Source organism: Pteropus medius, unplaced genomic scaffold (assembly GCF_902729225.1).
Source record: "Pteropus medius unplaced genomic scaffold, Ma_sr-lr_union100, whole genome shotgun sequence".
Taxonomy (NCBI): domain Eukaryota; kingdom Metazoa; phylum Chordata; class Mammalia; order Chiroptera; family Pteropodidae; genus Pteropus; species Pteropus medius.
The window spans coordinates 14,744,213-14,816,301 of record NW_024342473.1 but is presented as its reverse complement, the minus strand read 5'-3'; the positions used below and the strand labels follow the sequence as shown (position 1 = coordinate 14,816,301).

Here is a 72,089-nt window from a genome sequence, read left to right as displayed (position 1 = left end):
TCTGTCAAAACAAAGCCTTTAACCCAGTCCACTAAGGGTGACACTCATGCTCGAGGCACCAGCTTAGAAGACTGTTTCATGTCAAAATCAATTTTAAGTGTTTTTCTGAGAGAGCAAAAATAGTAGCAGTAGTGGTGGCCAGATCTCTTGCTGTGACCACCACAGGGAAGGAAGCTGGCACTTCTGAGCAAGACCTAATGCGAGCCTATTGTCTGACATGTTCATTAGCCCCTGGCCCTCTTTACAGATGTAAAGACTGAAGCTCAGAGAGGCCACCCAGATGGCTCAAGGCCACAGAGTTAATCAAGAACTTTAAGAAAGAGAGAGAGTGCTGTGAGTCTCCAGTGAGGATGGTTTCTACTGCAAATTACATTCTTCATAACATTTCTCTTTATGGCATTTTCTTTATGGCCATAAGATATGAACATTGGACCATTTATGCTGAGAATTTCCAAGGAGAATTTTTTTTTTTTTTTTAATCTCAAGGGCTCTTGATTAACTCTTATTTAAGCAGCAAATTTCTCCTCCCATCATGGGGTTAAGACCTGGGGCAATTCTGAGCTGGAGATGCTCAGGTCGACACAAATTCTTTGCTTTATCCAGTAAATATGTTCCTGAAAAGACTGGATAAGTAAAAGCATTACATGATTTAACCTGATTTAAAGGGAATTTCTCTGTGTGTTTCAGGTTTTTGTATGTTTGTTTTGGGTTTTCTGTTTTGTTTTGCTTTGTTTTTGTAAGTAGAATAATTTACCTTTATTTGGTTTGCAAATTTGGATTTTGGCATAATAGGTTTTCTTAATTATGTCTGTAATTGTGGCTATGGTTTCTTTAGTGATGGTTCTTAAATCCCCACAGATGGAGTTTGTACTGTGTGATGAAAGCAGCAAATATTTCTTCAGTACCACTGTGCCAGTCACTGCTAGACCAGATCACATACACTATCTCATTTACTACTCTCAAAAATTCTGCAACATAGGTTGAATTGTCCCCATTTTATCAAGAAACTGAGGGACAAGCTCTTTACATGCTAAGGGGTGGAAATGGCTTTGTCTGATCCAGGACAAGTGCTCTTACCAAGTCAGCGAGCATAACGTTTTTCTCACCATTGGAAAACCAAGACAGAGAGACCCCACCTTACACCCCTTTATTTCCTCACCCCAAATGCCTTCAGTAAATCCAAATTCTAGGTTGATATGACATTTTACATTCACCCAGTACTCCTTTTGTACAGTGCGAAAAGGAGCTGGGTTGGATACAGAGACCACTGCTGTGGCCAGCTTCCCCAAGCAATTGAAGCCTTGACCAGTCTGGGCCAGTCAGGTCAGCATCCGAGGCCATGGAGACTGCAGAAAAGTGTGTGTGTGGTCTAGATGTCCTGGCACTGCCCTCTACTAGTTGAGTCTCGGTTTTCTCTTCTATGGAATGGACCTGCTCCAGCTGCCTGCATAGCACAGTGACCAGGAGGGACACAACTGTCCTCACCTGTAAGGGACCCCTCATAACTATGTTTTCCTGATCACTGGACATGGTCCAAAGGCACAAATCCTCCTCCACCTCACACTCACCCTGTGAATCTGGAAGAACATTTTTTTTTTTTAATGAAATTTCATATCCAGATTCTTATGGGAACATTTAATGTTGGTCTGAGTTCAGTTTCTGTTGCTTGTCACCAAATGAATCCTGAGTAATGTAGCTATTACAGTTGACCCTCGAACAAAGGAGGTGTCAATCCCCATGCACTCGAACATCTGCGTATAATTTTTGACTCCCCCAAACTTAACTGCAGTTGGTCCTTTGCATCGGTGAATTCAACCAGCTGCGAGTGGAAAACAGTAACCGTAGAATGAAAACAGTACTTTCGCTCTGCGGCTGGGAAACTGTGGGTGGAAATCCGCAGTTGGGAATCTGCGGTTGGGAATGCGAAAATAGTTTTCAATCCACCGTTGGTTGAATCCCGGGATGTAAAACTGTGGATACGAAGGATCGGCTATATTAATTGAAAAAATTCAGCATATAAGTGGACCCACGCAGCTCCCACCCGTGTTGTCCAAGGATCAGCTGTATGTGCTTAGCAGAGCCTTGCCTTGCAAACAGTAAGTCCGCACTGGTTGTGTTTGTGGCCATTAATATTGTATTCATCTGTTACCCCAGTCAGTGCAATGCCTTGGATAGAGTAGGTGGCTGTAAAGGTTGACCAAACTGACCAGAGAGAAGAGGCCTGCAGCACTGACACCCTGTGAGGTAACAATGTTGTAGCACTGTCGTAGTCTTCCTAATAAATTTAGCTCCCAACTGGGTACCTGTGGGCCTGATAAACAGGGCGACAGTGATACTCGAGACAGCTGAAATCAATATGGCTGGAGTACAGGCCATGTGTTTAGAACCAATCCAGGAATCAGTAAGGTTTTCAGGGTGAAGGAGTTTGGTCAGGATAGAGAGAATCGTGGAAGCCTTGCCAGGAAAGTTTGCATATTCATTTAACAAATATTTACAGAACACTTGCCATGTAGCTGGGAAGCTGAGGGTACTTGAAAGAGCGTGGACTTGGAATCAGGGGACCTATCTTGATAATCCTGGCTCTGACACCCTTGTAGGCATCGGTGAGTAACTCACTTTCCCTCTCTGAGTCTCAGCCTTCCCAGCTGCAAGGAGACTGAGGTGGATTTGGCCTAGATTGGTAGTTTTCACACTGAATTTTCTTGTAGTCCAAGGTTGTCAGGGGCTTCCTGGGCAGGAATGTGTAAAGGAGAAGCTACAGGTCAGAACCCCCATACCTGCTTCAACAGAGCTCTTTTTATCTGCTTTTTTTGTATTGGGATTCCATGTATAATTCCATTTGGAAAGGGTTCTGCTGCTTTAAAAAGGCTTAAAAACCAATCTCCAGGTCCCTTCCAGCCCCGTCCATTTGGGAATATCTGCCAGGCTCTATATTCTCCGCTGGGAAAGCACAAAGTTGGGGACCCTCTTAAAATTAATGACGACCCCAGAGAGCTTTTGCTTATGTGGGTTCTATCTAGTGACATTTACCATTTTATAAATTAAAACTGAGAAAAACTTAAGAATACCCAGAACATATACCACTAACTGTCACAGCCAGTAGCCCTTTGGAAAATTCTCCTGTACCCTCATGAGAAAATGGGAGTGAAAAGGCAAATAACATCTTAGTATTTTTATGAAAATAGTTTTAACCTCACAGTCCTGGCAGGGCGGGGGCGGGGCACTCTCTAAAGCCTCTCTCTGGACCACAGTTTGAGAGCTCTTGTGTTAGGCTGTTATATTTAGACTGGCTCATTTAATTTTCTTACCCAGAGATGTATACGATTACAATTCCCATTTTACAGACGAAGAAACTGAGGCTGATAAACGTTTAGTAACTTGCCCTAGGTGGCACAGCTACTAAACAACAGACCAGGATCCAACCCTGCTCTCCTTGACTCCAGAGCCTACATTTGAATAGGACTCGCCCAATGGTGGGGCCAGGCCCAGGAGGGGAGTAGCTGGAGCATCTTCAGGCTGGAATGAGAGACCCCACGGTGGGAAGAAGGGTCCTTCCTGTCAGGGAGCTGACTGGCCATAAGAAAGAGCCGGAGTAAACATGCAAAATGGGCACAAACCTCTGATGGTCTGGTCCAGGGGAGGAGGGCAACTGGTGTGGTGGAAAGAACAGCCTGAGTGGAAACCTGTAAGCTAGTCCAGGCTTTGCCATCCAGCCACGTTGAGTGTTTGTCTGGGCACATCCGGGAGGGGCCGGGCAAGGAGAGGCTTCAGGGCAAATCCCCACTGTGCAGCCCTCCCAGACCTGAGTTCTTAGTTTCGGGTCCAAATGGGAATCTAGGGGCTACAGTCAGCTGAGGGTGGAAGATGGGTCTGCACAGCCTGAGAGGAATCTAGCTCTGTGCTCACATGGGTCAAGGATCGGCACAGAGAATCTTGGGGCCTTTCCCAGAACCATCATAGGTGATTTCACTCCAAAGCCTGACAGTAGAAGTATCAGTGAAATCCCCAGAGAGCCAGAGAGTTTTACATTAGAACAGCATTCCTTAGCCACTGCCGCCTTCCGCCTTCTGCTGGGAACTCTGTTTCCCATCTCAAAGATGTCAAACGATTTTAAAGGCACGGGCCTCAGTTTGACCCAGCAAGGTGGCAAGGGTGGAGAAAATGCAGCCGCTGGCATTCCCACAGCAAATGCTCAAGGCAGCCCCATAGCAGTGCCCACTCCAACCCCAGTCTCATGTTCTGGTCCCCACTTCTGCTTCCCAGCTTTGAGGTAGGCTAGCAGAACATCCGGTCCTGAAATTGGAGGTGCCCAAAGCTACCCACTCAGACCCTTTTGTGGAAGGCGTCCACGCATTCAGCCACCTAGCTCTTGGGCACTGCGTCTAGACTCGCAGCCACAGCCAGGTCCCCTGTGGGCTACATTCTCTGCCAGCTGGGCATACTCTGCATGCCACCTCTCAGGCAGGGTTGGCCACACTTAACAGTCAAAAATAACACCAACAATAGCTCATTGTGTGGCTCTTTAGATTTCACCACACATGCCCTGTCTCACTGGAGCTTCAGTGAAGTTTTCAGGTTACAGCCATTGTTCTCCTTTAGAGCTGAGGAAGCTGAGGTTTCTTGGGGTCAATGGGAGTGTTTAAGGTCATTCCAGGGAGAGTGGCTCTAGGTTCCAGGCCTCTCATCTTAGCCCAGGCTTCTCTGCTGTAGGGTGTTTTGGGGTAGGGTGGGGGGAGCAGGAGAGGTGCAAGCCTCAGAGGCCACACACAGTCTGAGGGCGTCAGAACTCATGGCTATGGATAGCGGAGGACCTCCCCCTCACCTGTGTCTCATCTCTGATGGCTCATCCGCCATGAGTCCTTGCAGAATCATTCTTTGAGGTTAGAAACATCTGAGTTAGAATTTTCAATCAGCTGAGCAGTCTGTTTGATTTTAATTCTGTCTCCTGAAGAGGCTTCCCACTTAAGCAATTCTCTGCCTCCTGCTTTCTGGGAGTGAGGAGCCTGCCCTTTGTGATCTCAGGAGCTTTGGTGGCTAGCCTTTGAAATCCTTCTTGCGATATGATCCCAGCCACTCAGCAGATTATTTAATAACGTGCCCCACGGGAAGGACTCCCTCCGTCCTTTCATTCATGGTGTTATAGCCCCTGTGTCTGCCCTCCCTGAGGTCAGGTCATGATGCAAAAGAGAGCTACTCTCACTTTGCAGGCCCAGAAGGAATGCTTTCCCTGGTAAAGCCACCTCTGGAAAATAGCTCTTTGCCCAGACCAAGGGTGGGAGAACTTTGGGGTGGCTCTGCCAAGTACAGGCTTGGATGACCTCGTGGGTCCCTCCAATCCTGCAGGCATGGGAGGCCAGCCTGGGACTAACCCAGCCCTTCACACTGAACAGGCCCTTCAGCTGTCGCTGGGCAGATGAGGCCCAGTGCAGGCTGCAGCAGCAGGCAGGGAAGCCTCAGGGGCCACACGCAGCCTCAGAAATAGGGGCCCAGGTGTGATCCAGCCTCAGCCATCTCTGACACTTTCCTCAGAGGAATCACGTGCAAGCAAGGAAGCTCACCTGAAGCCTGGCTGGCACACTGGCCTCAGTGCTGAGTCTGAGTTGTCAGAAGAGACCTGTTACATGAGTGTCATGGAATAGCGGAAAAGGAGTGACATCATGTCACTCCTCACGGGGCTCCCTGGCTCTCCCCAGCAGTTATAGGATTCTGGGGTGACTGTGGCATGGAGATGCACTCACATTGGACACTCAGGCTTCCTGCCTCTAGGAAAACAGATTTCACTCTACCCAGGTCTCGAGAGTTTCCACTGAGGGGCCCTTGGAGTCACTCTTCCAGGTGGACGTAGAGCAAGCGGATGACTCGAACCTCATAGTTCCCCTGCTAGAAAAAGTCTCTAAAAATCTAAGACCTTCTACCAAGCACACTCCTAAAATTTGTTCTAAGAAAGCCATCCCTCTACTTCTGAAGTGCCTCCTCTTTGTAGAACAGTGCCTCCTCAGGAGAGTGTGTGAAGAGCACATTTTGTCCTTCATTCTTGGCCATTTTGGTGCTGGGGTCAGCTTAAGGCATAAGCTGTTTCCTAGGTCACCATTCACTGCTGGCCCACAGCCCTGAGGAGAACAGAGGCAAGTGTGACAACAGATGGGTAAACAAACAGCTGTGAGAGAATGTGATTTGTCCTACGTGGGGGGTGAAGATAAGGTGCTGGGAGAGTGGAGGTGGTCATGACTAATGCCTGTGGGAGCAAAAGAGGCTTCGAGGGCACAGTGCCATCTTAGTCCACCCCAGGGCACTGCCTGATTAGAAGGCTGACAGTATGCCCAGTGAGGCCTGGAAGCGTTAATGGGAAGGTGGGGGCTGAAAAAGAGGAGTAAAAAAGCTGAGTCCAACATGTTGGTGACTCTTAAGAGGGCTCCCTGGATGACAGGCCTGGCTTTTACCTGCTACTGAAAGGGGATTCTTAGACTAGGCTTGCAGTGAAGATGTGGAGCGAGTGAGAGTCATTGGGTGCAAGTAACAGAAACTTGTGGACCAACCGAAGCAAAAAAGAAATCTATAGGGAGACCATTGGGGTATTCACAGAATCAGCAGAAAATCTGGAGAAACTGGGCTTGGAAAATAGGAACCAAGAGAGGCAGGACAGCTGCTAAGAGGTCAAGGGCAAGTCACAGAAACACCTACCATTGCCACGAATAATCTCTCAACTGTCCATGCATCTTGGCATCTTTCCTTCAAGGGTCTCAGTCCCAGATGGTAAAGACTTGGATCTCGTTTCTGTATTCTGGCTGCCGGAAGGTGGTTCTCAGTGTCTGGGGAAGAGAGGCCCAGAGGCCTCAAAGGACAGACATCAGTTGTTCTCTGAGCATCCTTTTCATGGCTAAAGAGCTGCTTCCTGTGGGGAATGGCCAGCAGTTCTTTCAGATGTTTTATCTCTGCCCCTAAGCTATGGAGAAGTTCAGGGACATCCTGGGGGACCAGGGTGAGGGGAAGAACGAGGTCAATTTTCTGGTTTCTGCCTTTTCCAATGTGACTAATTTCTTTCTTTCTATGGCTTTTTGAGAAAACGTCTTATCATCTATAATCATGGAGATCCTGCTATGTACTATATGGGACAGTGTAAAGGAATCCTAAACAGAACCTAATGAGGATATCTCTGTAAAGGAATTTTAATGATCATAATTTATTAAATGTCTACTATATGTCAGGCACTGGGTTAAGTACATTCTTTTATGTAGGAGACAGAAAAACATATTATAAAAGCTTGCTATACAGCTCCCCAAGACAAGGAGACCCCCACAGCCTGGGGCCTCCTCTTCATTTTGGCACAGAAATAGTTTGGGGGGATGAGGGGGTGAAGGATTTGGGGAGGGGCAGCTGCTATCTGAGACAGAAAGACGCAGGACAACATTTCATATGTAACCATTTGAATATTTTTGCTGTTTTTTGAATTCAGAGACCTTGTTGGAGGTGGTGGGGTGAGAAGAGCTTCTATTTGTCCAGCAGATTACATTGTAGGGGGTGGTTGTGCTGAGGGCAGCTGCTGATGAGTCTGTGACAACCAGCCGATCTGTGTTGCCTGGGTACTCACTAGTAGAGGCTGTCATCTGAGAGCCTGGGCCCCTGGATCCCTTAAGGTATTGGCTCATCCCTGGCCAGTTCCCTCCAACTGAGGCCTCCCTTCTGCCCTTCCCTGCCCTATTCCTACCCTTCTGGCCAGGGCCCATTCTCAACCCTACTCATCGATTATTTTAAGAAACCTGTTTACTGTGCAGCACCCAGGCAAAACATGCTCCACAAATCCAACTTGTATATTATTTAGCAGATTAAATGACATTATCTTTAAAAAAAAAAAAAAAGTTTGCTACACACTATTCGTTATAGCTTCAAACTGGAAACTACTCAAATGTCTACCATCATTAGAATAAATAAATTAAATTGTAGTATATTCAGTTTTGGAATACCATACAGCAGTATTCTGTGGGTCCCTGAGATTATTTCTGAATCTGCAAGATCAAAACCATTTTCAGAATAATTCCAAGACCTTATTTGCCTTTTCCACTTTATCGACAGTTGCACTGATGGTGCAAAAGCAGTGGTAGGTAAAACTGCAGGTGAATTAGCACAAATCAAGGCAGTAACTAACACTCAACTATATTAGTGGTCATTGTAGTCTTCATGCACTATCATACCTTCTCACAAAAATTTGGCAATGTCACTTAAAATCACATCTTGGTAAGCCATAAAAATTATTAATTCTATTAAACCTCAGTGCTTGAGTACATGTCTCCTAATATTCTGTGTGCCAAAACAGGAAGCTAACATAAAGGACTTCTGCTGCACAGCAGAGTACAATGGATTTCTTGAGAAAAAGTATTTGTGTGATTGAGTTATAAGCTGAACCAGACACTTTCTTTTACATGATTCTTGGTGCACATGTGTGAGAGACTCTTGAACGAGAAATGGAATTGCTGGGTCATGGCATATGTGCATATTTAACATCAGGAGAAAATTTCAAATGGTTTTCCAAAGCAGTCATACTAAGTTGTGTTCCTACAAGAAATATATATGAGATCTTGTGAATCCACATTCTCGTCAACACTTGGTATTGTCAGACTTTTACATTTTTTGCCCAAATGAATAGCTATACAGTGTGTCTCATCATGATATTTATTTGTGTTTTCCTAATTATTAATGAGGTTGGATGTGTTCATTGGCCATATATTTTGCCTGCCACTACTAATTTTGAATCAGCCTAGCCAGGCAATGTCACGGAAAACACGAGCATTCATGGTGCCAGCCAAGGATGGGAGAGATGACTTAGTATTACCAAGTTTAGTGTATTATAAGATGCCATCAACTGTAAGATGCATTATCAGTTTAACAGATTTTCAGAAAAAAAGAAAATGTCACATCGTTATACAGTCTTTGAAATGAATAATAGTATACATTTATTTATTATAATCACATACTATTTCCTTCTTTAATATCACTATAATCAACCCTAAATTTTCTTTGCATTCGGGGGTCTAAAGATTCTTCCTAATTGAGATAAATACTGTCAAAGAAATGTAGATTTATGAAATCTGTGCCCATGAACTCGACCTCCTGAGCACACTTCATAAAGACAGTTTGTATGTCAGGTTTTGCAAGCACTTCCTATTTGGTTAAACTCATGGTTTAATTTTCCTTGTAATTGAATTACATATCACTGGAAAATTGAAAGTCAGCCAGAAACCTGATGGATGGATGTGTAGTGTCTAGTGATAATCTTCCATAAGACACCAGTTAGCCACAGCAGCCTCTTGCAGCTCTCAATTCTGTGATCTACTTGGAGAGATTGGTTAAGTTTGCACAGCCCCGTAATGATAACCATGTCACAACTCCTCTTTCCACTGCTACCAGATTTTGGTTGACATCAATTAAAAGACACAGTCAATCTCAGAAACATTCAGAAGTGAAAGTGTGTGTCTTATTTTTCTTCTAATTATTAATTAAAATTTAAATATATACATATATCTGTATATGTGTGTGTGCATGTGTGTAGTCAACATTTCTTGATCATCTACTAGGCAATAAGTTCTATGTCAAGCACTCTCCATTCACTATCTTGAATCTTTATAGCTATTTTGTGAGGTAGGTAACATTATCCTCTTTTTAAAGAAATCTGACATTGAAAGAGGCAAGATAACTTGACCACACGAGTAAGTGGCAGAATCAGGATTCAAATCCAGTTCTGTCTGGCTTCAAACCCCAAAAACTTCCTACCATGCCTCAAAAGGCACAGATGACGAAGATGAGGAGTTTCTCTTTTTAGGCACCAAACTCTGAGGGCCAGTACAAGGCAAGATCTCAGACACATTGTTGCCCAGTCTTGCCTGTTATGTCTCTAAAGGTGGATGCCTCCTTCATGAAGAGGTTACTGGCAGGTACAATGGAGACATTTACTAGAGAGCTGAGCTATGTTAAAAATAACAACAAGGTATTTACTCCTAATCCCGTTAAGCTTCCTTGAGCTGTGTGCAAGCTGAGCAGGGGAGGGCATGTTAATTGGCCCTAGCTAGGGTTGCTATTATAATCCCCCACATTTTCCCACCTCAACCAGGGCTTAGTGTCACTTTTTCTAGTGCCGGTTGGTACAAAGCCCTCACTTTTGTTGTTGTTAGGATGAACAATCATAAAACTGATGTGCTAGTTATCAACAAAGAGGCTCAGATTTGGGCCTGGAAGTGTCCTTTTCACTGGGTATGTAGTCCAGAGGCAGAAGGTGCTCCAGATGGGGACTGACCGGTGGTACCAGAACTCAAGGGTTTGTGTTTTTGCCAGTCTCAGATTTATACACAGGTCTGGTTTGGAGATCCTACAGGCCTGAGGAGATCTGGGGTGGGGGTGGGAGGGACCTTCCCTGGGCAATAGACAGAACAACCCTAAGCTGTCTTGGGCAAGTAAAAGCGTGTTTGGGTTTTCAGACCTTCCCAAAGAAGTACGTTCTTTTATTTCCCTCAAATATATGTTTTAGTCTATCCAGTCACAAACTTTTCATCACCAAAAATCCATTTTACAATCTTTCCCCTATATGCTTCTTTATTCAAAGAACTTTTATCCACTAAGCTGAAGGTTGGCTTTTTAAATTCTCTGTGAATTAGATATTATCAGCAGAAAAGAGAATTCTAGCCCAAAGCCAAAGAACTTGAGATTTTACTCAGCCCGTCTGGGCAAACTTATCTCAGATAAAATATGATTTTCCTTAGACCTTTTTCCTGAAATGTGGAAAATAACTCCATGCACCTAGTCACACTGCCTTTTATAGATAAATCCCCAGTGCTCTGATGACCTGGATTTGGAACCACTGGTCTAATCCACACAGTTCACTTAACTTTATGGTCGACCTTGAGGAGGAATTACTCTTACCTGCCACTCCTATCTTCGGATCAAGATGATCTACATACGAAATGAGATAACACATTCCTTCAGTTTAGAAATGACCTAACAATTTTTAAAATTGAGGTATTATTTATATACAGCAAAATTCACTTTTATGTACAATTCTGAGTTTTGACAAATGCATACATTCATATAACCACCGCTATGATCAAGATATAGAGCACTTCCATTGCCCCCAAGACTTCCCTTGGGCTGCTATGTAGACATCTTTTCTCTCCACTTCTAGCCCCTGGTAACCACTGATATATTCTTTCTCCCTTTTGCAGATTGTCACATAAATAGAATCATCCTGATTGTAGCCTTTTGTGCCTTATTTCTTTCACTTAGTAAAATACATCTGAAATTTATCTGTGTTGTGTGTCGCCATAGATTTTTCCCATTTGTATTGCTGAATAATATTCCATTGCATGGATACATTACCATCTGTTTATTCATTCACTAGTTGATGGACATTTGGGTGGTTTCACATTTGGTGATTTTGAATAAAACCACTATAAATATTTGTGTACAGGTTTCCATTTCTCTTGGATAAATACCTAGAAGTGAGATTGCTGGGTCATATGAAAAGTGTTTATTTAACTTTGTAAGCTAACAAATTGTTTTCCCAAGTGGCTGTGCCATTTTGCATTCCCACCAGTAATACATGATAGTTATGGTTGCTCCCCATCTTTACCAGGACTTGATATTGTCAATTTTTTTAAAAAAATGAGGCATTCTAATAGGTGTATAGTGGCTTATATTTGATTTTCCCTACTGACTAATGGCACTGAGTTTATTTACGTGTGCTTATTTTCCATCTATATATGTTCTTTGGTAAGCTGCCTATTTGAATCTTTTGCCCATTTTTAAAAATTGGGTTGTTTTCTTATTGAACTTTGAGTCCTTGATGTATTCTGAATATAAGTCCTTTGTCAGATATGTGTTTTGCAATAATGTTCTAGCCTATAGCTTGTCTTTTCATTTTCTTAGCAGCTTTTTTTACAGAGCAGTTTTTTTTTGTTTTTTGGTTTTGGTTTTTGGGTGTTTTTTTTTTTTTATGAAGTCTGGTTTATTCATTATAATGGATTAGCTTTTGGTGTCATTTCTAAGAAATTTTTGCCTAACCCATTGTCACAAAGATTTTTCTCATATGTTTTCTTCTAGGAGTTTAATAGTTGGATCAAGGATTAAGGTTCTTTTTTTAAAAATATGGATATCCAGTTGTTTCAATGCAGTTTGTTGAAAAAACTGTCCTTTTCTATTGAATTGCTTTTGTATCTTCATCATGTATGTGTGGGTCTGTTTCTGAGTTCCCTTCTTTGTTCCATTCATCAATACCACTTGGTCTCAATTACTATAGTTCCATACTAAATACTGAAATGAGATTGTGCAAACCCTCCAACTTTATTTTTCTTTTTCAGAGTTGCTTTGATTATTCTAGTCCTTTGCCTTTCCATATAAATTTTAGAATCAGCTTGTTGATTTATACAAAAAATGTCTATTGGGATTTTGATTGGGATTATATTGACTCTATCAATCAATTTGGGGAAGTTGACAGACAACAATATCTAGTCCTCCAATCTGTATATTACTTCACTTGTTTAGGTTTTCGTTGATTTCTTCTATTAGTGATTTTCGGTTATCAGCATATAGGTCCTGCATGTATTTGTAAAATTTATACCTAAATATTTTATGGGTTTTGTTGCTTTGGTGCTGTAAATGGTACTGCTCTTTAAATTTAAATTTTTAATTATTCATTACTAACATAGAAATAAAATTTGTTTTTGTATATTGACATAGGTCCTCTAACTTACTAGTTCTAGTAGCATTCTTTAAGATTCTTTGGGGTTTTCTATGTAAATAGTCATGCCATCTGCAAAATGAGACCGTTTTATATTATCTTTTGCAACCTAATTGTTTTATTTCTTCTTCTTGCTCTATTACATTGGCTAGGGTCTCTAGTACAATGTTGAATTGACCTTTATATGATAGGCACTTTGATTTAAGGAAAGGCTTTGTTATTCTTACAAGACGATGGTAGAATTACTATATTCTCCTAAGGAACCTTGATTCTAAGGAAATAGCTGTTGACATTCAGCTCACTAATAATATTTAAAAGCTGTTTAGCTGCTATGTCTAAGACCCAGTACTCTTCAGTTTACATAGATTATTTTGTTTGATCCTTACAACAAACAGCCTTATGAGATAGATATTATTAACTCCATTTTTGAAATGAAGAAACCGAGGCTCAAAGAATTTAAGAAACTTGCCTAAGATAACAATTTATTTTTTTCAAATGATGAATTCAAATCTGTTATTTTATATCTCCGGGTCCATGTTCTTCCCACTACACTATACTTGCTTATGTTCCAAATCATTTTTAGTAGATCTCAATCTTGTCTACACATGAGAGGCCTTTGGAGAGCTGTTAAAAATTATGGATACATGCTCCTCCCCGCCCCTCCCCCCGCCCCCTCCACACAATTAAATCTAAATCTCTGGGCCTGGGGTCTGGGCCTGGCTACTTCGTTAAAAGCTCCCAGTTGATGCTGAGCTACAGTCAGGGCTGAGAACATTGGACCTGCCACCCCTAAGGACAGCACAATGACGGGAGGTGCCTGGTCTTTGGGTTTGGAAGCAATGAGTAATGAATGCTTAGCAGGAGGCAACTGCTACATCTGCTTTGGGCTTGGGAGGCCCAGGGCTATAAAAGGCAAAGCTTTCTCCTTCATTTATTAAATGCTAGTAAATCCAAGGAGTGTGTCATGGTATTTTAGCATCAACTTATCACACATGTTTGTGCTGGCTTACAGTTGAAATCTTGATGGAAAACAGGTGTGACTCCTCAGAGCTGCTAAGGACTTAATGGGTTACAAAAGGATGCTAATGAAAAAGTTTGATGAGAGGAATGTTACTATTTTAGAGGATATCGGAGAATTCTCATTTCTCAGAGGGATTTGGCCTACTGGGACATCTTTCAAAGTAGAAAGCAAAGTTCTTTGCTTCACTGTGGGCGGCAAGAGCATCCCTAAAATGTGCTGCCTGGAGCAGCATAGTTACTAAGAAGTAAAACCTTCTCTCTTACATGACAGACTGAATCTGAGGCTGCATTATTGGCACAATGAAAGGATTGCATTTTTTGGCCAGGTATTACTAAAACGTTAGAATGCTTTTAGAAATTTTCCCACTCCAGATACACCATCCAATCTGGGTAACGTTACTGTGTTTGAAATGTCCCTATAACATGGACCATATTGTTGTCATTATTTTAAACTTACTTTTTCCCATGATAAAGGTAAAATGCACATCGTGGAAAATTTAGAAAATGCAGGACAGTAGCAAACATATGGCTGAGGAAAGTGCTGGATGACTGGAACCACACTAGAACTTTTGGATACATCACCTCATTTAATGCTCACAAGAATGCTCAGAGAGGAGAGGCATTATTCCTGTGTTCAGATGAGAACACTGAGGCTCGTCGACCTACAGGGATTTGCTCAGAGCTTGCACATGGAGACACGTGGCCTGGCCCCAAAGCTCATTCTCATACCACTGCCCTCACAGCCATAGCACATTTTGGAATATTTTCTCCAGGCTTTATCTTTCTTAAGCAAGCACTTTTATTTTTGATATGACGTTTGAGTTCCATACATTTGAACACATGAAAAATGCAGTTTTGCTTCCAATTTTTTTTTTTAATGTGATTTAATCATAGAGATGATTTTCCAGGTAGCTTTTAGCCTTTGAGCATTCATTTGGCGGATAACACACTATTCGAACACCAGGTTTCAAGAGGAGTTCCTCCCAGATAAAAAGTTTGTCTTGGTAGACTTGGCCATTGATGAAACTCGGTTCAAAGAGCACATCGCTCTCATAAAAAAGAAGCGGGGTGCTGAGGGAATGAATGCCGAATGGCAAAGCCAAAGGGAAGTAAAGACTTGGGTTTTCCCACCACTCAGACTGATTACAGCTCAAATTATTTTTTAGCAAATCACTGTCCTTATTGCCCATAAGAAGAGAAGCATTTAAAAATTAATGACTTTTTTTTTTTCAAAGAGACAGGACAACATGGGAGATCGAAATAATGATCTTTCCACGGTTATGTGGAAACCCATAAAGAGGGAGCGGAAGGTCTGTGCTGGCTTCTTGGAGAGAGTGCCTTGCACAGCCCCTATCCTCACTCTGCAGGCTGAGCAGGCTAAGGCCGTGGGAAGCAGAACAAACACATGAGACAGAAACAGGCCCCAGGGAGACAAGGGCGGGCTGTGGAGAAGAGAGCCAGGCCTGGATTTCTGGCCAGAAGGGCAAAAGAGGAGACCCCTTTTGTCTTAGAACCCTGTGCAGTTATGAAAATCCCCAATCCAAGATGGTAGAAATCTTTGTAGACTGGCAAATCTCCTTAATAACCTCTGCTTCAGGTTAAAGGAACAAAACCCACATCTGCATTTTCTGGCTAATGCCTTGCCTTGGCTTTCTTTTTTCACAGCAGATTCATTGACCCACACTGGAGTCTGTGGGTGGGTGGATGGGTGGAGACCATAAACACGGACATTTACAAGATAAAGTAAACATTTCTCGATGCAAACTGGATCCCTCTGCTTGCTTTCAATTTAAGGGCTTTGCTACCAGGGCTTCCGGTGGGTGATTGTCTCCAACCCTCCACCAAATGTCCTGTGTTTTCTCCTTTTCATATTTCTATCCTCTGTTTTTTTGGCTGAAGTATAAAAGAAGGAAAAATCTGAAATGTTTTCTCTGACTCTCAAGGCCCTGATTCCTACAAGGGAGAATGGAAAACAAACCACTCTTGGACTCTTAGCAGAAGTGGCAGCAATATCTCTGCTTAGAAATCTGCAGGTGAAGGATGGAGCGAAAAAGTCTGTTTCTCATTAGAGTTCTTGGCAAAGCATTTTGGGGCGCATCTGGAAAAGAAGGGAGAAGGACTGTCGGTGAGGGCTGTTTAATAAGCACCTTTCTCCCATCACGCATCTGTTGGCTTTTCCCTCTCGGGATCATCTGGGACCAGGTTTCCCAATCCCTCTGTATCCCCCTCATGCGTCTGAACACAATCAGAGTATATTGCATAGAAAGTGAAGCCTCCAAATAAGGAAAACCCATTTACTCTCATTTTTCTAAATGTCAATTGAAGTTCTGCAGACAATCTCCTTTTCACAGATGCAGTGAATTTCAAGGGCAAGAGTCAATAATATGAATCCCTTATATTTATTTGTGTGGAATTACAGTTTTCAAGGTGCTACCTTAGCCATTGTTTTCATCTAAGCATCACAATGTTTGCTTGATGTAGCAGATCTCCAGTTTACACAAAAATAAAACAAACACAAAACAAAACCAAAAACCCTAAGGCTCAGAGAAGGTAGGTGACTCACAGAAAGTTTCACAGCTAGTGGGAGCCAGAACTGGGACTAGAACGTACCCTGTGTATTTTTTCTTTATGGCACTTACCACAAATTTTAATCAGAGTTTTGTGTGATTATTTGCTTAATATCTCCCTCACCAGTGAGACTGTAAGCCCCACTACTCAGCACAGTACCTAGGACATGATGGGCACACACAAAAAGTTTGTGAAATAAGTGAACAATTGAATGAAAAATCGCCCAACACAGTGGTGAAAGCTAAACCCAGATCAGCTTCCTAATTTCCTTGGTTAGCTAGCCAGTGAGGGCTTTCCCAGGGAAATTTCCGAAGATTCTCATTGATGCTGTGTGAAACCCTTTTACTAAATATTGAGAAAGGTCCTAAGAGGTTAGAGGCTGGGAGAGTATTAACCACGTAGGATTTCTGCTGGTTGTCAGTCTAGGGAGCGTAAGGGACAAATAGACCAGAGGTATCTAACAGAAGTTAGCTCATGCTACAGGGGTAATTTCCAGCTCCCTGTTCCAGCTGTGTGTTCTGGAGGCCCTTCACTGTTTCTTGGGTGGGTGCCTGAGAGCCTGAATCAGTCTGAGTAATGAGCTCATTCTCCCTGGCCTTACCCACCAGTCCTGTGGCCTGGGAGAGCTCCAGAACTTAGCTGCCCAGCATCAAAAGGTGGTCATGGCACAGATCGTCCAGTTCACATGGAGAAACTGAGACCAGAAAAAGGGGAAGGACTTGTCTGGTCGTAGTGGCAGAGCTGGAAGCAGAATCTGGGACTCCTGATTCTTTGTCTGATGTTCTCTCCAGCACTGAGAGAAGGTGTGCTTAACACTTGGCATGCATTCAGCACTGTCTATACTGGATTCTAAAAAAGGAACCAAGCTTGAATATCAAATACGCAAAGATTAAACCTACAAAATAAGTATAAGTTATGGTCCCATCTTCCAGGAACTTACAGTTTCATTGGAGAATGCAACTAAATTCTTAAAGTGGTGACCAATGAAAACTTCCAAGTTCAAGCTATTGCAAGCTACATTGTATACAGAACAGAGGTCTAAGAGAAAACTTGCCAACTATTAACTACTCTACAACTCTCTCTTGAGTGCAAGTATGGCACAGTGAGAAATTTCTGTGAGTCAGGATATCCTTACGGGTGCAGTGCAGTGGCAAAGGGCACAGTCTGTGGAGTTAGACATCCAGTCTCTGCCACTTCCTGGCTCTGTGACCTTGGGCCTCCCTCAGGCCTGATCTCTTCTGTAATGAGATAAGGTAATAAAGATACTCCTTCATAGGGTTGTTGTGAGAATTACATCCTGTGACAGTTATCAGGCATAAGTTGACACACAATAAATAGTATACATTATTATCTATAAAAATAAAGCTACATGGAGCTAGAATGGGTTATCTCAGGGAGGCAGTGTGTCGCCAGTCATCAGTGGTATTCAAACTCTGGCTCAAAATTATAAAAGGAATTCACTTTCAGAAGGGAGTAGATCTTAGAACCAGGTGACATTTAGATTCCTTCCCAGACTGATCCCAAGGTCAATTTTGAAGACTTTAGCTGGCCCTGAAAATGACGAGGTGTTGGCCAAGTGGGAAGAGGGAAAGATGGCATCCTAGAAGATGGGAACAGCATGGGCAGAGGCTTGAAGTAAACTGGAATTTGAAGGCACAGTTCTGATATCCAGAACTTCATCCTACTCTGGTTTTCTGAGCTTTTTGCAGCTAGGTTCTTTATATACAGCTTCTAGAAGGGCGTCCAGAGTTACAATAACTTAAGTCTTCCGCTTATGTGTATCTGAGTTTCATGAACTATTCAGGGAGTTTGTGATAATGATTTTCACATTCGTATAAGTGAGTTTTAACCATGATGGTTCACTCCTGCTCATCAGGGCAGTTTTCCAATGGGTCTCACTGATTTCCTTATGAATTCAGCTGAGACAACCCTTGTCCCCACCTGAAACAAATCTGTCAAGCCTCTCTCAGCACAAACCTTCATGTGGGGCACCATTATTGGAGGTTGAGCTGGCAAAGGAAAAGTATTTTCCTAAAACGAGTTTGCTTTGACATTCACATGAATTTATAGAGTTTAGTAGACATCATATAAGAAAAGTCTGCTATCATATTCAGTTACCCCAAGATCTAATGATATACAACTTGTATCAGCAAAATTAACAGGTAGGAGATAATGATTCTGATTTACCCAGAAATTGAGACTGCCCAGGGGTCCCAACAGAATGTACTCTGGGCATTCTGTTCAGAGATGCTGAAAGTGATGATAACCTAATGTGCAAAGTAGCACTTAAACAATGTCTGATTCCCTCCATAGGACTGCTTTCAAAAGGCTAATTGGAAACAACCCCAGATATTTTATACTCTCTCATTTTAGTTATAACCAGCTGCTTTATCTACAGTTCAGACAGAGTTGGCAGCTGGAAAGGGATGGGAGTGGGGAGATTTTTCCTAGAGGCCCCCAGCGGGGCCCTTTGCAGAAGGCAGCTATCTCAGAGGCCACAAAAAAAAGAGTGATGTTTGGGATCTCCCCTCCTCGCCTTCCTTGATGCCTGGGGACCCCCTGAATGAGAAGGAAAACCACATGCTCCTTTGTGGCGTCATGCATCTTTCCTACCCGTGGCTTTAGTGACCATTCTCTGCTGTGCTGGCCTTTGTCTTTTGGAGCCACTGACAGAGGGAATCAGTTCTGCTGCTTCACAGGGGAAGCTGACAGAAGTTTATCATATCCTCACTGCTTACGGTGGACCTATTTTTCATAGAAATGTGTCTTTCTGCAACAAGGACGGGCCCAAACTTGGCTTTCAACAATGGTTTGTGTCTGTCTTGTTCACCACTGCATTCCCAGTACCAAGCACAGTCAGTACCAAGTCCACAGGAAGCAAGTAGTATGTGTGGATGGATGCCCTGTGCTGTGTGTAGGTTAGTTACATGGCTGCCAAGAAGGTGCACTGGGTGTTGCACGTGCCTGGGAATAGGGAGGGTTAGGATGAGTTATGTTCATTTACCCCCTCTCCCTCAGAGAAGCAAGTTTACTAGGTTAGGGGTACAGGAGAAGTGGTGGTGAGGGCCCTGAGAACCAAGCACAAGTCTTCCTCTCTCGACCGTGAGCAAAATTACCTTTCCTGTCATTAATCTGTGACTATATAGTTTCCTCACTTTCTAAAAGGTCAGCAGAACATTCCCTTCCTACTCCAAAGGGTGTTAGGGACATAAATGGCAAGGACAAGGTGATGTGTAGATGCCAGGCTTCATGCTGATGGCAGAACCAACCCTTTACAAGAACTACTGTCCTGGAGCTGCCCAGCATCCTCAGTGTCTTAGTCAGCTCATGGTGCCATAACGAAATACCACAGTCCGGATGGCTTAAACAACAGGTGTTGATTTCTCATAGTTCCGGAGGCTGAGAAGCTCTATATCAAGGCGCCGGCCAATTCACTTTCTTGTAAGGGGCCTCTTCCTGGCTTGTGGATGCTGAATCATCACATGGCGGATAGAGAGGGGGCTGTGGTCTCTTCTTTTTACACTGATCATGATCACATCATGTCCCCGCAACCCAGACCTCATCTAAACCTAATTACCTCCCAAAGACCCCCCCCAAATAACATCACATTGGGGGATCAGGGCTTCAACGTGCAAATTTGGAGTGGGGAACACACTCCGTCCATGGCACTTAGGAACTCATCTTGGGAAGAGCCAGGCAGTTAACTGCTCACGGGTCAGTGAATGAAATAGTTCCTAAGTTCCCACATGTCCCCAATGTGCTCAGGCTTCCAGGAACTAAGAACAGGCCCATCCAAAGAGGCATACACAAAACCAAGTCTAAGTGTGCTCTGTTACCTTGTGCACAAGTGGGCCTGCTTGGCCGAGAAGGTCAGGGACCCTTATCACCTTTCCTTTTATGGATTAATACATATGCCTGAGTAAAAGTCAACCCTGAACACTAGGCTTCATTTTTTGCCTTTTTCAAGTGAAAGACTAAACAAAAAACACTTTGCATGCCAAGTTGAATATATAAACTTTTAAGAATATAAATGGTAAAGTTAAATTCGACTAATGATATCTAATTCATTACTTACAACAAATCGTGATGTAAAATAACAGAGAAAGCTTGATCTTTTTCCTCTCTTGCATTTCATAAAATAATTTTGTTCAAACTCCTCATACTTGACTTCAATATCACGGTCTTCATCCCTGGAGCTACTTCCTGAGTCCTCTCACAGTCCATCCTCTTTAATCACTACATTGTTTGAAATTCAGTACTTTTTGAGCTTATGTTTCTTCTTGTCACTGGAAATTTATTCCAAGCCACAAGTACCCACTTGCATAACCCATTGTAAGACAAACGTTCTAAGCTTTTTTAAAATGAGTATATATAGTATTTCTATAACATAACCACTTACAGGACCATTTTGAGCAATAATCTTTAAGAAGCTTGTTTATAGTGATAGCCAGTGCTCAAATTTATGAATTGATTCTTTGCCCCAGGAATAACTAATACATTTCTATTAATTTCTCTGCTTCCTTTTTAACAAATTCTGTCAAGTGAGCTTCTGTTCTCAAAAATACACTTATTGAGAGAATATCTTGTAATTAAGAGCTTGTCTCAGGTCACTCTTTTCGAAGGATAATTTTAGGGAAGTGGTATATTGACAGTACCTTTAGGAAAGGTGATACTCTGTAATTATTTAAGGCCTTGTTTCCTTCCAAGAGAAGGCTTGATGATGGAAATTCCTAGATGCTCTTAGTCTTTCAGAGAGCATCTTCCATCAGGGAGCCTAGCTTCTCAACTGATATATATTATATCCTTTCGCTGCTAAACTCCTGGGTTCGGTCTTTAGCCCATTCAATGGCTAAAGAATGTGTTTGTATTTTATAAAGAGGAGACCAACCTAGACCAGAGAATTTATTCTTCTGGAATATTATTGGACAATGCAAAACTGTATAAAAATTAATTTCTGAAGTTCTAGGCATGGAGATATCTCTATCTTGGTGTGTCATCGTTGTTTATGAAATTTTTACCTTATTCTGAAAAGGAAAGCACTTTTAATTGGAGGGTGATGAGTGAAATAACAACACCTACAATTTTCATTCATTAAGTATCTATTAAGATTTTATTGTGTGACAAGCATTATGTGAAGGACTTTAAATATATTATCTCATTTATTTTCTTTTTCTAGCTTCTTGTATTACACTATTAATTAATTTATTTTCAATCTTGTTTCCCAATAAGGTATTTTAATGCTTGAAATATAAGTAATGTGTTATTAGCACTCCACAAGTTTTATTATGTAGTTTTTCATGGTTGTTAAAGTCTTAATATTTTGTAATTTTTATTGACTTTCTCTTTAATATACAATTATTTGAGGGTATGTTTGTTTCTCATTGTGGATAGAAAACATGATTTTTATACTACAAATTATTTAAAATTTGTTGATGTCTATGGCCATGCTACCCTGAACATGCCCGATCTTGTCTGATCTCAGAAGCTAAACAGGGTTGGTCCTGATTAGTACTTGGATGGGAGACCACCTAGGAATACCAGATGCTGTAGGCTTAAAAAAATAAAATAAAATAATAAAATAAAATAAAATAAAATAAAATAAAATAAAATAAATAAAATAAATAAAATAAAATAAAATAAAATAAAATAAAATAAATAAAATAAATAATAAGGTTTGTTGAGACTTTCTTTGGTAATATGGTCAACATGTGCTTGAAAAGGATATGTGTTCTCTACTTGGATGCAATACATCTATACCAGATCAGGTTTACTAAATTAGCTCTTCATCTCTTACATATCTTTCCTATTTTTTGTCTGTTTAATCTATTGGGCGCTGATAAAATGTATTTAAAATAGTCTGCTATGAATATGAATTAATAAATGTCTCTTTATAATGTAGTTATGTTAAGTGCATACAAATTCATAATTGTTATATATTCTTAATGGGATGTTGGTTTTATGATTATGCATTATTCTTATTTATTCCTAATAATGTTTTGGCCTTAAATTTTATTTGGTCTCATATAAATGTTGCTAGGTATGTGTATTAGTTTCCTAGGGCTGCCATAACAAGTTACCACAGAAATTTATTCTCTCACAGTTCTGCAGGCTGAATGTCTGATAACAAGGTGTTGGTAGAGCTGACCCCTTTGCATCCTCACGTTCCATGGCTTCTGAAAATATAATTCCAACCTTGCCTCCACCATCACATGGCCATCTTCCTATGTGTGAATGTGTCTCTCCTCTTCTTTTGAGGACACTAGTCACATTGGGTTAAGGGCCCAAGCTACTCCGGTATGACCTCGTCTTAACTAATTACATCTGCGATGACTCAATTTCCAAATAATGTCACATTCTGAGCTGCTGGAGGTTAAGACTTCAACATGTCATTTTGGGGGACAAAATTCAACGCATAACAATATATCTATTTTTAGTTTGCGTTGGATGGGTAGATCTTTTTCTAACTTTTTATTTTCAATCTCTCTGTGATTTTGCTTTAGGTGTATCTCACAAACTTTGTTCATTTTATTTAATCTGATAGTCTTTTAATAGGTAATCTTTTTACATTTATTATCATGACTAATATAACTTTTTTTTTCATATTTTGTTTTCTATTTACCATCCTCCCCCCTCCTTTATTTTTTTGGCCTCACTTTTTTTCCTCCTTTCTCGCTATCTTAGCCTAGACTTCCCCAAAAAGCAGAGTCTAAGATAAAAAGCTTGTCTGCAGCTTGTTTATTTTAAGAAATGATTCAAGGACTAGAAGGGGAGGTGGCGGGAAAAATAAACCAGGGATGACAGGAAAGCTGAACACCACCATGGGCATATAGGGCTCCGTCCCAGAAGGGACCCTGAGAGGAGGTATATAAAATTCATTTCAGCCTTGTGCACAGATAATATTGTTTTTCGAATGCAGCTATGTCATTTTAATTTTCTCTTTCTATACCACATATCACTGTTATCTGTTTGGAGTATATTCTTCATAGTATAAACTTATACCACTTAGCTTTCATTTGACTTTCACATAATTCCATGAGGCACTTGATCACCTCCATTTTAGAAATGAAGAAATGGAGGCTCAGAGAGGTGAAGAAACTTGCCTGAAGTCACACAGCTGAAAAGCAATGGAGCCACAGCTCAAATTCTGGTCTCTCTAATTCCAAAGCCATTCCTCTTAAGCATAAGCTCAACTGCCTTATGTGGTGCTAGGTGTGAGTCGAAGCTAGCCCGTGCTTACTTGAGTTTCAGTGTCACTTCTTATCTCAGCCTCATCAGTCCTTAAATGGGGTTCAGTACTTTTATGAAGAGGAACAGCAACAAGACCAGGCTACTAACACCAAGCTACTAAATGGTCTTTGCGTGGGTTTGAGCTGATCTCTGTCTAAATAGGAGAATTTTAGAGGGACTCTGAAAATTACAGAAGCCGAGAGACTGCAGAACCTTTATTCAAGGAAGGATTTTGGGTTTTTTTGTTTTTTGTTTTTGGCCCACAGCTCTATTTCCCAAAGAATATGGAATACTAAGTAAATTGGTAATTATCGACTAAGTTAGAGGCAGCTGTGATTGAGAAATTAGCCATGACCATTTTTCTTCTGTATGCTAACTGGAAAAGAATGTGAGGTATGTTTCCCTCTTCTTCTCCAGAGGCCTGTGTGTCTTAGAGGGCTGAGCTTCTCTTGCCACAGGGGCAAGTTAGAGGCTGTTCTTAGATTTTCTAAGAGTCTAGAGACTATGCTAATTGTTAGAGATGGAGAGGGCTGGGAAAGGGCTGGGGAGGAACCCAGGGACCAAAGGTCATTAAGGGTTGGCAGGATCTTTGAATGCTGGGCTTGGACCAGACTCCCTGGTGGTGACAGGGCCTTTGGGGAGTGACTAAGAGTATGGGAGAGAGATGGCTAGGGACTGAACAGTCACCTTGTGGCCTTGCATTTGGAGAAGATGCTGTAAGCAGCAGCAGCAGCAGCCTTAACTGGTCCACTGGGGCTTACACAATGGGCCACTCAGCAGTAACCACCACTGACCAGTTGCTGTTCCCCAAGATTCTAGAATCCTGAAGGCTTCAGAGTTCTGTATGGGAGGAGAATGAAGGGGCTCCTGAAAGTGGCTGGGATTGAATTTTCGGAGGTCCTGGTAGGTCTAAGTATGATTTGATTTAGAAAATTTGTGAAATGTGTCATGGAAAACATTCCCAAGTGTCATGGAACAATTTATTTCAGTTATGCTAAATAATGACCAAATCCTGCAGGGAAATTTTCTACCATATTTGGTAAAAATAGGTCTTACTTTTATTTTCTTTCTTCTTCTTTTTTTTTTTTTTAATCCTTTGGAAATGGTTGATCAATAACTGACAGGATATAACTATTCCAAACCCTTCTGGTAAAAATATCCTCAATCCTGGTAATTTAAATTCCAAATTACCTCCAGATGAGGCTTTAAAAACACCCTGCGATTAAATCCACACCAAGTGGAGTTTCTGTGGGAACATTCACTGACTCTGAGAATGACCTGAGAGATTTTGAAAGGCTTGGGGTCTGGACTGGGCTAGAAATTTCACTTGGGGCCCTTGGGCCCTGGACGCTTGCCTAGAGCTGAGCGATGGACTGGAAGTGCCTTAGGAGAGCAGATCTGGGAACTATCTCAGGGATCCCACGACCCTTTCTCACCTAACTTTATTAGACCAGGGAGGCCGAGCCACAGGGGGTGGCAGGGAGACACTGGGAAGGAGGCTAGAGCTGAGCGTTGGGAGGCAGCTAGTTCTTGTACGTTTGTGTGTATGTGTGCATCTGTGTGCCTGTGTTTCTTTATGTGTGGGGAGCAGCGGGGGAGCTGATGAGTGTCAGACAGGCTGCATGTGTCTGTGTCTCTATATGTGTCTGTCTTTTTCTGTGTGTGTCTGCATGTGTCTGTGTATGTCTGTGTGTATCTGTTTGTCTGCGGGTCTTTGTGTGAATCTCCGTGTCTCTCTGTGCATTTTTCTGTGTGTCTGTATGTCTGTATTTGCGTGTTTCTGTGTCTCTATGAGTCTGTGTCTCTGCACACGTGTGCGTGTGTGTGTGTGTCGTGGTGGGTGAGGGGTTCAGGAATGCATTTGAGTCAAGTCTTGGTTTTCTAAGAGAAGGTGGTTCACAGCACAGGTGGCCCAGCTTCTCATACCAGAAGCCCCCTCTGGAACTGCAGACCACCTACCTCACAGCCCCTGTGGCTGTGGCCTGTGTTTCCAGCAAGGAACAGGAAAATTCTGTTTGGCTGAGAGGAATGGAGAAAAGGAGCAGAGAGGAGCCTGAGTGGTGAGGCAATTGGCAAGGGCTCAGGGAAATCAAGGAACTGACTCCGAAGCTCTCAAAGTACAACTGCTCAATTTCCAGCCAGGTAGTTGCGCTCCACGCGTCCCCCTCCCTGTATGGTGTACAATGCCATGACAACCGCCGCCTCCCCCCTCCCCCGCCACACACACAGCATCCCCATCTCAGTCCTACTGTGGGGTAACAGCCTGGGAATGTGGGAGTGAATAGCTTTATTTTCACACCTGCTTTGTTTAGCCACTCCGCTAGGCACTTTCCACTTGCAATCTCATTGGATGAGCTTTTTCCTTAGTTTACGGATGAGGGAACTGAGGTCCAGAGTTGCTCAAATGAGTTGCTCAAGACGACAAGCCAATGAGTGTCAGAGCTGAGGCAGAACCCATGTGTGCTGAAGGCCAAAGTCAATGTCTTTTACCTGACAGTCCTCTACCTCTGATTTACCCTCTCGGTACATTTAGAAGTGCATACACTTGTGTCCTCCTCCCTCCCCCTCTCTGCCCGCAACCCCCCTTTAGGGCCCTCTTTGGAAGACCATAGCCCAGACATCAGGGATTCCCACATTATGGGAGTCTCTATTTATGATACACAGAAGCAACAACAACAACAAAACTGTAGGCCTGGTGACAGCCATTATTTTACACCCCTCTCCTCTTTCTGGGAATGGAAAAAGAGTCTCCAGGTAGCATAAGCTAATGAGCTAAGAGCATGAGCTTTGGAATCAGACAGCCTGAAATTTAAATCTCCATTTATTAGCTCTGTAACCCTGGATGAGTCACCTAACCTCTCTATGTTTCAGTTTCTTCATCTGAAAAAATTGGATTTTTCAATGGTATTTATTTCATTGGTAGTTGAGTGGATTAGATGAAGCAATGCCTATTCATGCACAGCATTTGGCACCCAATAATCACTCACTAATTGGAAGCTATAATTATTTATAATATGGTCGTAGCAGCAAAACCAACCAAAGCATCTAAATGATCACAAAAAAAAAACAGGGTGAACCCAGTCTTCCGGAGTAACAGAGATGTAATATCTCTGTTGTTGCCAAAAATCTGGAGAGGTGCCAAAACCAGAGGAGGTGGTGAGCAGCAGCTGATTGGCCTGGAAGAAGGAGGGGACAGACATCAGGGACCCCTAACCTTGAAGAGCAAAGTTCTATGATTGATTTGAACGAGTGTCTCTAACCTCCACCTCTTTCTGTTCTTGGAGTTTTAATAGGGCACACTGAGTCCTAGGCATATATAGGACAAGTATGATCCAGAATAAGGGCTGGAGGCCAATACTGGGAGGGAAAGCAAAGGGGGGCAGCCTGGCACCAGTTGCCAAAAAGCATGTCTGCTGTTTGTCCCCATCACCTGTTGGCTGGGAATTCTTGACATCATCATTGCAAAGGAGTATGACCAGCCCAGAGTGAATGCTGTTATAGTCCAGCCCCTCCTTCTGTCAACACCAGTGTGCCTCACAGGGAATGCTTTTTAATGGTTTTATTGTCTCGGTGAACAAAAAAGATTCCCGAACATTATAAAAAAAGTATATTAAAACAAGAAAAAGTGTGAAAGTAAAATATTAGCTTTTTCGAGCCATAGTTATTATAGACATACATACATATACACTTTTATTATGGGAGTTTTCAAATATACGCAAAGGTAGCTTGAATAGCATGGTGAAGCCCCATGTACTCATGATCTTCCTTGAACAACTGTAGAAGTGTGTGCCTGAGAGTCCCAATTAAAGCGACTTGGCATTTAATGTCTTTCCAAAATGTTAATGAGCTCCGGTGACTCCATAATGCAAATGTGTTAAATCTCCTGATATCCGAGCACCGGAAATTACTCCTCATCCCGTTCTCAAACTGCCTTGGCCACCTATCTAAATGAAAAAAGAGATGTTAATTAACACCCCAGATCATACAGGAATCTCGACTAGTGCCCAAAGCATACGAGGGATTCCATAAGAGATAATGTTCATTGAGCACTTACCTGTGCATTAGCCTCTTTTCCAGCTACTCTACCTGTATTAGCTCACTGAATTCTCACACCAGACCTGTGACATGTATCTTCTTTTTAAAAATTTTTTATTTTATTTTTTATTTTTCAATTACTTTCCTCTTTTCATCCCTGTTTTACAAATGAGGAAGTTCAACACAAAGAAGCTGAGCCACTTGCCCAACTTCACACAGAGGCAGAGCGAGGATTTAGACTCAAACTTCCCGTCTTCAGAGCCTGTTTTCTAATCCAGTGCACCAGGGAGAGGCTCCAAAACAGGTGACCCCTGAAACAAAGACTGACCTGGGCAAAATGATTCCTGCTGGGAAAGGTGGGAATGGAAAATCACTCGTCCTGAACACTGCTGTGGGACCAGGCCCCGTGCTGACTGTGTCCTGGTAGTGTCCTAACAGAGTGCCCACGGAGCCTGTAGACCTCCCTGGGAGATAACATGAGCATTCTTCCTGAATACTTCAGTCCTGGTTTCTTTCCTCTGTGCCAGGCCTTGGGTGGGAGTTCATGTTTTGAAAAAAATAAATACCTTCTGTGTGAATATGCATAGAAAGAAGTCAGAGAAAATACCTGCCAAATATTCACAAGTGCGGGTCCTCAACCCACCCACACTGGGAGAGGGGTCGTGGGGGTTATAGAAATTTTCTTTTTTGTTTATCTCGATTTTTTAATTTTTCTACAAAGAATTATTTGTGTTACAAAAAGTAAAGGAAGGAAAGAAGGAGAAAGGAGAAAAAAAAAAAAGAAAGAAAAAAATGATACCCTAACGTTGCCCTCAGCAGTTTGGGGCGGGGTAGGGTCGAGGGCAGCAGGTGGAGAAGTTGAGTGCCATCTGGCCATATGAGATGGGTAGCTCCAGGGACAGTGGGCACCAGCTCAGGTTAGGCACTGACTGGCTTTAAAGGTCACAGTGCTTGGGCCTCTCACCCCGTCCTCTCAGGACTCAGTGGCACTTAGAGGGTGCAGCAAGTCAGCTTGTATAAAAATACACACTGCCACCCAGCTCTGGTTTCTGGAGAGCCCTGGGGTGAGGGGAGCAGCCTCATTGTGACACCTCCAGGCCCACACTCATTTGGCAGGTCTTCCCAGGGTCGGGCTGTTTGTTTCTCAAACACTTCATCTTCAGAATTAAAAATAACCCTCCATTGTGCTTGGCTGTGCTCTCCCTGCCCTGGGGGCAGACATGGGCCATGCTCCCAGCCTGAGCATTTTCAGCCTGAACAGCCCTTTTACCCACCATATTCCTCTGCCCAGCTAGCCACCCTTCATCGTGAGCCCTTGATTAAAAAGGAGGGAAAAAGAGGAATTTGCAGTGTCTACCAGGTAGGAAAGTTACAAAGCCTCATCGAAATAGCAACACTGATGCCATTAAAATAGCAACAGATGCTCTTAAGAGAAAATGACAGGCCCTTTATCGACTATTAAACGCCATACAAACGTAAGTCCTTTGGCAGCATGGGATAGGGTTTGAAGAATGCCACGAGGCCTGGCTTGCCCCAAAATATCTATACAAGTTAAAAGTCCCATCAGAATCATTCCTTTCAGACAAAAAAGTTGTGCCCCCAAAGTCCCCTATTAAAACATCTGGGAGGGTTGGTGCTGGCGATTACAAATAAGACTTTCTTAGGTTGGTAGAAATCATTGCAATTTTAAAGTCTGACAAGTACAGGGCCTCACTTCCATTCTGACCTTTATTCCTGTGTCTAAGGATTCACAGGTGGGTATAAATAGTCTCCTCTACAGATGAGAAGACAGCCTCAGACAGAGTCAGCTCTGGAGGTACGGCTATGCTTAGAACCCTTTATGGGTTGCTTCCCCCATTATGCCAGTCAGTGATCACATTCGGTGCTTAGCTGCCTGGGACCCTGAGAAGGAGATTGGATGGGACAGAGCACTGATGACTGTTGGGAGAGAACCACCTCTAGCAATCTCTGGAGGGGTGGGTGTGGTGGTGGGGCCGGGCTTAGAGGCCAGAGACACACTTTACCCCTTCACGGTTTTACCTGGGGCCATCCACCTCATGCACAATAGGGGAAATGGTGCTGGAGCCACAGATGCTACATTTGGGATGACAAAAGGATTCACCGGGAGTTTCAACTGCAATTGTCTTAAGCTGCTGCCTGGAGCACTCTATTGAGAAACATGACAATAGATTATTAATATCTATCGCTGGTGCCAGGTTTGGGCATGATGAGATGTGTTTCAAGCGTTTGCCATCCCTGTGCCATACCCATCTGGAACCCCACCGTAAGGGTAATGATGGGAGTGGCCCTGCAGGGTAGGGGATGGCAGAGGTACAGACCACAAAAGCAGACACTTTTTTTTTAGTATACCACTTTTATTTTTAATTTTTCTTTTTAAATTAGAGTTGACATTCAGTATTATTTTATGTTAGTTTCAGGTGTACAGCATAGTAGTTAGACATTTATATAACTTATGACGTGATCTCCCAATTAGTCTAGTACCCACCTGGCACTATAGTTATTACAGTCTTACTATGTTCTCTACGCTGTACTTCACATCCCCATGACTATTTTGTAACTGCCAATTTGTACTTCTTAATCCTTTCACTTTTTCCACCAAGTCCCCCAACCCCTCTCTCATCTGGCAATCACCAGTTTGTTCTCTGTATCTATGAGTCTGTTTTCATTTTGTTTATTTTGTTCTTTAGATTCCACATATAAGTGAAATCACATGGTATTTGTCTTTCTCTGTCTGACTAATTTTACTTAGCATAATACCCTCTAGGTCCATCCGTGCTGTTGCAAATGGTAAGATTTCATTTTTTATGTCTGAGCATTATTTCATTGTATATTTGTACCACATCTTCATTATCCAACTGTCTATTGACGGGCACTTAGGTTGCTTCCAAATCTTGGCTATTGTAAATAGCACTGCATGGAAAATTAGACACTTCTTGCCAAGATATCAAGACCACTGCTCAGGAAGCCTCTAGCAGATGATGCAAAACCTGATATAGTCAGCTTTCCCACTGGGAAAATGAAGTTACAGTGCTCAACTGAGGCCCACTTAGAGGCCTGTGAGATAACTGGGAAATGCTTTGGAAGTGAGGTATCACATCGATCCAAGAAAGCAGTCTGGACTTCGCAGCCGTGCCGCTCCCTAGTCACTGATGTTTTCCCGAGACTCAGTGTGGAGAAGGAACGAGCTATAAAAGATGGGTAGAGAAGCTCCAACGTTTAAGCCAAAGGATCCTGATGGGGCCATTGGGTGGGCTTCATGTGCTCTTAGGAGGTGGTTCTCATGGCCACTGGGAGTTTCCGGAAGACTGGACAGGATAAAGAATTATTCTTAGGTAGATAGGACAGCCCCCAAAGCCCCTAGAACTTGGGGTTCTCATGGGAAAACCAGGAGCCTAAAGAGCAGGGTGAGTGGCCTCCCCTACATACTAATAACTGTCTTCCCATGCATCTGGCCAGACTTGATTTTCTGCCCTCCTTCCCCAGCAGGGCCTCCCGTGGCTCAGTAAGAATTCTTTGCTGCTCTTGCTCTCCTAGCACACCCCGCTGAGGCTTATTCCAAATTTTGTCTTAGTCCTCCATACTTGCTCCCTCATGCCTTTAACTCGATGATCTCATTTCCTTTTTTATTATAGAGAAAGGCCGAAACCCCCTCGGCTTTCCTCTTTGCTTCTAAATTATGTCTCTACATTCATCTCCTCTACCCTGCTACTGCTGTGAAAGGCTTGTTGACTCTTTTCCAAGGAAAGGCCCCCACTCATATCTTCCCTTCCATCTACCTGCTGTTCTTCCCCAGGATTTCCAGCTCTTTTTCTCCAGGGACCCAGTCCTGCTCTGGAGAGCCCTCCTCACTGGGCTGAGATGTTTCCTTGCACCTGGGGCCTTTATTTCTCTTTCTTTACTTGCCAAATACAACCTGTCTCTGCTTTGGTGGATTGGTTGGTTGATTGATTTATTGATTGCTGAGAAAGCTGCCTCCGCCTTCCCACCCCCACTGCCCTTACTCTGCCTTAGGGCCTCAGAACAAAGTGATCCTTATCAGCAAGACATGGGCTGTGGCCAGCCCTGGTGTCTATCCCATTCAGCCCACAGACTGCTCACCTGCCTTTCCCCAAGGTTCCCATGCTCCGAATGACCTCAGGCGCCCAGGTGTTCCCTGGATTCTGAGCATGACTCACCTCAGAATCAACAGCTCTGTCACTCCGCACTGAGGGACCTCAGCTTGTCACAAAGCCTCTATTTCCAGTGTCAAGTGGTGATAATAATACCTGCCTCACAGGCTTATTGTGAAGACAAAATGGGATAATTAATGTAAAGCGCCTAGCATAGTGCCGGACAATATTAAGTGTATAGTAGATCATAGTTATTATTGAGTATCTTAGAGCTATTGCATTGTGATTACGGGCAGCTCAGTATCTCATTAGGTAGTCAGTTCACTGTTGCCTTGGACGTCATTCCATTTCTTAGCAAGTTTTCCTTATTTCTTTAACAAATACTGACAAAGCACAAAGTATGTGCAAGGCACTCTCTTAAGTACTTTACAAATTTTAACTATTTTAACCCTCATGACAACACTATGATGTATCCCTGTTTTACAAAAGAGGAAATTTAGGCACAGAAGTATTAGGTATCATGCCCAAGATCACAGAGCTGGTGAGTGGCGGAGCCAGGAACAGGACCTTGGAGGCTGACTCCAAAATCCTTCTACTTTATACACAGCTGCCTGTTAGGTGGAGCTTAATTAAAAAGACATAAACTAACTCTGCTCATGGGAGTGCTCTGGAGTAACAGAGAACAGTCCTCATGCTGGTTTCATTAAAGTCCAGACACCCCATCTTGTTTATGTTTGTTTCCTCACTCATTCATTACAAAAAGACATCTATGGAATATGCGCTGAGGCGCACTGGTGACCAAGACAGGCCTGGTCCTGGCTCTTGCACTGCTGCAGGCACCTAACAGCAGCTGACAGTGCCTGGCTCACATTAGGAGCTCTGGGGACTGGAGTGGGCTAGGTTTCTGCAGAAAAGCCCCAGAGGGGTCACTGCGAGAACACAAAGTTCCACTAGAGGGCGCTGTACCGTAGAGCTGCCCTGAGGACGGGCTTACGTGCAAGAGAGGAGAGTTGAAGGGCAGTGTTGGGGTTGTTCAGGGAATCCTGGAGGGTTTTAGAACTGGAAAGAATCAGTCACATTTACCAGGGTCACATTCACTTGATCAGAGACCACAGCCAAGTCCCCTGAGTCTAACACACTGGTGGCCACAGCCAACTGCAGGGCCCCAGGTAAACTTCCTGAGAGAAATGGACACTCCCCTTGGTTCCCAACTAACCAGCCCAGCACTGCCCGCTCCCTCTCCATGCCTTTCCTGAAAACACTCCTTCCCCATCCCCACAGTCTTTCAGCCAGTGCTGAGACAAAGGTCTGGTGCAAGAAACAACTGGCTTCAGGCTTGGAGCAGTTAAACAGGCAAGGATGAATCAGTCCCAGTTGGCCTCAGCGAGCTAAACATAGGCTGGGAGAGGGATCCAATGAAGGAAACAGTAAGATTACTTAATACTGGTTCCAAGAGCATTTGAGGAGTTGAGTGTTTATGGGCATTAAAACGGAAAAAATACTACTAGATTTTAGGTTATATACAAATGTGGTTATTGTCCTACAGGATAATAAAACCATAACATTTGGGATAGTCCTTTCTACTGGCTAGAAAACTGCAAGTTAACATGTAACTTCTCCATGGCTGAGCTCGATAATCAAATAGCACATGGGTAAATCAAACACAGGTACCTCCTCTGGAGCGTTAAATAATCTTTAGGTGGTGCTGTTAAACAAAGCCCACGTATGACTTTGAAAGGACACATTGAACTCTCTTTTGCCTATTTCTAAGTACTATATAATTTTTCCCAACAGAAACATGCATCTCTAAGATTGCCTTGTGTATTTGCTTATTACAGTCTCAACCTACAAAACATAAGCTCCATGAAGGCATGAACTCCATCAATTCTGATGACCACCACATCCCTATATTCTATTCCAGTTCAGGTGCAAAGTAAGTGTTCAATAAATATTTGTTGGTTAAAGAAAATAAGATACTTTATAATCGAAAGTTATAATTGGAGACAGAAAGTAGAATAGAGGTTACTAGAGGCTGGGGCGAGGGTGGTAATGGGGAGTTACTGTTTAATGGGGCAGAGCTTCAATTTGGGGTGATGAAAAAGTTCTGGAGATGGATAATGGCAATGGTTGCACAACAGTGCAAATGTACTTAATGCCACTGAACCATACACTTAAAATGATTTAAGTGCTAATTTTTGTTATGTATAATTTATCACAAAAATGTTATGTGATTATAATAGCGGCCTCGTGTCCAGGGCTCCTTCTGTGCAAGGCGCTGCTTTAAGCACTTTATGTATATTAAATCATGTACTTCCTCCAACTCTGTGCAATAGGCATTTTCACTATATAACTAAAGGAATGAGGTAGAGAGAAGTAACTTACCCAAAGTCACTCATCTAGTGAATCGTAGAGCTGGGATTTGGGGCCAGGCACACTGTGTTACTAACTGTGGGTCCATTTATGGTCCAGACTATCCACACTGTGTAAGTCTCCAAGGAGTAGTAATCCGTCTTCTCTGGAGAAGTCAAGGAAGGCTTCCCGGAGGAGTTGGAACGCGAATCAGACTTCCTGTCACACAGGGGTGCCAGATCGATTTGCCCTCTGCTGTGGTTGCTTCCCTTGACACATTCCTGGCTCCAGTTTGCTGAAGCTAGTGCCCCGCACCTCCAATCCCAGAGCCTACCAAAAGAAATGTGTGTATTGTGGGTAGAGTCAGAAGGGATTAGGATGCAGGCACAGCCTGCACCTCTTTCCTTTGCCTCTGTTTTAGGGCTAATGAGCAGGCCTTATTGACTTGGAGAGGCCAGCAACTGTAAGGAGAGAGGATTTTGCTGCCTGCACCTGTGCTCAAAATGTGGCTACCACTTCCCTAGCCTCCACAGCTGCTTAATGAGATTGCCCTATGTGCTGCTGTGCCCTGAGGGGCAGGCAATGCTTAAATACTTTATTAGACAGACAATGCCCTGCACCTGGTCCAGCCCAGCAGCCCACCAGTGCCACATATGCTACTAGGGTCTGAGCGAGAAATGTAGATGTGTGCTCACAAGAGTGGGGTTTTCTTCTCTTACTTTCTGACCCAAGCCAGAGTGGTGACTTCACTGCAAATGGTTCCAAATTGGAGCTCTCAAAATATTTATTCTGCTACCGCAGCAGTTGGACTGCACAGACCTGTCCCCAGAGCATTAGTCAGACAGGTCTAGCCAGGTTCAGCCATAGAGAATGCTGAATATCCTGGGCCCCACGCACGCATTTGAGAAAACAGGAAAGGATCATGGGAGCGTGGCTTTAATTGCAAGGTATATGGTATTTCCGTGTGGGCAGAGGGACGGGATGTTTATTATGGGCTCCCAGTCGTGAAAGACAGTGCACCAGATGCTTCTCAGCTGCCCCAACCCTCACACAGCAACTCACCCCTCACTGGGCTCCTTGGCCAGCAAAGATTTTCTGCCAAGTAGACAAAGCCTCTCCAGGGATAGAGGAAAATCTCAGAGGTCCCACAAGGTTTTAACGGAGGAGGATGTTGGCCAAGAAGTTTCCCTGAGGCCAGGTTGGTAAAATGAAATATATCTAGGTCAAATCTGATTTCCTCTTCTCTGATACAATGGCTCTTTCAGTATTTTCAGTAAAAATACTGAAACTGGTGAAGACAAAGCTTATCGTCTCTATCAATTCACTTTGCTTAAAAGGAGGCGAATCTGCTTTCCGGGAGTTTTTGAAGCCCCTTTATAGGAGCAAGGCAATACCTCCATTTCTGGGGGTCGCCTGGTCACTCCATGGCTCTGTATACCATAATCCTCACAGAGGCTGCAAGGCACTGAACCCCATTCCACAGAGGCGGGAATGGAGACTGGGGCAGGGCTTGCACAAGGTCCTGCAGACGGTGGGTGGCAGAACTGGAATGTCAAAGGGCATGATGGCTATTACAGATTAGTCTCCACATTTGATTCCTCACTCACCCTTCTCTGGAAATGTAAAGCATCATTTCCTCAATTTTACAGATAAGAACTGAGTCACAAAGTCAATGTCCTTATTGGCATCTTTGGAACAGAAAACAAACCCGAGGCCTCTTCACTCTCTTTCTTTTAGGGTTCAAGGAGGAATGGCTATTTGCTCTGCCTGCTGCACCCCCTGCCCCCAAGAGGCCTGCTGGTCACTCCAGCAGCTCACCAGAAAGACATGAGGCTAGGTTGCCAGTAAAATCCCCCCAGAAGCACCAGGTAAGGTAGAGATTTGTAAGGAAGGTTCTTCTCTCACCTCTGGAAATCCCAAGGAGGTTGGAGACAGGGAAGAGAAGAGGGTCCAGAATGGGTCTGTAGGCCACCGGAAGGGCTCCCAGATGAGCCCCTCTGAGCTGACGGAGCTGAGAGTGGGCCTGGCACAGCTGCTTGGCTCTAGGTGAAGGTGCGGCCAGGTGCCTGCCTGCGTGGGTCCACAAGAACCCATGGGCAGTGCGCTTCTTAATGCCCCCATGCTGGCAGCTGTGGATGAGACACTTGCCGTATCACATGCTTCTTCTGTCTGTGGGACCCTCACAGGCACTCTGTTTGGAGCAACTTGAGAGCAACTATTTCATTTGGAAAGCAAACACTGAGAACAGTTAAGACCTAAATCATGACTTCATTCTTCCCCAGATGTCAGACAGCAGTTAAAATAAGGTGGTGTTTATAGAATAAAGCCCAACTATTCCATGTCAGAGGAACAAGACCAAGTCAGTATACTTGTTTGGGATTTCAAGGTTCCTTATGCCCTTGAGGAAAATCCTGTGATACAGAACACTGAGGCTGGAAGATGAGATCCACGAGATCAGGGACCTTGTTGGGTTGCTCACTGCTATATCTCACATCTGGAACAGAGCCTAGAATGTAGTAGGTGCTCAGTAAATGCTTGTGCAATGAATGAATGGTTGACTTCCACTATTTCTAAGTAAGATTAATAAGATATTCAGGCAGGTAGAGAAGGGATCTGCATTGGGAAGCTCCTTCTCTGTCTGACTCTGCCATTGGGATCTCATTAATTCTCGGAGAACACTCTGAGGTCGGGGAGACTTTGTAAGCAGAGAATCTGAGGCTCGGTCTTGCTGAAGGTAACAGGATTAATAAAATCAATAACCGGCAGGGTTGGGGCTCAAACCCAGGTATGATTGATTCCAGGCTTCCTCCTTCCCCCCTGAACCACCCCAATAAGACCCTTAATGTTTCACGTGTTGACAGTACCGAGACCTCTTTTACCTATAAGACATGTCATGTTAACTGTACAATCTGGGGTGGCCTCTGTGCCATACCCCAGTGCATCTCAGAAGAGCAATAACTGTAGGTAGGGGTTACAGTTCTGGAAAGGAGGGAGGACAAGTGTGTATGTGTGTGAGGGGGAGGGTGGCTTATATGTCAAGTCTGAGTTTCAAAGGCAGATAGAAGTGAATGCCATTAATTGGTTAACTCATCTGTACACAGCGTAAATACAAAGCACTTAAAATTTAGTAAATTTGAAAGCAGAAATCATGTAATATTTGTCTTTATATTCTCAGTGGCTAATCCAATTCCTGGCACATAATAGTTTAGTAATATGCATTGGCTGGATGAATTTATTGGTCTTTTCACATGCATCATGTTGAATAGTATTAGGGCTCACAAGAAAGAAGAATCCAACATTGACTCTACAGCAAAATAACAATAATCCTGTTGTGCTTTAGCTTTTAGCTTTCCTCGGATACTTTTATCTATCTTGACCCCAAGAGGTAGGCAGACATCAATCCCATATCAACAGACAAAAACCCCAAAGCAGAGAAGTGCTATGATCTGGCCAAGGACCTGAGCATTATTAACATTAGAGACAGAACTAAAACCAGATGCTAGTGTCGTTGGTCCTTTCCAGCACCCCACACTTAGCCCCACACTCTCCTCTCTTCATTTGCATGTGGTCTGTACCCCTACAACAGAAAAGTTTTGAGCAGACCAAAAAAGAGGTCTCCTTTTTGCATCCTCACAGCAAGCACCACACCTACACTCCCAGCACACCTCTATAGCTGACACATGGAGGCTACATTTAAAAATAGCACCAGTACTATGGCTATGTCACCCTGAATGTGCCCTATCTCATCCGATCTCAAAAGCTAAGCAGGGTCAGGCCTGGTTAGTACTTGAAGGGGAGACCACCTGGGAATACCAGGTGCTGTCGACATTAAAAATAAACAAACAAAAAACAAACAAACAAATAAATAGATAGATAGATTGATTGATTAATTAATTAATTAATTAGATTTTAAAAAATAGCACCAGTAAGATGGCTTCCCATAGAGAAGGTTTGGACGCCCAGGGAGATGTCTTCTTTTTAATCAGAAAACAGTTGTTGGATAAGCACGGACTGTTCTGTAGTGCTGGAAAAACCTCCTTCTCAAGGCATTCCTGGCAGAAGGTGACTCCCAGGTCTCAGCAGTCTAGGTGGGGCGAGAACAGCAGGTGTTAATCTGTGGGCCTGGAGAGAGTGGGAATTGGTCGGTCACTCCAGAGGGCAGGATGAGAGTGCTCTCTCTCAGCTTATTCCCCAGGCCACCAATGTTACTAGGGACAACTGACCTCCCGCTTAGGATGGACACCCCTGCCCTACTCCCAGGTATGTGTGAGCCAGAGAGTGGTCCTTTGGCTTCAGTGTTAAATGCCTTTCTAAAAGAACCTCACTCAGATTTTACGTGCAAAGCAGCTGGGAAGAGCAGAGCAGACCAGTCCAGCCATCCTCCCAGCATGGAGGTACACGGCTTCCTATCAATGGCATGAAACCCCTTCACAGGAGTAAAAGGTCCCTGTCATCACAAATCCCCAGGGAGGAGAGGTTCCCACCTTGGGTGCGTCCACTGACATAATCACATTCTAGGTTACACCCCTCCCCCACTCTCGCCTTGCTGTCCGCCATAGAAAGCACAGGTTTCAATCATTATAAGGTTTTTGTAAAATGACCTCATTTTCTTGTGCGTCTGCCAAGTCTTATGCATGTCAAAAATTATGGGGCCAAGAATCATTCTAGAAATTATGATGCTCTATCAAAAAATGAGAATTCTTGCCAGAGAAAGAGGAGAGAGATGTAGAATGAAGGTCTAGAGGAGATATTGACAGAATAAATAGTGATATTTATCTCCCCCATGCCATACGCGCACATGGAGAGCCAGAAACATGGCCCTCTCACTCGTGTTTCTAGACCCCCTTGTGCACATTTCAGCCACAGCACTTAACAAAGGGCTGCCGCGTAGCCCAGTCTCAGTACACGCCACTCACTGGTCCAGCGGTCTCAGTGGCTGGAACCTGGAGTTGTGGAACAGACAGCCTACCCGGCCATGCCTAGTTGTCTCAGTCTTATCTGTACTGTCAGCTATTATCCTGCCCCGGCCGCAGTCCCCTGCACTTCTACCTGACCTAAGACTGTACCACCGAGCACAGAAACGATTCAATGTCTTACTCATTTTGGAGGTTCACAGCATGTTAAACTGATGTAGGACAGGACAGATTTCCCTGAGTTGCTGGGGGGAGACAGAGCCCTGCGCCAAGAGAAGAAGAGGGTCCTTTGGCGGAGAGTAAAGAAAGAATTCAACACACACGCCAAAGTGAGAGTCAAAAGGAAAGTTTATTGGAAAAGGGGTAACATTACACAGAGTGTGGTCTCCTCTCAGAGGCAGAGAGAGAGAGAGAGAGAGAGAGAGAGAAAGTAAAGGCACTGAGAGGGACCTTGAGTATTTAGAGAATTCAGTTTATATGTCATTCTTTAGTTCTCATTTCTTGTGGTATAGGCATCCAGTGAGGAATTGGAAGAGTATTTGCGTATAAAGGTAAGAATATCAAAATGAAAGGCCTGCTGGCAGTTCCCAGCCTTTAATCCTTAGGTTTCCCCATGGTTTTAGCCACAGAGAATGACTCTTGGTTCCTGTTTCTCCTTCATAGGTGTGGGAAATGGGTTGTTAGCAATCCCAGCAGAAATCTTCCTTTGTTCTGCAGGTGTCCCCCTGGCCTGGCTGCTGGGCTGATCAGCATATGGCAGTCTCTGATTGTGGCTTGATTAACATTTTAATTCTCTTGCCTCCTCCCTGCATTAAAACTCTACCTCTGCATAGCAAATCCTTCCCAAGTCTGCCTTTATCTCTATTATAACCAAGGATTTTGCATGCATGTCCTCCAAGTTTTGCTCAATAATCAGGATTACTCTGTGTCAGCAGGGTCTGACTCAGTTGCCTTAGCAAAGGTTGCAGTGGAAGGGCGGGTGCTGCTTGAGAAAAGGCTGGGTCCTGCCTACTTAAGTCAGAAATGTTTCTCCCCAACACACAGATCCTGACTTCCTGTCTCTAACGCTGTTTGTCTGGCTTTTCTCTGTTAAGAATGCTTAGATGCATAAGCTCAGTGGAGGAGTATGGATGATGAGATGTAAGAACCCTCTGAAAGACCAAGAGCATACACCAGGGACCATGGGGTCTTGCTCCATATGCCCCCACACCTGCTTCTTATCTGGATTGTTCTGTGGAAGACCCATAAGTATAAATGACTTTAGGCAGTGTGGAAAGAAAAAATCCATACACATGATGTCATCTACTTTTTTAAAAGGCAATATTGCTTTGATACTAAGTACTGAAATACATGTATAATTCAGTACTAAATTATATGGTTCAAAGATGTCACAAAGAAACCTCTCAGGAGGGGAGGACTGAAATTGAGATGGAAAGTTTCCTGTGCAGTTCGTGCTTGAAATACACTATAATATTTAAAGAGTCCTCATTTGGGACTAGGCCCTAGACTAGACAATTTGAGTATATTTTCTTATTTTGTCCTCGTCATAACACTATAGCATAAGAAATTATTATTCCCATTTTATGGATGAGAAAAATTAAGGTTCAGAATGACTCAGAATCTTTCCTGAGAGCACATAGCCAGTAGGTAAGGGAAGAAGGAATCAACACCAGATCCTCTGGTTCCATAGCCAAGCTCCTTCTCTTCCATGATTCTCAAGCTGTACCCCTCCCCGGCACACCCAAGGGGCAGGACAGAGGGCTGTAGGTGACTGCAGACAGCCTCAGCACTGAGTCTGTGGTAAAGTGGGTTATGTCTCGCCAGGGCTTTATATCAGTGGTCAGAGTACAGGACCAGAGACCAGTGTGCCTCCCTAAGGAAACATGGCCACCAGTGAGGATCTCAGCACCAATCTGCTTCTTCAGGCCGATGGATAGAAGCAGCCAATTGGACTGCAGGAAGAGGAAGGCAAAATGCTCTGTAGAGAGAGGGAGAGAGCGTGCTGATGGAGGTTGAGACGCACAAACACTGCTCCCAGCGCACCACAGAAGGACTCATACCTGGGAGGTCCCTGGTGAGCCAGTCAGGGTCCTACCCTACCCTGGATTTGGCCCCCACTGTTTCCCCAGCCTGGGCTTTGGTGGCCAGGGGCCTAAATGAACTCCTATCTAGGGTCTACCCTCTGTCTCCAGCTCCCTCTCAAGAGACACAGGGAACAGGCACGAGCAATGACAGACTGGCTGCCTCCAGGGACAATGCCCTGCTGGCCACATAAAAGCTTTCCTGTGCCTCTCGTTTTTCCATCCTTTTTTCCTACTGCTGTCCCTGGCCCCTGCCCTTTCAAGACATTGATTGCCAGCGTCATCTGCCAGGCCCTTCATGTGTGAGGCAATCCATTCATTTTATTCCCCTCACTACCATGGTCTTTGTATTGTTATTTACCTTTATTATTCTTTAAAGCACTTCACAATTTTAAAAGACCTTTTGATGAGACCCTCAGTAAAGACAGGAAACAGGTTTTATTCTTTAGATTCCTAGAGTCGTCATGTTAACAAGCCCTTAAAGGTCATCCATTCAGGCCCTTCATTTCCTAGAGGCAGGAACTGATTCCCAGAGAGGTGGGTGGCTTTCCAAGGGCCCCACAGTAAGCTCCTAGCAGCTCAGGACCTGTGATGGGAAATTGCTAGTGATAATGTCTATAAAATAAGATCATTTCCATAAAATACTTAGCAGCTCTATTCCTGTCCCTGACTTCTCTGTGGGGTCAGGCATCATGGGGCAGTCGAAAGCATTTACCCTTGGCAGAGGTCAGAGCTGGGTTTGGCTCCCACCAGCTCTGCCTCTTTACTGACTGTAGGCAGGCCCACTGCCAACATTCGCAGGACCCAGGCAGGAAGGCCCCATGCCATATGACTCAATATTAAAAAGTTTAAAAATATATATAACAGACTTAAATGTATGAGTTCTAGTCTCCAACCTTGATGGATATACTTTCATAATGACTTGCAAGGCCAGTTTTGGTTTTGAATCTCAGACCCCTTGGAGTTCTGCTTTGATATGATGAAGGGAGAAGACCTGGTCTCCATTCTCTTCCCCATCTATGCCTGACCCTTCACGTCCCACTCTCTCCCCACAAATTCTGTCCTACATCACAAGAAGCCTCACATGCATGTGTGGAGACAACCAGCCTACACGCCCTGGCTAATGGCAGATATCAACCTCCCAGCACCCCGTTAGCAGTATGCACCCAGGAAAAGAGGTCTATGTGGGCTTTGAAAGAAGGTTTGGGGCCATCTAGGCAGGAGATTCTGGGGTTCCAGGCACCCAGAGCATTGTCTAGTGGGGGACATACAGGCTTTGGGTAAGCATATCCCCTTGCCCTTGGGACTCTACTCTTGGAAGGCAGTGTGGCCAAGAGGACCAAAGCGAAGCCCTCTCTATAGCAGAAGGGGCTGGCCATGTGATTTTAGAAAAGCATTAATTTCCTTGCCCAGAATAATAGAAATAAAAATACTTATCTTGTAGAGTTGCTTTAAGGATTAAATAAGATACTTCATATAAAAAACCTGGCACACAGTAAGTGCTCGATAAATGTTCATTTTTTAAATTTGCATCTGACCTTCTAAGCGCCTCTCCAGTTTTCTCTTCCTTCCTCTCCACCACCCCTCCAACCTGATATCCCTACCTTCATCCCCTCTTCTTTCTCTCTAAAGCCCAAATGAGACTGAGTTTGGCACACCTGACTCCAGTAGCCCTGAATGGATCACTTTCCTCCTTTCCTGCAGGAGAGCTGTGATATTCCGCTTTGTTCATTTAGAAAATATTCTTGGATTTTTCTGATTTTAAGGAAGGGGAGATATTGTGGTTTACAGAGTGGGTTAGAAACCTCATATTACACTCTTGTTTGAGAAGTTTAAAAAAGTCCTTTGGGGCTTGACCAAAAACTCTTGGTTTTTCCTTGGCAGAAATTTGATTTCCTGTGAGATGTCAAAACATGCCACTGAACGTAACTTTCAGAGGGTTTATATTTTGTTCTGTCTGGTTTTAAAATGGATGAAAGATGCTTCCTTTGTGTTACCCTCAGCAGAAATGCACACATCTGTGTAATTTGCTCTCAGTCTGCTTGGGACTGAGGGTCTATGGAGAGATGCAGACACTGCCAAGTTCAGATCTTTTTTCAAAGCTCTCCTTTTCTCCAGAAACCCCTTTCAGGAAAAAAACTCAGCATCTCATCTTTGTTTCCTGTGACCTAAGCCTGTTTTTATGCATGTTGCTGCTGCATAGGCAAAAGCTCAGCCTTCATTCCTAGAAACTGGAGCCTGTGCCAGAGGTCAGACTCCCCATCAGCCTCACAATCCCCCCATCGCCCCAGGTATTGTCTTGAGTCTTTGAGATTGAGGTGCCTTAGAGCGATACGCTTGTCTTTTGTGTTAATGAAACTTTTTGAATTTTGCTTCTCCCACTACATCTAGGTTTTGAGGAATGAAGTTTAACCTCCATCCCCAAAGACACATCTGTTCTTCAGTTTTACATTATTTAGGATCAGAGTGAGAGAGCCAGGATTTCTGTCTGGAAGGAATGGCCAAAAATTAATAAAACACCTAAGTTGCTTTCTTTATATAAAATGTTTTCCATGAGTTGGATCGTTGCATATTTTCCTCCAACTTTTACCCAATTCTACATTCATCTTGTTTTCCCACATCTCAAAATGCACTTGCCTTTGAGTTCTAGGTGATACAAGCAATTCACGATCATTCTTACCTTGATTCCATTCATTTGGCAAATATTTATTGAGCACCTACTGTGTGTAAGGCATTGTGTTAGGTACTGGGAGGGATACAAAGATTCATGAGCCGTGATTTCTGCTCTCAAGTTTATAAACCTGTCTTGGTTCAGTTATTCTTTCTATTGAGACATTTTCTATCTTTTCTGTGTATTTTTAAGTCAGTGACTCCTCCCTGGAAAGAGAACCATGTCTGTGCTTTTCTTTCTACATTTGAATAAGAAAGCATCTACATAACAGTTTTTCTAACCCAGCCCAAGTACCCAGCGCCACAGACATACAAGGGAAGTTCAAGTCATGGGCCTTTCCTCAATGATCTAGCTGAGAAGAGAAGGCAATTATTTAGCAATATAGGACAAATGCCCAGATATAAACAAACTCAAATTTTTATAGTTAGGTGATTTTTAAACTTTGATAGCCGAAATTTAAATTTGACAATTATAGTATCTACCAAAGCTTAGCATATATATCCTAAGACTCAGACATTCCAGTCCTAAATGCATATCTAACAACTGTGTACATATTTTCAACAAAAGCCACCTAAAAGAATCTTCATGACAGCATTCTTTGTAACATTTCTGTAATGAAAACTATTCAAATGCCCTTGGCTTTGGTAGAAGGAATAAATAAATTGTGATAGAATCAAATAATGGGATAGTAAACAGCAATGAGAATAAATAACCTATCTGAATACACAGTAATATGGATGGAACTCACAAAACTAATGCTTAGATAAAGTAACCAGAAGCAAAAAACAAAACAACAACAACAACAAAAAACATTTTATTTTTTCTATTTCTAGAAAGGACAAAAATAGGCAAAATTACTCTATCTTTTTAGAAGAAATTACTTTGTGGGGATAGGGACTGGAAAAGGGCAGGAGGGGACTTCTGGGGCTGGGAACATTCTGTTTTTGATCTAAGTGCTAGCTCTGTTGATGTGTTCACTTTCCAATCCTTTATTTGTTCACTTTTCTGCCTAGATATTATACTTCGTTAAAAAGTTTCATAGATCCACCGATTTAAAAATAGCTAGAACTTTAAATCACAAGTCAAGAAGCCTGATTCTAATTATCAGTCATATCTTTGGGCAAATTATTCTCTGTGTGCCTTGGAGTTTTCATTAGTGAAATAGAGATAAGGCTTTCTTCTATGCTTCCAGCTAGATGCTTTATTTTATATGGAGAAACCCAGCATGCCAAGAGGAGGTTGTGGACTTTGTTGTGTTATTTCACCGTATGTTTAGGATTCTGCTCTCAATTAAAATCTATTTCATGAAGTATGAACTTTTTAATATAGACTCTGACTCGGTCTTTGGATCATGCCTTCCTTTTACTATGTTTATTCTCTTCAACTCCTCAGTCTCTCAGAACAGTACCTCAATCTGAACGCCTTCCCTTATGACATTATGGTATTTGACCTCAAAAATATCCAATGGAATATGGCATCCTCTGAGAATACGGAAGCTTATTTAATTCTGTTCTGGAATAATAGACATGAAAGCGAAGGTGGAATCTGAAAAGGAATTCTTGCTACTCTTAAGTTCAGTTCTAAGTCTTAGAAATTGTGACTCATTCAAAGCTGGTTTTGACCTCCTCTCACTTCCCCCTGCTCTGCAGTGCTGTCTGACCATGGGGTGGTGTCCACCTCCTGCCCAGGACCCTTCCCAGCAGCTCTGATCATGGATGCTCCTGACCTGTATCTTCCCATTCCCATCTGTTCTCCTCTAACAGTCCCAACAGAAAGCACATAGTACACTCTTTAACTTATCACATCTACCTTTAAGTATAATTCTACCACTTCACCTAGTGTGAGAACTTTACAACAGAATGACCCCATGTCTCCACTCCTGGCCTTTGTTCTATTGTCATTATGATTCTGATTTTACTTCTACATATTTTATAAACTCTACATTGTTATTATTTTTGCTCAAATATATTTTACAGAGGTTTAAATAATTTTGAAATTTTATTATTTAGCCGTGAAGTTAATATTTCTAGTACTGTTCATTCCTTTGCTTAGATCCATATTTCTATCTTGAGTTATTTTCCTTCTGTCCAAAGAACTTCCTTTAACATTGCTTACCTGCAGTTTACTGGTGATGGGTTCTCTCAGCATTTATATGCCTGAAAAGGTTTTTATTTCACCTTCAGCTTAAAAAATATTTTTGTTAGGTATGGAATTCTATGTTGACAGGTTTTTTGCTTTGTTTTATTTTGTTTTTAAGCTGGGCAGGAGCCCTGAGCCCCCAGCAGTAAGAAGTGGCCAGTTCCCACAGGCCTGGGCCTTCCCACACCAGCCTGAGCAAAACCCAACATCAGGACTCCCATGAGCCTCTATTACAGGTTTGTTTTTTAACCTCAGTTCTATAAAGATGTCGTTCCACTCTTTACTTGCATTGTTTCCAAATAAGAATTACTACTGCCATTTTTATCTTTGTTCCTCTGTATATAATTTTTCTTCTTTCTCTGGTTGCTTTTAAGAGTTTCTCTTTATCATTGGTTTTGAGCAATTTGATTATCGTATGCCTTAGTGTAGCTTTCTTCATGTTTCTTGTGCTCAGGGTTTATTGCACTTCTTAGATATGTGGTTTGTAGTTTTCATCACATTTGGGGCTATTATTTTCTCAAATAATTTTTCTATTTCCCAGCTTTCTCCCATTTGTATTCAGAGACTCCTATTACATGTATATAAGGCTGTCATCAAGTTCACTAGTTTTTCTTCTGCAGTGTCCAGAAAGAACCTTTAATTCAATCTCTGACATTGTCAGTTCCATCTCTGTAAGTTTGATTTGAGTCTTCCATGTTGCCACTTAACATGTTTAATCTTTCCTTTAGCTTCTTGAACATATGAAATACAATTATGATGACCATTTTAATGTCTTTCTCTGCTAACTCTAACATCTGTGTCGGTTTTGGGTCAGTTTCAATTGATCGACTTATCTCCTCCCCCTAGGCCTTATTTTTGTACTTTTCTGCATGCCTGAGAAATTTTTATTTGATACCAGGCACTGTTGGGCACTGGATGTTTTTGTATTCCTATAAATATGCTGCCATGATTACTTATAAAATCCTAGGTCTGACAATACCCACTCTGGCCTCCACATATGCTATGGCTAATGTCCAAAATCATTAACAGGCATTCATAGCATACTCCCCAGTGCAGGGTTCACCATCATAATATGAATATCCTGTGTTAAAGTTTTCCACATTAGTTATAGCTTGTTGAACATTTGTATCTGGTATTTCTTTAAAAAATAGTCTTGTAGCATTTCAGTCTTCTCAATTCCATGGTTATTCAAAGTTTTTCAAAACTCCTACCATAGTTTAACTAACTATTTTTATACTTCTTAAACTTTCAAATCCATCGTTAAACAAATGAGAAATCAGAATGCACATAATTCTTTGATTAAGTAAATATACAGTCAGAAATACTACATTTCATGCACTTTCATGTACCATTCAAAAAAATTACATGGAATAGGAATTCTAAGTTTAAATTCAAGAGGGTTAACTACATAAATGATCAGAAATACATACAATTCTTATAAGCAGCTTCATACTTGTCTGTCACTTCTCAGTGTCAACATTTATAAATTAACAGACATGCTTCTCACATGATCACCGAAGGTTTGTATTCTTTGGCAGGAGTGATCTAGTCAAAAAGAAAAAGAAAGAAAAAAGCGCCCAGTTGAACTCTGAGAAAAAGGACACAGTTTTTCCTGTAGCCACATCAGAGCACGGAGCCTATGTATATTAGTGATGAAGGGCTCAACCTGTATCCTACCACCCAAATACAGTTTAGGCTTCTATGGGTGCTCCATAAAGGCTGTGGGGCCATGGAGAGGGGCAGTACTGATGTTTTAACAGCCAAGCATGTTGTTTCTAACAGTGATAATAAAGCATGGCTCTTTAAAAAGAACAATTACTCTTCCTGACGTAACTTCAAAAGTTTGGGATTTTTCTCCAAACATCTGCCTCCCTTTACAGTTCAGCCATCTAAAAATTTATGTTGTAAGTATTTATATTCCCCGGCCTGCTCCAATACTTGCCACAAGAAACCTGGATCAGGTGCTTTCTTTCCTTGGTCCTAGAACTAACTACGTCTTTCCATCCTCAGGAAGACTTCTCTAGAATCAATCTCTTGAAGCTGTCGATCAAGTCCACCATATCTGCTCCTTCCTGAATAACACCTACACCAGTCTAGCCTGGAAGGATGACATGACTTTCCCCTTTGGACACTATCCCTAGGGCCTAGCACAGCATCTGTCTATTATAGGCACTCAATGCGTGCTTGTTGAGGAAATGACCAAATACCAAGTACATATCCCTGGGACTCAATGCAGACCATTTCATGTGTGAGCCCCAACTTCCTTAGACCTTCAGAACTCAGCTATGGCTGGGTTAACGACTCTGACTTAGTGACAAGATTCCAAGCTTATGGAGGCAGGATGCAGACTTTCTGCCTGAACCACTAGACCACAAGCTGCCTGTATAACAAAAGACTGACCCTCTGATCTTTCTCCTCCTTATCCCTCCATCCCCTGGAGCCCATGTCGGAGAGAGAAACTGCTATCATCTACCAGGCAGCTGGGTTCAGCAGCTTGATGTTGGGTCATAAGCAGAGAAACATATAAACAAACTCTGGAGCTGTTGTCATTGTTTAAAGTTTCTACAGGGACCACTCTAGGCAGGAGCTGGCTCCATGTAGGCTCACTTCCCTGACAGCTCTTGCCAAAGACCATCCCACTGAGGATCAGTATGTTGAAAGTTCTAAATGCTAGAGTCACTCAATCATCAGCCATCCAGCTAAACTGTAATTTCCCACCACAAACTGTCTAATGTAATGTAACATGTTGAGAAGAGACCTAGCAGATTCAACTGGATGTGCCCTTCTTCTGCTCAATTCTGTTTCCCGAGGTCACAGTCCTGGCATGCAGGTGAGGGTTGCTGGTTGAGTCCTGCTCTGTCATTCCTGTGTAAAGATTAAGTTAGGCTGCAAAATCAGATGCAATTTCACAAACTCAGTCTTAACTTTAAATAGTAGCAGGTTACTATTCATTCACTGAAAATTATTGAATACCTACTAAGTGCTCAGCAAGGCTGTAAAATTAGACATGACTCCTGTTCTTGTGTATCTTTCATTATAATGGGGGTTAATTTATAGTTATAAGAAATTATAATCCAGTGATAAACACTGTAATGGAAGAAATGTAGAGTGACATATGCCCTACTTTTTTTCTTCTTTTGGTAGAAGATAACATACAGAAAAGTCCATATGCCCTATATACAAACTAACAAATAATTGTTAGGTCTAATTCAAGAATACTTGCCAATACCCAAGAAGCCCTGATCAAAAAGCAAATTCCTTGATCAAAAGCAAATTCCACTCACCCTCACCCACCATGGTAATCACTCTCCTACCTTTTGAAGTAATCATTGTCTTGCTTTTCTTTTTGTTTTAACTCAACTCCTGTGTGTCATCGCTAAAGAAGATAGGAGTAGACTCATCCTCTATACATTCCTTAGTGTCTGACATTTTTCTTCAAACTTATGTTTGTGAGATTCATTCATTTTGTTTTGCAATGTTTTGCTCATTTTAATTGCTGTATAATATTTCATCTTATAAATATACTGCAACATATTCAACTATTGATAGACATTTGTGTTGTTTCCAGTTTTTGCCTATCACGAACACTGCTGAGTCATATGTGTATGTTCAGCCTTAGGAGCTATTGCCAAACAGTTTTTCACAGTGGATGTACCAATTTTACACTTTCATACTCAGTATATGTGAGTTCCTATTGCTCTGCATCCTTGCCTACATTTGATGCTGTCTTATTTTTTAATTTTTGCTAACGTTTGGTATAAAATTATATTTCATTGATATTTTTATATTTCATTGATGTTATTTAACACATCCCTGATTACTAATTAGATTGAGGAATTTTTTTTCATATATTTCTGGGCTGTTTGAACTTCTATGAAAATGTATGTCGTACATTTGCCCATTTGAGGTTGTTTTTCTTGACGATGCATAGTTATTTTTGTATTCTGGATGCTAACTGTTTAGTGAGACATGTTATGTGACACATGCCTTCTATATCATCCTCTTTATGGTGTCACTTTGTGAAGAAGTTTCTAATTTTAATGTAATTATATTTATTAATCCTTTCCTTTATGGTTTTTGTACCATCTGTTTTCACTAAGAAAGTCTTTCCACCTTGAGATCATAAACATATTATATATTGCCTCCTAAACATTTTATAGCTTTTCCTTTCACTTTTTTTTTACTTTTAACTTTGAAATAATTATAGACTCACTGAAAGTTGCAAAAATAGTTCACAGAGTTCCATGAACCCTTCCCTCAGCTTCCCTCTGGTGATATTTTATATAACTATAGTACAATATAAAAACCCAGAAACTGATATTGGTAAATACTGTTAACTAGACTACAAATCATATTCAGTCTTCCCCCAGCTCACATGCATTTGTGTGTGTGTGTGTGTGTGTGTGTGTGTGTGTGTGTGTTTGTGTTCATGGTTTTTATAGAATGTGATCCCATATGTAGATCTACCTTTTATTGTTTAGTGCTTAATCCAAATGGAATTGCTTTTGTTCATGGTGTGAGGTAGGGATTCAGTCCCCCCACCCCACTTGTTCTGGCATCATTGGCATCAACCAGTTGTTCTAGCATCATTTATTGAACAGTCCATCCTTTTCCCCACTGATGTGCAATATCTGTTTTGTAATAAATCAAGTTTCCACATATATTAAGTTCTATTTTTGATCTCTCTCTTCTTCTCCATTGCCGCTCCAGCACCGTACTTTCTTAATTATTTTATATTAATAATAAATCTTACTATATGACAAGATGATTCCCAAGACTTTGTTCTTCTTCAAGAGTGTCTTAGCTACTCCTGGACTTTTTCTCTGCAGTGTAAATTTTAGAATAGGTTTTTCAAGTTTCACCAATAATCTTGTTAGGACTTTTATTAGTACTACATTAAACTGCATTGTGGAGAATCGATGTCTTTGCAATAGTGAATCTTTCCATCTAAGAACATGATTTTGTTCTTAGTTTACTCAAGTTTTCTTTAATGTCTTTCAGGAAAGTGTTGCAATTTTCTCTATAAAAAGCTTGCACGTATTTATTTAGATTTATTCCTAAGTAAATTTATACTCTGCACGTTTTGTCTTACTAATCAGATCATTTCAATTTATTTTCAAACTGATTGTTGGTGGTGTGTTGAAGTGTAATAGAATTTTGTGTGTTGACTTTTATTAACTTTCCTAAAATCTCATTAATTCTAATATATTATTTATAAATTTTGGGAGGTTTTCTGAGAAGACAATCATGCAATCTGTAAGTAATGCCATGGGCTTTTGTAGTTGTTTTGGATCACATTAATAAATTTACTTCCCTTCCTCATTTGCTTATTTGCTCATCATTTTTTCTAACATCCCCAAACTTTCTTCTCACATTATTTTTCTTCTTTCTAAAGCATGTTCTTTAGAAATTCTTTTTTTAAAAGTCTGTTGATGATACTCTGTCTTGATTATTTTTATCGGAAAATATCTTATTTTTGCTCTTGTCTTAAAAGAAAGTTTTAATGGTATACAATTCTACATCTTTTAACTTTATTGAGGTATAATTTATGTATCATAAAATGCACCCATTGAAGGTGCAGTTCAATGGTTTTTAGTGAATTTACCATATTGCACAATCTAATGTGTTACCATAATTAAATTTTAGAACTTTTATATCATCCCAATAATACCACATGTACCCATTTATAATTCCTGTTTCCACTCCCAGGCTCAGGCAACCACTAGTCTATTTTCTATCCCCCAAAATTTGCCCTTTCTGAACATTTCATGTAGATGGAATTATATAAGATGTGGCCTTTTGTGTCTGGCTTCTTTCACTTAGCATTTCACTTAGTATTCTATTGTATAACTATAACTCATTTGGTTTGTCTTTTCATTAATTGATTGTTTCCACTTTTGGCTATTATGATTAATGATGCTGTGAACATTAGGCGTGTCTTTGTATAGGTATGTTTTCATTTCTCTTTGTTATATACCTAAGAGTAGAATTTCTGGGTCGTATGGCAAATTTACATTTAAGTTTTTCAGAAACTGCCAAACAGTTTTCCAAAGTAGCTTCCCACCAGTACTAATATTTGAGGATTTTGATTTCTCCACATTCTTGCCAACATTTGTTATTGTCTGTACTTGACTGTAGCCATCATAGTGGGTGTGAAATGGTCTCTCATGGTTTCAATTTACATTTCCCTAATGATTTTGAGCATCTTTTCATGTATTCATTAGCAATTTGGTTATCTCCTTTGGTGAAATGTCTATTCAAATTTTTGCCCATTTTTTAATTGGGCTGTTTGTCTTATCACTATTGAATTTTAAGAGTTCTTTATATATTTTAGGTACAAGTCTGTTATGGACTGAATGTTTATGTCTCCCCTAAAATTTATATGTTGAGTTCCTAACCTCCAATGTGATAGTATTAGGAGGTGGGGCCTTTGGGAGGTAATTAGGTCATGAGGTGGAGTCCTCTTGAATGGGATTAGTGGCCTATAAAAGAAGCCTCAGAGAGCTCCCTAGCCCTCTCTTCACAATATGAGGATACAAGGAGAAAACAGCCAACACCAGAACCTAACCATGCTGTCATCTTGATCTTGGACTTCCAACTTCTTGAACTGTGAGAAATAAATCTCCGTTGTTTATAAGCCACCCAGTCTACAGTACTTGGTTACAACAATCCAAACTTACTAAGACAAAGTCCTTTGTTAGATACTACGTGACTTGCAAATATTTTTTTCTCACTCCGTGTCTTGTCTTTTACTGGGAGCATGTGTGCCTTGGAACTTTATCTGTGAAATTATTTGAGGCCTGGATAGAAATTGCATTGCTCCAGAGGTGAATTGTGTTTGCTTCTGCCAGTCACCTGGGGTACTTGCGTAATCCAAAATGACTCCTCCGCCAAATTTACTTTCCAGAAATAGGAGAAGGCAGGAGGGAGAAGAACAGGATATGCTTCTTCACTTTTAGGGAAGATGAAGAAGTTGCATATTCACTCCCATCCACAATCCCAGAACTCGGTCATATGGTTACATACAGCTATAAGGTAGGTTGCCAAATGCAGCTTTTAGCTTGGTGGCTATGTGCCCAGATAAAATTCCTATGCAACATGGTAACACACATTCTAGTAAATAACAGAACCCACATTCGAATTAAGGTCTCTATGATTCAAAAGCCATGCCCTTTCCACTTCATTATGCTGCCTTCCTGGAAAGAAGCCAACAGGAAATTATTTTTTCACAAACCTCTAAGAACCCTCATGTCCCCCAGCAAGTAAGCGTCAGAGCCAGGACTTGAACATGGGTCTTCTCAAAGGATCAGCTTCTTGCCACACCACTCTGCCCTCTGTTCCTGGAAGGGGCATTTTTCATGGTGGCATTGTACTTATTCTTTATTTTTCTGGAGAACCAGTAGTTACCCTCTCAAACTTTATCCATTCTCCTCTTTCCAGAGAACTATCTTTACCCTGTGGCCTGGCATCTAGAATTTTTCCAGCCTGTTTTGTGGCACTCATCCCAGTTCAGTGGTGCCCCAAGCATCCTCTGGGCCATTGAGCAGAAAGGCTGGGAGTTAGCTTCAAGCCTCCCTGCCAGGGACAATATTTGGGAGACAGTGCCCCTGATGCAATGCTCACTACAGTGGTCAGTCAGGAAATGACACTGGCCTCACGGCTGCACACAAAAGCATCTATTTCAGCTTGACAGAGGTGAATCTAAAAAATCTTATTGAATGAAGTGTGGATTGGATAACTGTAAAAAAAATAAAAAGAGCTTTGTATAAGTCTAGAAGGATTCTACACTCAGATTGTTTCACAAGTAACTTTAAGTTCTCTCTTCTCTTTATAAAAACAGAAACTAGAAATTATGAGTGCCGCTTTTGTTAGTCAGACAGGGAGAATAGTCGTGAAAGAGCTCTTTTCTTAAGAGAAAGGCCTTGGATCCACATCAAAATAAGATTATATGTGTCCTGTTTTATGATTTCCCAGCTCAACCAAAATTTTCGATAAATCAACCAACTACCGGTCCAAGTCACAGAATAAGAAAGCTTCTGTTTGCTATTAATATAAAATAATAACCGTTTTCACATGAATTATGCAGGCTCTGAGCACCATGTTCAGACTCTGAGAGGGAGGTGCGTGGATGTGATACTGCATGCAATGCCACAGAAAGCATTAGTTCCGAATTCCAGTTCCATCTAACCAACAGTGGCCTTGGGCAAATCATATTTGCTCTTTGAACACAGTTTTCTCACCTGCTAAATTATGGTCTTGGAATTATTGTCTTGATGAAAGGAAATGATGTTGGCAAGCACCCATCATGGTGCCAGACCCACTTTTGAATGTGAGCTTCCTTTGCTGACTCTAAATGAAAGGAGTAGGGATGAAATAAGCCCTGGTGGAACAATGGTATGTGGATAAGCAGGAGAGGCAGATGACATTCCTTCTCATAGCAAATGAGACAGCATGTGGAGAGGGGCACGTTCAGACCCTTCGTCCAAAGGCCAAAACAAGGGGATCTTGGGAACAGAATGCTCAGGACCATCCTGGAGCCAAGTAAAGGTGGGGCTTCAGGAGCATGTAAGAGTTGGGAGCTGCCACTCTAACCAGTGTGGGGAGGAGTCATTCGCCAGGGATAGCACCGCCTTGCAGGTATGCTCTGTGGTACTTTGGAGGGAATTCTGGGTCCTGAGATTTACAAGCTATTTTCCCTGGTAGTCAATGTCCTATGACTTCACCAGCTGCTGACGAAGAATTGAAGAGTGCCTCAGCCTCAGTGCTAGAAGAAGCCCTACTCAGTTCCTCGGAATATCTCTCTCTATCTCTGTCTCTATCTGCCTGTCTCTGTCTATCTCTCTCTATATCTTTCTGTCTCTCTGTGTGTCTCTCTCTGTCTCGGTCTTTCCATGTCTCTCTGTATGTCTCTATCTCTGTCTCTGTCTCTGACTCTTTCTCTGTCTCTCTCTCTGTTTCTCCGTCTCTGTCTGTCTCTCTTTTTCTCCATGGCTCAGTCAGATGGAGGAATCCTCATGTTTCACTGGTTGCAGTTTCTGCCTTACCTCTATGCCCATTCCCAGCCCACAAGATGCAGAAAGAGCTGCTGCTAGCATGAGCTATTTTGGTCAGCTGAGTCACCATGCCAGAAAATAAGATATGACCCCATCTTGTGTCTGGTTTGAGGGGCTGGAACTGGTTGGGGCCTCAGGACCACCGAAAGCTCTAACTGAGACCTGTCCTATTTAAACCCAGGGTCCAGCCTCTGCCCTTGTGACCCAGCCCCTAACTGGAGAGGGCCAGCCAGCCCTTTGCCCCTGGGATGAGGACTCCCAGGATCAGGTGGTGCCCGTCCATCACAGCCCCTCTGCAGCCACTGGGCTTTATGTTGGGACTGCTGTTCCCTGATGCCCCGACTTTGCATTACAGTTAATGATACCTCGGGACTTGGCGATACCAGGGCCCCACTGGACCCTGCGCTCTCTCAGGTGAGGGACCACACCTGTTTATGCCCCTCATGCACATATCACAGTGACTAAGACACAGTAGATGTTCAATAAACATTAGCTTCCTTCCCTTTATTGTTCCTCCATAAGCAAGCCATCTGAATCTCAGTTCCTTTACCTTCAACCATCATTCCTGTCTAGAAGGACTTCCCATCTCCTCTTTATATCCAAGTCCAACCCAGGGTCTGGGCCCCAGCTACCACTCTGTCTACACAGTCTGAACCCCTAATCCCCTAGCACTGCTGTCCCTCTGGCTGCCGCCAGCACTTGCTGCCTCGTATTTGCTGCCCTTCACTCCCCTGCGTCTCCTGAAATCATAGGCGGAAGTCGTCTGCACTCAGGCACGGGCATCTTCTTCTGGGAAATCTCAAAGGAGTCCTGGATCCCCAAAGGGTTTAGAACCCCTATTGGCAGGAAATGAGGAGGCCTGGAAAGGCTCTGACTAAAGCAACCCTTTAGCAAGGCTGGCCTGGCAGTGTGCAGGTGGGTTCCCCGCTGCCTTTTTGTAAGGTCCCCATTTGGGGAAGGTTCTTGGTGCCACCAGTGTGGTGGCATGTTGGTGTGTGTGCTTTCTAGTGACAGTATTCAAATGTGATAACTCAGTAGTGGTAGCTATCAGAATAGACTTATAGTTTTTCTTTCTTTCTTTTTTTCTTTTTTTTTTTTTTTTACACTCTGAACATTTTTAAAGCAGAAATCATTTTAACTTGGCTAGAGTTGAAACTAGAGAAGGAATGAATCACCCTGGTCTCATCTAAAATAGATAAGGAGGCCAGGTTTGCTGAGAGCCGTAGTCAGCCATTTGCTTGAACACCACCCACAGCTGCAGGAAATGATACCCCCCTTGTAAATAAATCACCTGCTGGCAGCCTCGCCTTGGAATATTTATAAGGAAACAGACCTGAGAAGGAAGAAGTGTAGGTCTGTGCTGCAAAGATGATTGGAACAAGGGCTTAATAGTCTGACTGCAAAGCTTGATTTGTGTTTGCCTACAGGAAGACAGGGGAGAAAGAAAGCAAAGTTGCCGCTTCTATTTGGAGAGAAATGGTGTGTAAAATTTTATGTCATCTTCAACAGTGTCGTGTCCTTGTGTATGTCCCTGAGTCTTTCTCGCTGCAGGAGAGGGGGACTTAAAGGAGTAGTCTGATTCTCTCCCTTCCTAACCTCCAAGTTCCGGCAGGGCAACCCGGAGCAGAACAACCTCAAGTATCTGAGAGGGGTCCCCGAGTTTGCTCCCAGATTATGCCAAAGCCCCATCTGTGCCATGGGCCGCAGGGACGCTGACCTGGCCCCCCTTCTCCAGTTCTAATGTTGATGAAGCACTTTGGATGAAAGGGTTTCTGCCGCTGAGAAGAGATACAGACGGACCTGGTGTAGTATCAGTGTACACTTATCTCAGTGCAGAGCCAGACACTGCAAGGGGACCCCCAAGTTCAATGAGCACAGTGTAACCTTAGGCAAGCTGCCTCCTCTCTGAGTGTCTTCCTCACCTCTATCCTTCCCACTATTTAGTTTGTCTCATCTATTAAATTCCTCCAGGGACAATGGGGTATCACACCCCTGCCCCCTGAGGAAATCCTCAGAGAACCCCAAGAACGGCATACCATGGTGTAGTAGAAGGAACATTGGATGTGGAGCCAGGAACACTGAGCTGCGTGGCCTTGGGCCATTGATTTAGATTTCGCTGAGCCCTCAGCAGCACCAACTGATTCAACAACCATCCATGTATTGCATCCTTGACCTACATGCACCACTGTTCTAGGAAGTGAGGTAAAGAGGTACAAAAGGCAAGATCGCATATCTCCAGGGACCAGAAATGTGAAAGAAAGCTGGCAGTTATAGTATAATAAAGCAAACTACTGCTAGAGATGCACAGAAGATGCTAGGGGGTTGAGTAGGGGGCACACCACACAGCCTAAGGGGAAGCGGTTGTGACACAAGGTGGCATCTGAGCTGAGTGCTGAAAGATGAGTAGAAGTGAGCCAGGCCAAAGAAGAGTGGGCAGAGGGGACAGTGAAGGTGAAGTCCCAGGGATGGGAAACATCCTGGCACACGGAGAAAATGAGAGCATTTTGGTGCTGCTAAAGCGACACGAAATGGGTCTGGATTGTAGAGAGGACCAAAATATAAAGGACTTCAAACCTCAACCTAAGGAGTTTGAATCCTGTAAATGGTCTTTTTTAAATGTACCCCAGAGCATATATCATTCCTCCGCTCAAAGCTCTGCCATGACTCCCATTTCCCCCACAGTAAAAGCCACCGTCCTTCCCGTGGCCCACAGGCCCAGCATGGCCTGGCTCCCAGCTATCTCTCTGACCTCCTCTCCTTCCAGTGTCCCCCCTGCACATTCTCTCTCCAAACCTCCTCCTCCCTAGGCCTCAAACAAGCCAGGCAGCTCCCGCCCCAGGACCTTTGCACTGCTTGTTCTCGCTGCCCTAAATGCTCTGTAAGTCTCGTTGAAATGTTACTTCTTGATGAAGTTTGCCCTGATCATCCTTTTCAAAACTTCAGTCCTCTCCTTCCCTCATTCCACACTTTTAAACTCCCGTACCCTGACTGATCTTTTTTTCTTTCAGAGCACTTATCACCTTTTAACATACTGTATGATTTTCTTACTTTTTATGTCTCTTCCAGCTAGAATATAAACTGGACCACAGCAAGTATTTTTAGGTGTCATCTTTAATGCTATATCCCCAGCACCTAGAATAGTGACTAGCACATAGTAGGCTCTCAGTAAATGTGTCTTAATTAATGAGTAACAAAGCCAGGGAGCCATTGACAGGCATTGGGTAAGGGAATGACATATTCAGATTTATAATTTAAAATCACTGTAGCTACACAGTTTAGACTTGTGGTGGTTTTCCCACTCCAGTATTTTTTATCACGTCCCATATTAATCAATTCATTTAAATCACTTGACCCAGTCCCCACATTATGAACATGCAGATATACAAAAACATCTAATTGAAACAAAAGTTTCTTGAAACAGTAGTTATCTTTTCACTTTGCAATGCTGTGACTTGTTCTCTTTTATATCTATTCAATGGCTTTGTTTTTTAAAATACACAATGGTTGCTAACTACTAAATTGATTTCACCACCTACCAACAGATTAAGGATTGTAGTTCAAAAACACTGGTATAATATTCGGAAATCAGATAGTGATGATGGTTGTACAACAATGAAAACATACTAAAAACTACTGAATTGTACATTCTAAACTGGTTTAAATGGGCGATTTTATGTTACCTAAATTTTATCTCACAAAAAACAATTTTTAATGGCATAAAGGATTAATTTAAAAGAGACCAACCTGGGGATAGGAAAACCAATTAAAAATGATTTTAATAAAAATAAACCAAGTAAGAGGTGGACAGAGATAGTCAAAATAGAAGGGCAGTTCCAAAACTATTTATATGTTTGGCCCTGCCCCACCGCATGATGCAGTCATGCTGACATCCAACTCAGGGACTTTCTCTGCTGTCACGAAGAGCAGCTAGAGCACACTTTGGAAGGGCAATTCTGGAACTATTTAGAAGGTTACACTGGAAACCATAAGAAGTAGGAAGAGTCAAGGATGATTCTAGACTTCCACTTTTGGTACTAGAGGATGATGGTATCACCATTTGAAATCAGGAACACAGCCAGAGCACAAAGTAGATAGCATTTTTAGTTTAAAAAAGGAACCTACGTGCATGCACTCCTTCATCCGTCAATGCACGGAAGAGCTACAAGCTCCGTGCTGCACTGCTGGCCAGCCAGGGAAGCCCATGGTCTGCGATGAGACGTCCACCAGCATTCAAGCGGTGGGCAGTGGGAGAGGCCAGGAGGGAAGGGGTACATAGAGACTGGGAGTGTGCCATGGTGCAGAGACTTTTAGAAGAAAAATGACCAGCCAAGTCCTATATCATGAGATATAGGACCTGAAAGTGAAGAGGCGACAAAGATAAAGGCAGAATGGCAGGCAGCTAGAAGGTTAAGGCCTGCTGGGCCAGTCTCAGATGTTTTCTGGAATAGCTCTCCCAAGAGATTCACAGCCACGGAACCAGCTGGGCCTTGGGCCGTGACGGGCCAACTCATCCTTCACAGTCTTTGCCCACCTTCTTTCATTCTCTCCTATCCCCAAACACAGCCAGGCTGTCTCTCGCTCCATTTTAATGGCTTTCCTACATGGACATCAAAGTGGCCTCTGGATACCCATCACGGAAATTTTCTGTTAATAAGTTTCCTCCCTCTGGACCAGGCAAAGATTGGGTTGTTATAACATCACCAAAGGCTGGGTTTGGTGGAAATAGGAAAATGAACATTTTTCACTCTGGAGGAAAGAAATGCACGATTATTTATTCAGCTAGACACAGTTCTCACATGATTCTAGCAGTGGAGTCTTCTACCAGCCACCCAGAGAGGTAGCCCAGCTATGAGTCCCTGCCTGAGAGGCAGACTTCTCTTCAGGAGATAGGGGCTCAGATCTTTCCAGGCAGGGTTATGATATTAGACAGATTTTTTTAACACCTTCAGAGAATTATGCAGCCTCTTCAGAAAAACAAAGTAAATCACTGGAGGGGTCCAGAGGGCAGAACTAGAAAAGAGAGCATGAAGACGTGACCAGCTTCTGTTTGTCAACAGGCTTGAATTGCTATTTTGCATGTACAACCATATGCAGCAACTCCAGATACAGAGATGAATATGGCAGAGTCTTCAACCCCCCGGGGGCTCATAAACTAGATGGTAAACACACACACACACACACACAACGGGCAAACGAACAAAAACAGTCTCTGGGAAATGCTAAAACAGAAGTGCAAATAATGGGTGGCTGTGGAGGTGGGGGTGTGGGGTTCCTGCAGCAGGAGAGATTTACTCTGTCTGAGAAGGCTTCCTGAGATGGTGGAATCTGAGCTAGGCCTTGAAATGTTGGCAGATAAGGGAGTGGAGAAAGGAGCGCAAGATTTCAAGGTGTCTTCTAGGAAGGGGAGTAGATTGTTATGGCTGGAGAGAGAGCCCGGGGATGGAAAAGGACACTATGGAAGATGTTGTGGGAGATAATAAAGGTCAAAATTGTGAGAGCTTTGAGTAACTTGTAGAGGAATATACACTTGGAGGGAGCCAGAGAAGGTTGGAGAATGGGGTTTCCTCCTCCAACCCAGCTATCCTGGGTCTCTCTCAGAGGAGGGTTTGTCTTGCAAGAAGAATTCACACAGGACTTCTAAAGGGTGCCCCAGCTGCTCGTCACAACAGCAGAGAAAGTCCCTGAGTCGGATGTCACCGTGACCACATCATGCAGCGGGGCAGGGTCAAACATTTGTACAGACTTGACGGGGAAAGCGTGGAGAACGCCCATCTGCATCTATTAGAGGTCACCTCAGACTACCCTGGCCCTGCTCTAACAATGGAGGGGACGCTCCTGCTCCTTGAGGGCCCCACAAGGAAGGCCACCTAGAGAAAGCATGCCTTTCAAAATCCATGGGATGGAGCCCAGATTCCAGTGTATCACCTGGTCCAGGCAAACCTGGTCACTATGAGCCGAATTTCCTCAATGTAGGATGGCTCAGTCCCTTCTATTGGATGCTCCGACATGAAACAAACAGGCATTGCATGGAAAAATCTCATGGCCAACCACTTCATCCTTCTGAAAGTCTCTTCCTTGACTTCTCTTACACCCTTGCTGTCAAAGCGTGGTCTGCAGACCAGTAGCATTAGCATCAGCGTCAGCTGGGAGCCTTGTGGAAATGTGGAATCTTGTGCTCCATCCCAGAATTACTGAGCCAGGCCGCTGCATTTTTACAAAACCCTCAGGTGCTTTGTGTATACCTTGAAGGCTGAGAAGTTTGTCCTGTACCATTCTTTCCTGCTTTTTATGTATCCCTCTGGCTATTCTTTCTTAGTCTTTCTTACCTTTACCTTCACCTGCCCCTTTTAATGCTGAGAGATCCTCTGCCCACCCTCTTTCTTATTTCTCTACCCCCTCCCTGGGTGATCTTAGCCACTCCCATAGCTTCAAATACTATCTGCCTTTCATGGACTCCCTAATCTGTACAATTAGCACCAGAGGCTTAGCCAGCTTGCCAGCACAACTACTCTCCAGTGGCAACTCTGCCATCCTTGCAGGGGGCTCTGCCATCTCGTAGCTGCTGGAACTGGAATACATAGCCTCCTCGGTTGTTGCTGCGGAAGAAGTGAATGCCAGAAGACATTGCTTTAGCATTACTCAACATTACTAAGATTCGAAACTTAGTGAAACATATATAGGGTTCAGTACTATCCAAGGCTTGAGGCATCTGCTAAGGGGTCTTGGAGTATATCTCCTGTGGATAAGGGAGAACTATTGCATTTGTCTGTTTATATAGTTGCCCTACTTCTCCCAACGTAAGCTTTCTGAGGGCAGAGCATTTGTTTTGTTTATTGCTATGTTCCCAGTATCTGGAATGGGGTCTGGCACATAGGAAGCATTTAGTGCCTATCGGATGAATGAGTTACTGATATAATGAATAAATGGATGGCCTGGATGGTGTGTGCATATGGGGGCCAGAGTACGAAGAGTGATAAAAGAGGAGCTTGAAAAGTAAGAAAGGGTCACATCACAAAAGGCATTCTAAGTCGTATAAAGAAGACTTTACTTTATACTGCAAAGTGTAGAGACCCATTGGAGGATTTTAAAAGAGGAGTGATGTTCTGAAGGATCACTTGGGATGCAGGTCAGTGGATGGGTTGGAAGAGGGCCACACGGGAGGCAGGGACGCCAGCTGGAAAACAATGGTGGTGGTTTAGGCCTAGATGGTAAAGTTTGCCACATACAAGGTACTCTACAAATATTTGTCAAGTGAATTAATGAATAAAAGAATGATTGGATATATGAGTGAATGAATAAGCAAAAGATGTGAGGCCATATTTTTTAGGCTACAACAGTAATCTATAAACTTTCTGGGTTGTATACCCCTTCTAAAAAATTGAGCATGTATCACGTACATACGCATCCACACATATTGTTGTATTAATAGCTTACGTACATTTAAAAATAAACTCGGACATAGATTAAGAAAGGGTAAACTAAAATAAATAAAAGATTTAATATTTTACTGGCAAAAAAAAGTGGAATGAGGATGACTTTAATGGGTTTGCCTTGAGTTTAACTAGAGGCTGGAAGGATGCAGTTCCCTTCGTTCGTCCTCAAGTGAGGAGGACTGAGAGGTGGAGCATACCTGGGGAGAGTGGTAATGGGAATTTGGTTGGGCATGTGAGCTTTGACATGCCTTTTCAACATGCCCGGGCCCTGCTAAACTACACACAACTCCCCATAGGTGTGATGCTTTTCCTTATGACTGAAATTTTGCCTATGTTCTTTCCCACTCTTGAATAGTGCTCCCTCCCTCTCTTTCAACCACTCCTAAGTCTGACCCCTGAGGAATATGAGTCATTCTTTCTATGTCTGACCAAGAGCTCCCACCTACCTTGTGAGCACAGAACTGCTTCCCACATCCCCCAGGTGGGGGTAGAAGTCTCCAGAGCTAGAGGAGAATCGTCAGCTAGGCCCCATGGGGACCAGAATGGGTAGATGGACAGCCTCCAGGCAGGACCAAGGCAGCCAATGCAGCCAGCTCTTGTTAGTGCAGTTACTTCTCCATGAAACGCAGAGCTCCCTGACATGGCTGCTGCCTCTCCTCCCTCCCTGGGTTCTGGGCCCCAACCTTGGCCAAAAACAGTGCCCTTGTCAGTCCTGTTCCTGTCCTGGCCCAGTTCCTCAGGCTGACTTCCCTCCCTTATGCCAGTCTTTTCCAAAGTTGTGTCAGATTGAAAGTGATACCTCGTGCCATCACTCAGGGGATGAGACAGAAGCCCTGCTGCCATTTCTTTTGGCTTGAGGGAAGAGTGTCAGTTTACTTAATCCGGTCCCTAAGAAATCTTCTCTGGCCACCACTGGAAATAATGTACTGGGAACCAGTCTGGGGCCACCATTCCACTGCAGCCTGACTCTAGCAGCCTCTTGGATGATAATCGGGTATGCAGTTAGCTACTTTCCTGCTCCCAACTGTTACTGGGAGGTGATTAAATATCACCTCATGCATTAACCATGTATGGGGACAGGGCTGCCAGAGCTTCATTACCCACCCATCCACCTGCGGCCCCCTTCCCTTCATCACCGACCATCTGGATTGACACTTTGATTGATTGCTGAGGGTTCCATTGTGTGCGAAGTTGCTGCCAGCATTACCTGGTGATGGGGAGGGGAGCAGTGTTGTAGCCAGCCTGTCAGTCTATGCTGAGAGCCCCCTTTTGTGGACTTGAGCACATCATCCTGGCATTTTCATGGGAGCTCTCATTTTTGGGGTGCATAAAAATTTTGTGCTAGGACAGTGTCTTCCAACTCACCATCCGCTCCAAATCCTATAGAAGGGACTTTGGCCAAAAGAGTCAGAATTCAGCAGTTTTGATAAACCCCCAGAGAAGATCATCCCTGGACCATTTCCAAGAGTGAGAAATAAACACACCAACTCAGTCACAGAATAAAAAGTCGGTAGCTTGCAGAGAAATCTGCACAGCTGGGAAAGAGAAAACTGCAGATGATAAATGCCTCCTCTTTCAGTGGGCAAAGAAGAAATGGCAAGCCACTGCGTTCGAAGCCTTTGGAGGAAGGAGAAAATAATTTACAATTTTGCTTTTTGATTGAAGTGCTAATGGCTGTGGACTTAATTTCAGCAAGAGGGAAATAAGAGGGAGGCTAATATCTGCTGAGTTCCTGTCCTGTGTCAGACATGCGTACAGCGTCATACACAATTTTGTGTATATAACTCACTGAGTCTTTACCACACACAGCGTGATGAGGCAGGTACTTCTGCATTCATTCGTGGGATGAGGTAGCAAGTTCAGAGAGGTGACATAGCATGCTCACAGTCTCACAGCTTGCATATGGCAAAGCAGTGATTCAACTCAAGCTGTCTAATTTCAAGTCTACCCTCTCTCTACTGTACCACATGTTCTCCCAGCACATTTCAGGAAAGTGGGAAACCAGAGAGGGTCTTAACTCACATTGTAACAAAATCAGAACAAGAAACTTGAGAGCAGTGTCACTGAATAAAATTAGTTTGAATAATCTACATGTAAATAAGGGTCCCACGAGGCATCCATCCAAGAGGGAATATAATTGTGCCTAAATGCACATTATGTTGAATAAACCAATTCCCCTCAAGTACAAGAGTAGTCGTTATTGAACACTCACTCCTACAATAACTATTGTACTTTAGAGGAATTGGGCGGGGCCTAAAAGGGAGTCTCTGAGGCCTCCCTACCAACACTGGGATGTAGAAAGGGCAAGCAGGAAATGGTTTGGGGGACCTGGTGCCCAGAGCTGTTTTAAATCCTCACTTTCAATTCTCATTTTGAGAAATTACAACTATCGTCATTAATATTAGCAGTGACCATTGCAATAGACTACATATTTTCTCTTCTCCCCCTTCAGCCAGAGATTCATATGTTGAAATCTTAACCCCCCAGAGTGATGGTGTTAAGAGGTGGGGGCCTTTGGGGCGAATTGGTCACCATGGTGGAGCCCTCATAAATGGGATCAGTGCCCCTCTACCAGACCCAGAGAGCTCCCTCTCCTTCTTTCTACCATGTGAGGATACAACAAGAAGTCTGCAGCCTGAAAGAAGGTCCTCGCTGACCATGCAGACGTCCTAATCAAACTCACTCCAGAACCATGAGAAATAAATTTCTGTTGTTCTGTAGGACTCTGTGATAGCAGCCCAGACAAAGACGACCGTGCAGCTGCTCTGAAAGCAATTCCAAAGCCATGTTGGGGGTTTCGGCACGGTGGTAGAAGGTAGACAACTCTACCTGTGAGGTAGTTACCTGTGCTGGTGAGGAGCCAGAAGAGGAGGGGTACAGAGAGTCCCAGAACCAGAATGTTCAGAGCACAGCGGATGGTATCTGAAGGCAAGAAGTAAGCTGTGGACTTGCCAAAGGAGGAGGCACACGGAGGGAGAACCGGGAAGACATTCTAATATTTTCCCGTCCTGCACGCTCACGTACTGGCCAGATATATTGCCAAGGAATAAAGCTCAGACTAGTTCAGAACAGCGTTTATTGTCAGAGAGAACTTCCTGCGATGGTGGAAGTGTTCTTTATCCATGCTGTCCAATATGGTGGCTGCTAGCCACACACGGCTCCTGAGCACTGTAAGTGTAGCTAGTGTGACTGAGGAATTATATTTTTATTTATTTTTATAAACTTTTTATTAAAATGTAAATAGACACAAGTGACTAGTGGCTCCCAGATTGGATGGCACAGGAGAAGAAACTAACCTAAAAGTTTGATGGAAGGAAAAGTAATGGGAAAATTCTGGCATGTAGGTCATATCTGTAGGGGGTCAGCTTTAATCAGGCACTGCATTGGGGAGTTCCTAAGCAACTCTGGGCATTTAGACAAGGAAGGGAAATTCCACAGGAAGGAGAGTGGCTGAGGAGGGTATGGAGACGGCCTTGCTAACTCAAGTCCTATTCATTTAGCATCTGGGATTTGACCAGATAGACGTGGCTCCTGTAAGTACTCACACTGTAATTTCAAACTTTTTTCTTTTCCTTCCTTCCTTCCTTCTTCCTTCCTTCCTTCCTTCCTTCCTTCCTTCCTTTTCCTTCCTTCCTTCCTTCCTTCCTTCCTTCCTTCCTTCCTTCCTTCTTTTCCTTTTCTACCTTCCCTTCCTTTCCTTCCTTCCTTTGTAAAAAAAAGTTCTGATGCAATGAAATGGTATTTATTTACAGGCCTGAAATTTTGACCTATGGGTCCCATTATCCTAGCAATTGCCTCTCTCAATTAATGTATCTATCATCTTTGCCTGAGGTTTGTGACTGCAGTTATAGAGGCATTTTTTGTTTTCTTCCTAGACTCATACAGGGTGCAATCTTCAGAGCATCTTCAGAAATCACCATGTCCAAACCCTTTATGTTACATATGGAAAGACAAATGCTCAGAGCATAGAAAGACTTGCCCCAGGCCATCCTGTGAACTGGCGGAATGGAAGAAATTAGAAATTGCGCATGATACACCCAGGCCTTCCTTAGCCAGGAACCACTCATCCTCTTGGCCTAGGATGAGTCTTCAATTTTGGTCAGATTCTCGTGTGTTTCTGCTGTCTTTAGACTCCTCTGAAAAGTCTTCTTCACCGTCTGCAGCTCAGATACTTAGAACTTCTAACACAGTCTTCTCTCTTTATCTAACCTCTCAGGCCCTGATGGAAGTTAGGCCAAAGAAGAGTCACCTTCCCCCACTGCTCTCCTACAATCTCTTGCAATGCTGATAATCTAAGACAGCCATCTCAAACTGTAACGTGTGTACGAATCTCCTTGGGATCTTGTTAAATTTCAGATGCCCACTCAGTAGATCGGGCAGGAAGCCTGAGACTGCATCGCTAACAGCAGGTGACAGCGAGGCTTCAGGTCCTTGGACCACACTTTGAGTAGTGAGGCTCTCGACTCACACTCTGGTCGTAGAGGGCAAGAGCTAAAAGGCATTGTCAGAGGTCAGGTTCTCTAGCAGCAGAGTCTGAGCCAGCAATTCCTATAAAGTGATCTCCAGAGAAACCGGTAAGATAGTGAGGGAAGTAGGATGAGACGGGAGAAGAAGCTGTAGGATAAGCACAGAGGTGATTCAGTTGAAATCTAACCTCAGCCTGATCCCAAGGGCAACTCCGGAACTTAAGTGATACCAGGTTTTGCCCCAGTATCCATCAGTCATTGACCCTGTGCTGCCCCTGAGAGAAAGGCATAACCTCCCTGGATAACCCCCCAGGCATTTTCAGGACTGGTGGCTCCCATTTGGTCAAGGGCAAGTGTCTACAGAAGTATACAGGTGTGATCTATCAGCATCCAACACTCCCAGCAACTAGGGATCGGGTTACCCCACAACATAGGGGATCTGGGCAGGCCACCAACAGTCTACCACAGAGGTCTAAAAGTCATCCAGGCCCACTGCTTCATCCTCACTGATTTTCATATCAGAAATTTTATCTTTGAAAGCTCTGTGTATGTAAATAGAAAAGAGAGAACTAGAACTACAGACACAAAATTGTTCATAAAGATCTCAGATTGACTTTCTTGTGTTTTTCTGTCTTTCATACTTTCTACAATGAACATGTATTAGCATAAGGCAACAATCAAAATAAACCACTGACACCCCAGCTCAGGATCTAAGAAACATTTTTCTGTATTTAATAACCATATATCGAGTGCCTATTATTACCACTTACTGCTGTGTGAATCGGATCAGTGTAATACTAATGATAGGGCATAAGTCTGAAATGCAATTTGTAGCAAAGGGAAATTACAAGCTATTCAGTATGGTCATAAGTTTGAATCTATTTTCTTTTTTTCCAATGCTTTGAAAATTATTCATATACATAGCAAATGACCTGGAACTAGAACAGCCCATTCATCAACCCCTGGTTTAGCAATATGAAATCCTGTGTTAAACACAGGTCTTGGCAAAAGGGCAAACAGAACTCAGACCTCCAACTCCTGTTTCTTAGAGACCACACAGCCCGTCTGCATGCCATGAGCAATTTTCATTTCGACGGGCATCCTTCTTTTTTTGCACTGCCTAATTAAGCAATCAAGTTAATTGAGATTAATGGCTGGGTATTTACTAAAGATTAATGATTTGCCAGAAATCCTTTGGGTTTGGGAACCCAGCTCAGAGGAGCAGAAATATTCCTTGGGAAAACTGGAGATGTGTTGGTGGAGCTGAGCCTTAGCCCTCAGGCCTCTGTGCTCACTTCTCAATTCTCAGGCCTTCTGGAGACAGCAGGATGCCAGAGGCCAGGGAGGGAGGAAAAGAAACCTGGGGGATTAGCCCTGTCTTCAATGCTGCTCTCTGAGCTGTAGGGCCCTACAGCTCCTGTCCATGTCTCCGCCAGCCTCCTCTACTGAGCAAGGCACAGCTCCCACTATGTCCAGGGGTCAGGTCCCCAGCTCACAACTGTGCCCCTGGGGCCTGGACTCCCAGTGAGCACTAAGGCATCTCCCAGTCCTAACTGCTTCTGGCCTCATGGTCTCAACCATGGCTCCTTCTTAGAATCCTTGAAGGAGATGTTTTTTAATGTTGATACCCTAGCTATACCCGAGATCTGGAATTGGGGGACCCTTTTTGTAAAAGTTCCCCGGGGTGAGTCTGTTGTACAGACCTCGATAATGAGATCAAGGAGTATTTTTAAGCCTAGACCTCTCAGGGAGGAGTGAAACAAAGAAATTAAACCACAGCCACTGATAAGCTACTGACACCAAGGGGTTATCAGACTGAGGGGAAACAGGGCAATCAGAGCAGGACAGAGGATATGCCAAATGGTAGTACCCTTCTCTTGTTGTCTGTGGACTAGGAAAGGATTTTATTGGTTTCTTCTCATCCCTGGTGGAGAAAGAATCAATGACTTGGATTTTTCTGTCCCTTTTTATCTTAACTGATCCCCTCTACTGTCTTAGCAGAGGCCCCACAGATGTAACTGCAGCCAGCCTGAACACTTTCATAAAGGGAAGGCTGTACCAGCTGCCACCTGCCTCCTTCTAAAGGAGGGGGCGGGGATTCTGTCTCCTCCCTTCCCCTGGTCACTCAGCCTGCAGGTATGATGTGGGACAAGAACTAGACTCTTGTCAGGCTATTGGTCTTGCCAGTCAGGTGATGATGATTCCAGTGTTATGAGATCCTGGCCTTACTTCTTCTTCCCCCCCTCCCAAACATCAAAGGCTTCGAGAAACTTAATTGCGTGGCTCTGTGGTCAAAGACCTTTGAAAAGAGGCGGGAGTATGCACCTGTAGAACTGAGTAGGCGGAGAAGGCTGAGTTGATCGTTGGTGGGAGGTGAATGGAAAAGGGGAAGTTCCCTGAGAGTTTGCGGAGATTTTGAGATGGATGATGGGAGATCTTGGAGCAGCCACCCTACTCAGATGAGGGAATGGGGCAGGTATGTGGTAGCACACAATTCTGAAGTTTTGCTATGCTTCCTTCATGGATATATAATCCCCTTAGATGTTTTCCAGGAGACAACAGAATCAATTTAAATTGCTTTTCAATTGTATTTTGATGTAGGACCAGTGCAACACCTGAATGAAAGCTAAAGCTCAAACGAAGAGTCCCGAATTCATTCTGGGACACATATCTACCAGGTGCGGGTTAGGACTGAATTGATGACATATCTGCACAGTGCCTGGTACAAAGCAGGCGGGCACTCGCTAAGTGCCAGATCTCACTACACCCTCCCACATCCATCCTTCCCTACGCTAGTCCCAGAGAATACCGTTTTAGCCTAATTGCAAGACACAGGCCGTGTCTCTTTAAGGGGTGACTCTGATAGTGGTTCATTCAGGCCCTGGAAGCTGCTGATTTTGTGAACTCCCGGAAAATGGCTTGAGGGCACTCCAGACCTGGTGGTGGGGGTACACTCACGTATTGCCAACACCGAAGCATGAGGCCTAGGGGCAGTTTACTTTGGGTGCCAACATTCCCTGGCAAGGTCAGACCTCTGACAGCTTCCTCCGAGATGTGGTCACTCAGGTGATAGGGCACAAGGTGATAACGCCGATAATGTGGCCGCTGTCCATCAGCCCACACCCCTGTCCCTGTCCCTGGCTCACTCAGACTCTCAGGCCAAGCTCTGACCGAGCCTGCAGGGTTGGTGTTGTGGGAGGATGTGGTGAGTTGCCGCTGGACACTCCAAGAACAGTGTCTGTAATTTAGCCTGGAGAAAGTAGCTGTCCAGACGCAGGCAATTTTGACTTTGATGTGAGCAGAATTACAAAGAATCATAAAAAGAGCCTGTGATTTGGGCTGAAACCCTGCCAAAGCAGTCTTGGCAAACCCTGCCAAAGCCTGGGTTTTTCTAAAAGGAAATACTTGAGAAGTCAAAATCTTTACCACTAGCTGGCAACAGCCTGTGGCAGTGGTCCCCAACATTTTTGGCACCAAGGATTGGTGCTCCTATGAGACTCCAATGCCTGATGATCTTAGGTGGAGCTGAGGCATTGATGATAGTGCTGGGGAGCAGCTGCACATACAGATGAAGCTTCGCTTGCTCACCCACCGTTCACCTTCTACTGTGCAGCCCAATTCCTAATAGGCCATGGACTGGTAACCTTGTCCTTTGGGGTCAGGGACCCCTGGCCTTTGAGAATGGCCCCAGCCTCATACTCTCACCCCACCATAGTTGGCCTCAGCTCCTCACAGTGGTCAGGTTCCTGGCCCCCTCCCAGCCTTTGCCACATAGTGCCTATTTGGCCAGAAGTCACCCCTCCCAGCACCCACCCTTACAGTGGCCAGCTTGTGTTCTTGTCCAAGTTTCACATAAACACCACTTTGCCAGGGAAGCCCTCCTGACCACCAGCCTCCAAGAGTTCGGAGGCCCTACTGTCCTTGCACCCACGCTTCTCTTTCATTGCACTAACACCTGTTTAGTTGCATCACTCTGAATAATCACTTCACTGCCCTCTGCCCTGTTAGACTGAATGTTCCACAGAGACAAGGACCACAGCTGCCATGCTCAGCACTGCACTGGAGAGCTGGCTCAGGGCTAGCACATGGCGGGCACTAGGAGCACATTTCTGAATAGGTGAATGAAGGAAATGGTTTTTCAATGGGACTTTCTGTTACCTAAAAGGTGTGGTCACAGTCCCCAGACAGGGATCTAGGTAGGAAATCTCATTAGCAGAAGAGGATCTAGATTTTGTGAACCCTGAAGCTTATATAATTTGGGAGCCACTTTGAAGAAGAAGAATATAAAATAATTGTACTATAAAGTTTACAAAAACATGATGGGAGAACACATATCCATGCCAATCCCAGGACTTGCAAGTGAGGGACTCTACAGCTTAAGCTTCGTTAGCTTCCTGGAAAATCCATTCCCCTCTGCCTCTAAGTGAGGGTAAGCCAGAGAGACTTCCAGGGTACTTCTGCTGATATATAGCTTTGGGGTATAAGGTGCGGGTGAAGAAGACTTTTCCCCCAGCTAACCCTTCCTCCTCCCCCTCCCCTTCCTGAGCCTCAGCCCTTTTGGTTAATTTGGGCCCTGAGAAGTTAGAGGTGCAAGGAGCTATTTTCCCACTCTTTTGGAGGAAAGAATAAGTGTATGCTAGCTGTTACACCTATCAGGCCCTTGATGGAATGAAGCCATATGTGTACTGAATGGATTAGTAAATCCAGATTCTCATTCAATTACTGCCCCATAAGCTACTAAAAGTACCTGAAAAGGGGGCTCTTCATAGTTGAAGAGAGAGGGTAGGGAGGCAGAGAAACCAGTATCACCATTCTATATCCATTTCAAAGATGATCAAATGGAGGTGCCCAGATATGAGAGGACCTGTGACTCCAGGGAAGCCACTGGAAAGCCAGGATTGGGTTTCTTATCGACCTTCTCTTCTCCTCAATTCTGATCTACTTTTCCCACATTTTTCTATTCCTGCATTTTTTTCAGTCACATGGATGTTCCCTGGAGCCATGAGAAAGAAAAGCACTATCTCAGTCTCCTCCGGCTGAAGTTGCTGTGATACTGTGACTAAGAGAGTAGGTGCTCAAATCAAATAGATCCACATTCAAATCCAGCCTCTGCCACTTCCTAGCTGAGTGCCCTTGAGAAAGTCACTTAGCCTCTCTGAGCCTCAATTCCTCACCTATAAAAGGTCTAATAATAGTACCTAGTCACCAGGTTATTGTAAAAATTGTGCACAATAATGTAGGTGAAGTGAATAGCATAGTGCCCGCACACTAAACCAGGGGCTA

At 43.3% G+C, this 72,089-nt stretch overlaps 3 long non-coding RNA genes and 2 pseudogenes across 4 annotated transcripts in view; 3 read left to right on the top strand and 2 right to left on the bottom strand.

The window, feature by feature from the left end:
• The window catches only part of LOC120604561 (uncharacterized), a 6,722-nt gene extending 1,710 nt beyond the window's left edge, over window positions 1-5,012 (bottom strand). The window contains exon 1 of the long non-coding RNA XR_005653375.1: window positions 4,823-5,012. This is a non-coding gene — a long non-coding RNA (uncharacterized LOC120604561). The remainder of the gene's footprint in view (window positions 1-4,822) is intronic.
• A 16,731-nt stretch (window positions 5,013-21,743) lies between these two features.
• Window positions 21,744-21,862, top strand: LOC120604665 (uncharacterized; annotated as a pseudogene).
• Window positions 21,863-23,838: 1,976 nt separating this feature from the next.
• On the top strand, window positions 23,839-49,245 carry LOC120604558 (uncharacterized). 2 transcript variants are annotated; one of them, XR_005653372.1, is made up of 5 exons: window positions 23,839-24,439; window positions 33,496-33,634; window positions 35,788-35,918; window positions 45,981-46,090; window positions 47,865-49,245. It is a non-coding gene; the product is annotated as an uncharacterized LOC120604558 (long non-coding RNA). The 2 variants fall into 2 exon arrangements; XR_005653371.1 differs by having other exon boundaries at window positions 45,973-46,090.
• Window positions 27,081-28,204, bottom strand: LOC120604560 (uncharacterized). Its single transcript, XR_005653374.1, has 2 exons — window positions 27,591-28,204; window positions 27,081-27,480 (listed from the first exon to the last, which is right to left on the bottom strand). It is a non-coding gene; the product is annotated as an uncharacterized LOC120604560 (long non-coding RNA).
• LOC120604729 (uncharacterized) lies at window positions 37,760-37,878 on the top strand (annotated as a pseudogene).
• Window positions 49,246-72,089: the final 22,844 nt, after the last annotated feature.